Genomic DNA, 64461 nt, shown 5'->3' with positions numbered 1-64461 from the left:
CACATATTTTAAGTGGCTTGCAATTGCAGGAAGATTCTTTGAGTTCTGTCTGGTGTGCTGGGACGATGGCCCAAGTGCCCACAGAAAGGGCTCTGAGTGCCGCCTCTGGCACCCGTGCCATAGGTTCGCCACCACTGCCCTATAGTATACAGCCAGACCAGCTTGCCCCTAGTAGTATACAGCCTGCCCCCAGCAGTATACAGCAGATGAAAGAAGACGGGCGCGCAAGCCTGAAGACGAGTCGCACGGACATCGGGGAAGCAGCGCTACACATCGGGGCCACCGGAGGGTGAGTCTATAAGTTTATTATTTTTTAAGTATTTTTTTACTCTTTATAGCTGGATATTGACTCGTGTATAAGCCGAAGGGACGTTTTTCAGCACATTTTTTTGTGCCGAAAAAGGCGGCTTATACACGAGTATATACGGTATTGAACTCCCACAATGAACGTGGTTAAAAATTCTCCAGAAATTATGATTTTTACCTATTGAATCCCACAAAAAAATTCCAATAAAAAGTGATTTAAAACCATATGTACACCAGAATGATACTGTTGCAAAGTACAACATGTCCCGCAAAAAACAAGCCATCAACCAGATCCATAGCCAAAAAATAGCAAGGCAAAAATGATAGATTTTTGCTGTCACATGGCCCCAATAACGAAAAAGCAAAAACTTTATAGCCTGCAAAAGGGGCCAATGAGACCTAAAATCCTGGCAGCTGCAGCGTGCTCCTTCCCTCCTGCGCCTTGCTGTGCACCTAAAAAACAAGTAACGGCCACATGTGGGGGGTTTCTGTACTCGAGAGAAATTGCATAACAAATTGTATTATGGGTTTTTCTTTTTATCTTTTGCAAATGTGTAAATTTTAGGGCCAAATGGACGTATAACCGACAAAATTTGACCATTCGAAATTTCACCTCCATTTTGATGTACTCGAGTATAAGCTGACCCGAGTATAAACCGAGACCCCTAATTTAGAAGATAACATTGTCGCGTCTCTGCCAACTGTTACCGCTGAGCTTTGGGGCCACCAGAGAGTGAGTATATAAGATTATTATTTTTATTGACTCATGTAAAAGCCGAGGTCATATTTATAAACTTGGCTTATACACAAGTATATACGGTAATTACTATGAAGATCTCAAGGGGTTAACAATCTTACTAAAATCTGTTTTTGATAGTTTGAGGGGTGCAGATTTGAAAATGGGTTGGTTATATAGTTAGGTTTTGATGTTAAATATGTAAAATTTTAAACAAAACAGTATTTATCCCCAAAATAGACCATTCGGAAAATACAGAAAATCACTATTCGATTTGTGAGCCGAATGACATCAAAATAAATTATCCAGACATTTCAAAAATTATGAAAATGTAAAGTAGACATATGGGAGATGTTAATCAGCAAGTTATTTAGGTGGTAAACCAATCTGCCTGAAAATGTAATGATTTCGAATTTCGAAAATGGCTAATTTTTCAAAAAAATTCTACATTTTTTTTCTTTTTTTTTTTTTGTAAATAAACGCAAAACTTATCAGACAACATTTACCACTAAAATTAAGCACAACACGTGGGGAAAAAACTATCTCAGAATCGCTTTGATAAGTAAGAGTGTTCAAAAGTTATAACCATATAAAGAGACGCAGGTCAGAATCCAAAAAATGGGGCTGAGCCTTAAGCTACAAAATAGCTGCGTCCTTAAGGGGTTAAAACGCATCCAAAAAGCGCCACAAGTAAATGCACCCTCGGTGTTCCTGACCTGATACAGCAGAGGTCAAAGGCAGCAAAACGTGGAAATTTGTAGCTGTAGTCTACTTGTAACAGTACAGTTATACAGTAAAAGGGATAAAAAAAGATTCTGAAGAATTCTTCAGGATTTTCCACGCGTTTATTTTTTCCAATGCAGTTTTTTAAGCCAAAAGCAGGTGTGGATGGATAATGGGGGAGACAAATGACTGAAAGGTGCTGCTCCTCCTCCTACTTTTACTCCATTCCTGGTTTGGGTATCAAAAACTGCATCTGAAAAACTGAACGTGTGGCATCTCCCTTACACTTTCTTTACTTTTTAGGAAACTGCTGAATGCATAAAGGTTTCTCTTTATGTAGTGCGCTGCCCTCTGTCAGAGACAGAGTAGTACTACATGCTTATTCCACTTAAGTGTTTGTATTCACTTATCTGAATGGATGAGAATTATTTTCAATTCTGTTAACCCCTTAATGACCAGGCCTGAAAAGGCTCTAATGACAGGGGCATTTTTAGCTACTTTTATTGGATAATGGCCATAACTTCCTTTTTGCGGTGCTACTTTAAACATTTCTTGTCAAAAATGAAAATAATTTATCTCTTTATTTTTCCACCTTTTTATCTTGTAATCCCTAAAAACAGCTAAAAATGAAGACATTTTTTGTAATGTATAGTATGCTGCACTGAGCTGAAGATGTCTGGGGGAAAATTCTGCCCACCAAATCAAAGACTAAGCTGCTATAGAGAGAGAGGTAGCAGCTTCGACTTGAAGGAAACCTGTCATCACAAAGGGCATATTTGAGTGATGACAGGTTCCAAAAGGGCATGTAATGCTAAATGCAAGTCATCTTTTTGTTAGTATATATATCACTTTAATCCTTTTCAATCATTTAGTTTATCTTACCTCGCTCCCTGCCAGAACCCCAATGCAGAGTCCCTGGGGAGGGCCATTTCAAATCTAAATAGTTGTCTCCACCCCTGCCTCGCCTCCCTTCAACGTAGCTCGTATCACAACCACATTCTCCCTCCTCTAGCCTACATTGGCTTGCCGCAAAAAGTGATATTGTCGCAGTGAGAAGCTTTTTCACTACAGTGTTTGCGTAGCTGCTCACTCCCTAGCAACAGGCCCAATAAACACGACACATGCGCACTGAGAATGGAGACCCTTCTCAGGGTGCAGGAGGAAGAAACCCCACCGCACAAGCACCAGTATCGCATGCTGCACCAAGCCAATGTAAGCAAGAGTGGAGATGGAGGACAATGAGCGATGCTGAAGGAAGGAGGATGGGAGCACAGACAACTGTCTAGATTTGAAATGTTCCCCCGGGACTCAGCACTGGGATACTGGCAGGGAGCCAGGCAAAATAAAATAAATGATAGTATATAAATCACTTTATTCCTTTACAAAAAAAAATGACGACTTGCATAAAGCATTAAATGCCGATTTTGAGCCTGTCAACACTCAAATATGCCTTTGTGATGAAAGGTTCCTTTTAAATTCTGTTACAGGGGAGGGGAAAAGGTGCAAGTTGGCCGGCTAAGGTTTTTTTTTTTTTTAGTTAGTTTTATCATCTATCATGGTCTTCGCCTAGATACATCTCCAGAAGAAGTCAAAAGATTATTATTATATTCTATAACATAGGAGTTCTTTTCTTAGCTTAAAATACTATGATATACAGTAACATGCAGCAGGACAGATGTGATCCAGGGAGATATCCAATCACCATAGCTGAAGTCAGGAAGGATCTTTTCCCCCCCACCTAAGGTATAGATTTGGGGGAAGTTCTTTGGCCTCTACCGAATCCAATAAATAAATTGTAATCAGAATATATTGTGTTGCTTTATTTTTTTTTTTTTCTTTTCTGGGTTTCTCACACTGCACCCAAGATCAGAGCACTTAAATGTTCTAGAAATAGACTTGGCTGCTGGCCCTGTATATTATAAAGTCTACCATCTCCTAAGCACATTGCTGCAGCTGCTACAGGATCTGATGCTACAGGGGATGTTACATACAAAGTTTGGATTGCATTTAAAGGGCTTGGCCACTTATACAAAACTTTTTGCGCCTTTATTAGGCGTAATTTGTTACACAAATCATACCATTGCCATTCCTAAGCATGGTCAGGACTTGCATGTTATTACGCAATTATTTGCGCCCATATAGGCGCAATAGTATAATAAATCAGGAGCAAACCTCTATAAAGACCCGCAATGTAATGACAAATAGGGTGCAAAAATACAAAGCTAATTGAGGCGTAACATTCGCAAAACATGCGTAAAATAGCCATTACGCAGGAAAAAGGTAAAAAACTACCAACAGATGGGAAAGGTAAATGAACCCCCTTGTGTTTCCTCCATCTACTAACCGACCTAATCCTGACCTCTCCATCCCGGTCTGTGGGATCACTATAGCACCAGGGCAGTAGGCCCGCTGTCTTGGGGTTGTGCTGGACTCTGAACTCTCCTTTGCACCGTATATTCAATCTCTTGCTCACTCTTGCCGCATACATCTAAGAAACCTCTCCAGAATCTGCCAATTTGTGACAATTGAAACCTCTAAAATGCTAAATTATCTCCTCTACAATCTATTCATAATGCAGAGCCAGGCTCATATTTCAAATCAAACGCTACACAGATGCCACCAGTGCATGCCAATCACTGCACTGGTTGCTTTACTCCTCCTGAATATAGTATCGGACCTCATGCATGTCTCCAGAACTTCTCCTGAGCTGCACCAATTCTCTGGAATGCCCTTCCCCGGACTCTCAGACTAATACCCACCCTCCAAAGTTTCAAACATGCTCTTAAAACCCATCTCTTTAAGCAGGGCTGTTACACTTGCTGACTGCATTACCTGTCAACTCTCCCTTTACTAATCCATCCTATACACTATATATATATATATATATATATATATATATATATATATATATATATATATACACACACACCCAGCTCCAGGCTTCTCTGCAGTCACTTTCACCTTGGACTTTGTATATAAAATTTGGGCTGATGGCTGGTTCAAGCTGCAGAAATTTTATGTATTAAATTATTTTGTACTGTTCTTACATTACCGTCCTTATAAAGAATGGCTGGACCATTTTATATAAGCTCTTTTACCTCTTGTGTCACCCCCTCATCCCCATAGACTGTAAGTTCTTGTGAGCAGGGCCCTCTTATTGTTCAATATGAATGTTTGTCTTATTGTATTTGTATATGTCCCCTATGATTTGTATAGTGCTATGGAAGATGATGGAGCTATATAAATAAAGATTATTACGGTATTATTTCCTGTCCCCTGGGAGTGGCACGTAAGGAGCGATCTGCCCATGTCCACATATTTCCCCCCCCCCCCCCCCTGTCATATTTGCAGTTCTGCCCCGTCCTCCTATTCTTAGCAAGCAATCTCATGTGTACACGGTCAGCATCTGCGGGCGGACATGCTCCATAGCAAGTTGTGTACCTAACTTGCTATGGCGTTTGCACATCACCTGGAGCATACCCTCAGTTTGCGACTGGGCCTGACAGGGTTATAAAATTTCTGTGGCACACATCTAAGTGTGGTACATGTGGCTGCCATATTAAAGGGGGCTGTGGCAGCCTGTGGAAACACATATACATTTTGGCCAAACCCCCTCGTACTTGTATTTTGTATGCGTTTAAAAACACAACAAAAACACTATAATAATCTTTATTTATATAATGCTTTACAATTCATAGTGGACATATACAAATCTAATAAAACATGACAGAGCACAATCATTCGTATGGAACAAAAGGAGTGAGGTCCCTGTTTGCAAGAGCTTACAGTCTATGAGGAGGAGGGGGTGACACAAGAGCTTACAGTCTATGAGGAGGAGGGGGTGACACCAGAGCTTACAGTCTATGAGGAGGAGGGGGTGACACAAGAGCTTACAGTCTATGAGGAGGTGACACAAGAGCTTACCGTCTATGAGGATGAGAGGGTGACACAAGAGCTTACAGTCTATGAGGATGAGGGGGTGACACAAGAGCTTACAGTCTATGAGGATGAAAGGGTGACACAAGAGCTTACAGTCTATGAGGATGAAGGGGGTGACACAAGAGCTTACAGTCTATGAGGATGAAGGGGTGACACAAGAGCTTACAGTCTATGAGGATGTGGGGGTGACACAAGAGCTTACAGTCTATGAGGATGAGGGGGTGACAGAAGAGGTAAAAAGAATATGTAATGGTCCAGCCATTCTTCATTAGGAAATAGAACAAAATATAATATAATAAATAGAAGTGCTGTCGCTTGACCCAGTCATCAGCCGTCATCTTATATACAAAGTCCAAGGTGAATGGGACTGCAAAGAAGCCTTGTGCCTGCTGGTTGCTGGATAACAGACAGGAGGAGGACACAGGACGGGTTAGTAAATAAAGAGTTAAAGCTTCATGCAGTTAACGAGTGTTATAGGCCTAAAAAGATGGGTTTTACGAGCATGTTTGAAACTTTGGAGGTTAGGTGTTAGTCTCATAGTCCGGGGCAGAGCATTCCATAGAATGGGTGCAGCTCTAGAAAGATCTTGGAGACCCGGGTGGGAGTTTCCAACCAGGGTAGAGGTTAATCTAAGGTCACCGAAAGATCTAAGAGCATGGGTTGCGTGATCAACTGAGATCAAAGAGGAGAGATAGGGAGGTGCAGCATTATGCAGAGCTTTGTGGATGAGGGTTATTATTTTAAGCTGTATTCGAAAGGAGACTGGCATAAACTGGAGGCCTCTGTGAAGCATTTAGTCTGAAAGATGAGTCTGGCTGCTGCATGGAGAATGGATTGTAGAGGAGAGAGTATGGTGAGCGTTTTACAAGTTTCAAATGTGATAAATAGGCGGATTCTAGAGATATTTCTGAGATGCATGCCGCAAGAGCGAGCAAGAGATTGAATGTGTGGCTCAAAGGAGAGGTCAGAGTCCAGCACAACCCCAAGACAGCGGGCCTGCTGCTTCGGGGTTATGGTGACCCTGCAGACTGATATGTAGAGGTTAGGATAGGCTTTGTTAGCGGATGGTGGAAAGACAAGAAGTTCGGTCTTAGAAAGATTAAGTTTCAGGAAGAGAGAGGACATGACGGTAGAGACAATCACTACTGTTCTAGATAAGTCCAGGGCTGATATTACGTGCCGAAGTATACCATTGGGTATCATCAGCATAAAGATGATATTGAAAACCAAATCTGCTGATGGTTTGTCCAATGGGGGCAGTATATAGGGAGACTGGGCCCAGAGGAACCCCAACAGTGAGAGGAAGAAGAGAAGAGAAAGATCCAGAGAAGGAGACACTGAAAGTGCGGTCAGAGTGATAACCGGGAGAGTGCAGTGTCTTTCAGGCCAATGGAGCAAAGCATCCTGAGGAGGAGCTGGTGATCCACAGTATCAAACACTGCTGAGACATCCAGAAGAATGAGGAGAGAATAGAGAATAGCCACCTTTGGATTTAGCAGTGAGATCATCAGAGATTTTACTAAGAGCAGTTTCAGTAGAATGCATAGAGCGGAAACCAGATTGTAGGGGGTCAAGGAGGGAGTTAGCTCAGAGAAAACAGGAAAGTCGAGAACAGACACGGCGTTCCAGGATTTTGGAGATGAAAGGGAGATTAGAAACTGGTTGGTAGTTAGCAGCACTGGATGGGTCCAGAGAAGGTTTCTTTAGTAATGTAGTAACAACAGCATGCTTGAAAGAAGAGGGAAAGACACCAGAAGAGAGATTGAAGATTTTAGTGAGGTGAGAAGTGGCTGCTGTAGAGAGGGACTGTACTAGATGTGAGGGGATAGCGTCACTGATACAGGTAGTGGGGCGAGCAGAGGAGAGAAGCCTGGACACTTCTTCCTCTGTGACTGGCTCGAAGGAAGAGAATGAACAGGGTGCGGTAGCAGAGTGAAGGGGATTAATGGAGTTAGTGGACTGAGAAAATCGACTGCATTCGGGAGAAAATATTTTATCTTTAAAGAAGGTGGCCAGATCTTCAGCTCCAAGGTCTGTGACAGGTTGCTGTACCTTTGGTGTTAGTAAGGAATGAAGGGTATCAAATAGCTTTTTGGGGTTGTTAGAAAGAGAAGATATCAGGGTGCGGTCACACGTCGCGTTTAAAAACGCATTGCAATAGTGGGAGAGTGATTTGCCTAATTAAACAGCTGCTAACACCTGTGTTTACAAAACACAACCGTTAACGCATGCGTTAACATCACTGTTAACGCATGTGTTTGTTAACTCATTGTTAACGCATACGTTAACATTGCCGTTAACGCATGCGTTTTGTAAACATAAGTGTTAAGAGCTGAGCTCTCTCCATACACGCCGGATAATGGCTGTTTAAAACAGCCAACACCCGCCTGTCACTGCCCGCGGCACCTAACAAACCGTTAAAGGGAACCTACCATTTGAAGTGGCAGGTATAAGAGGGAACTAACGAGCACCAGCTCAGAGCTTATTTTTGTTAGCGTTTTAAACCGCGGTATCGCGGTTTAAAACACTTTTTAAACTGTATGGCCGAAGCTGCTTCGGCGCAGGGAGGTACGTGCTCGGCGCACCATGCGCGCGACCGTGCATGCGACTACATAGGAAGTGAATGAGAGCCGCGTGCACGGTCGTCCGCATGGTCCGCCGAGCGCGTACCTCCGTGCGCCAAAGCAGCTTCGGCCATAAAGTTTAAAAAGTGTTTTAAATCGCGATACTGCGGTTTAAAACGCTAACAAAAATAAGCTCTGGCACCAGCTCAGCCTGAGCTGGTGCTCGGTAGTTCCCTCTTATACCTGCCACTTCAAGTGGTAGGTTTCCTTTAAATGCCGGCCGCCATCTTGGATCGGTTGCTATGGGAGCCTAGAGTCTCATTCAGACTCGTAGGCTTGCCATGTGCAATGATTTCTAATAGCCAGCAGAGGGCAGGCTATTAAAAATCATAGTAAAATAGGTATATACTGCAATACAGTAGTATTGCAGTATATAGTATTAGCAACCGGACCCTGCAGGGTTAAATTACCCTGGAGGATCTAAAATAATGGTAAAAAAAAAATTTTAAAAAAAATATGAAAAGATAGTAAGAAAAGTAAAAGTTTAAATCACCTCCCTTTCCCTAGAACTGAAATGAAACCATTAAATAGTCATCAAAAGTCGCAAAAAATGACACCACCCACAGCTCCGTGCATCGAAGTATGAAAAAGTTATTAGTGCCAGACCATGGCAAAATGAAGATTTTTTTTTTTTGGTTTTAATTTTTTTAAATGTATGAAAACATTATAAAACCTGTACAAATTTGTATCCTCGTGATCGTACCGTACCAAAGAATAAAATAGACATGTGATTTGGGGCGCTCAATGAAAGCTGTAAAATCCGAACCCACAAGAAAACAGCACGAATGCGTTTTTTTCATCATTTTCACTGCATTCTGATTTTTTTCCCGCTTCCCAGTACACGGCATGGAATAATAAATACCACCACTATGAAGTTCAATTTGTTACGCAGAAAACAAGCCAAACAGAGCTCTTTACATGGAAAAATAAAAAAGTTACAGATTTTTGAAGGTGGGGAGTGAAAAATGAAAATGCAAAATCGAAAAAGGGCCACGTCCCTAAGGGGTTAAAGAAGATCAAACAGGATTGAAGACTTTAGTAACAAGAAATTGATGCAGGGATGGGTTACCAGTAAAGACAGCAGATCAGGGCACACAGATGAATAGTACAGAGATATAACAGCAAGCAGAGATGGGTTACCAGTAAAGACAGCAGATCAGGACACACAGATGAATAGTACAGAGATATAACAGCAAGCAGGGATGGGTTACCAGTAAAGACAGCAGATCAGGACACACAGATGAATAGTACAGAGATATAACAGCAAGCAGGGATGGGTTACCTGTAGAGGAAGAAGAGAGATGGACTTTATAGTTCATTATATGGTCACTTTTATACCATGTGGGAATCAGCCCTGAGCAATCCCTTTTCCTCTGCCTGATGTACTCTATTGCAGCAGAGGGGGTTTCAGTACAGGGGGGAAGGGGGAAAGTGCTCCTGCACAATGTAACAGGCTGTGAAGCTACAACGTGGAGGGGTTCTGGTAACATCCTTAAAGAGCCCTTCTGGATCAAATCATCATCAAGTTGATTACAAAGGAAGGAGGCCATGGATAACAATACAAGTATATTACCACAGCCACTGGATCTATAAGTAAGTGTCCCTGGTTTATCACGTTAGATACACCCAAACATATATAATGTGTATTTCACCAGGGTAAACTTTGGAAGTACAAATTCGCAATAAGAAGCTGTAAAAAATCATATATAAGGTATACAGGATGTGTATAATGTCCAGTAATGTAATCATCAGCACAGGGTGGTAGTGAGCCATAGCGCGGACTCACCACAAAAGACACCACCACTAATCCCTGACTGTGACTGAAGACATTACCCAGGGACGCTAATGGAGCGCAGATCACATCACTAAAGGTTGCTCTCGATAATCGACTTCTCCTGTCTGATCGGATGTATCGCCTGACGTGATTGGCCGCCAAAGCGGAAGTGACGTCGTAGGGCCTAGGTTTCTTGTGCGGCGGCGTGCGGTCTGTGAGGCGTGTGGTAACTTTGTGCAGGCGCCATGGTGAAGCTCACGGCGGATCTGATCGAGGCGGCGGCACAGTACACCAATGCGGTGCGGGACCGAGAGCTGGACCTGCGGGGTGAGAGAAATGGCGGCATGTGGTAACTGATGTGCTTGTGGTATCTGCTAGTTATGGGGGAAACCGCCGGCCTGAGCTTTTCTATGTGGCGTGTAATTCCTACTGGACCCTGCACATGGCGCTGCAGGCTCCCGCCATGGAGACTAAACACCAGTTCTCTCCACATTGACTGCAGGGGGATAGGTGCCCGATCCCGGTGATCCTCTGTTACTGGGGCTCTCTATGCGTGAAGTGCGGGAGATTATTGTACTACAAAGCGGCTGCCAGGGCATGGGAAGCCTTAGGGTGATAAAGTGTAACCAAACTTTCAGTATCCTTCTATATATAGTGCAGATGATGGTAAATGTTGTGTTTTATAAAGATATATGTTCCTCTTCCTTATTTAAGAAGTTGGTATAAGTTAGTGTTATGTCCTGTCTCCACTGTCAGCTAAGGGATAAAGGAGCCTGAAAGTGTTTCATAATCTTGCACTTTATAGTCCCTGGATAGTCTAATCTCCTCAGAGATGAATTTATTAAGGGAAATATTCATTTGGAAGGGAAATGGTTGACGATTAGCCTCCTTATCTGTCTGAAGACTTTCAGATACGTGCCCCCTACAAGAGGAAGAGTTAAAACAATACAGAGAATCTGAATTACCTAATATATTTATAAGTGCATTATATTAAGTTTCCTATTGTTGTCTGCTCTATTCATAAAATTAAATTCTAAAATGTAAAAAAAAAAATGCAGTCGTACGTACAGGTGTGAGCCTTGATTCGTTCTATGGGAACTCAAACGATCGGTAGCCAGAACCTGGTGTCTTATTGTTTTAATGCAAGACACTGATCACTTGCATATCTATAGAATTGCATATCAGTTTGGGCCTGTACCTCAGTTATTCTTTAAATCTTTCAATCACCCAAGCACAGAGAGTTCCAGCAGTAAAACCCTCAGCAGTTTGACTCTTATTCACTATCCCCTCAGGGTTTATTAACAATTCATTATTTATAAAGCAGCATCCTTAACCTGTATATTTCAGGGTTTTTTGTGTGTGTATATATGTGATAAGCAAGGAATGCAGTGAGTGTACCTGTGCAAGTTCATAAATTCTAAATTTTCTTCTTTAGGATACAAGATCCCAGTTATTGAGAATCTTGGGGCCACACTCGACCAGTTCGATACACTTGACTTGTCAGATAATGAGATCAGGAAGTTGGATGGATTTCCTTTGCTAAAGAGACTTAAAAGCTTATTGCTAAACAATAACAGAATATGGTAAGTTGGTCCACATTCACTATAGTTTAGTCTCCTCACATTTCTTCTTGGTGCAAACTGTAATTGATGCTTATTTACTGCCTCCATGAATTCACCACAACACCTGAAAGCTTTCCAACAAGTCACTAGAGACCATGTTATCAATAGTAAAGCTGCTCAGTGCAGTACTGGGGCCTAAGGATGTAATAATGATTCCGCTCAATGACTTTGCTTATTAATGCTGAAGCTTTTTAAGGGACCATACAGAACAGGAGACTCAACACCACTAGACTACTTGTACTCTCAGGTAGGGTGTGAAATGTTACATAAGCTGCGCTGTGTGTAACGCTTGGCTCATGTACCACCCTGGCGGTGTTATGGCATCACTGGTTTAATCTAATTTTCCATTTATTTAAAGGGAACCTACCACAACAAATCTACCTATAAAGGTAGATCGGGTGGTAGGTGGATCAATAGGACGTGAGGATAGCCCTTTTAAGGACTAATCCTCACGTCCTCGCATTTTTTTGGAAACTTTTATTCGGCACACATGAAAAAAAAAATTTATGCAGCTACTGGGGCGTGGAGTAGCCGCATCTGAGGTTACATGAGGCGGCTACTCCACGCCCTGGTAGCCTCTTTTCTCCTCCTACTTACAATCTTTGGCGCGCAGCTACAAGGAAGCTGCGCGCCCTCGTCTGATGATCCTGCCGTCTGTGCATGCGCAGAACAGCAGGCCTGTGCGGCTCCGGAACAGTGACCGCGCAGGCGCGGGCCTGCTGTTCTGCGCAGACGGCAGGAGCGTCGGACGAGGGCGCGCAGCTACGAGCAGCTGCGCGCCGAAGATTGTAAGTAGGAGGAGAAAAGAGGCTACCCGGGCGTGGAGTAGCCGCCTCATGTAACCTCAGATGCGGCTACTCCACGCCCCAGTAGCCGCATAAAAAAATTTACATATGTGCCGAATAAAAGTTTCCAAAAAAGTGCAAGGACATGAGGATTAGTCCTTAAAAGGGCTATCCTCACCTCCTATTGATCCACCTACCACCCGATCTACCTTTATAGGTAGATTTGTGGTGGTAGGTTCCCTTTAAAGTAGGAACCTGTTGGTTCAGAGTATGTATTGATCTGTGATTGTATATTTTGTATGTATTTAAGATATATTGTAAGTGCATTTGTATCCCTTGATGTGGAAAAAAAAGTAATAAATGGAAATTTTTTTTTTAATACCTTAATGTTTGCTTTATGGTAGACTTGAAATTGTATCTGTCCTTTTTGTGTTTATTAGCCGTATTGGGGAAGGAATTGAACAGGTTTTGCCTAATCTTACAGAGCTGATCCTCACAAATAACAATATCATGGAACTGGTAAGGCTTTGCTTTTCATGAGTTTTTTTTTTTTCCCTTTAAAATAACTTTATTGAATTCGTTTAACTTATTTTGTTCTTTAATTTTCAGGGTGACCTGGATAATCTATCAACTCTTAAGAATCTCACTTATCTTTGGTAAGTAATGCTTTGTTATAACTGTTTAGAACCCGTGTAGGGTCAAGTTATTATTAGTGTTTGTGCACATTTGTACCCAGGATGTATATGGTCAGTGGGTGAGATGTATCAATCTGTCTACACCAGAATCCTTAAGTAATTTGCACCTATAATGCTGTTCAGCGCATTATTGGGCTGTTTCTTGCTCGTCTGGAAAAGGGGCATGGCCTACAAGAAACTGCAGAGAGCCGTAAAATGCAATGCAATGTTATGGTGCACAGATGGAATCGCTCGCCGGTATTATACTGCCACCTGTAGACCATTTTAGACAGTTCTCTGCTGTACTACCAGATTATTCAAGGTGTCTGATGTTGGATGATTAATCTGGTGCAAGACTGTACTTTGCACTTACTATTGATTGGACTAGTTTTCTGCACCACAATACTCCATACCTCGTTTCAGACTTGTATGAAAACTGCCTAAAAAATGGTTAACATCCTTTGATACATTTGGCACACAGCATTTCAGGTTCAAAATACCCTAGTATTTTGGTGTAGACTGATTAATGCACCCGCAGTGTCTCAGAGTTAAGGGACCTTATGTTGTATATGACCGTGTAAGCTATGAGGAAGCTGCTGTGGTTCACAGGCAAACCCTCCCCTCTGTTGACTGATCATGAGGATTTAATCTCTAGTGCGTTCTTTAGTTTTTGGTTTTTCTCCTTGTAGTTTCCAATAACGTTCTCTTTCACATTTTAGCCTATTAAGGAATCCAGTCATTAACAAGCGACATTACAGATTGTATGTGGTTTACAAAGTCCCACAGGTCCGCGTGCTGGACTTCCAGAAAGTCAAACTATCAGTAAGTTGTCTTCTCTGATGTATCTGATAAATTTTGCTGCTGGATTTGCATGAACTCTTCATCTTTCCCACATGGTGGGAATCCTCACTTGGCAACGTCAATGCCTTCTGTGGTGCATAAGTTTCTGGTAACTAAATAACTATTTGCTACAAGCAGCCCCCACGTATCAGATTTGTGTTGCCTTTCCTGTGGATAGGTGGCGATTAATTTTCCCACTATCTATAAGAGATATCAAATTTAGTTGTTCGACCGAAACCTAGAAAAGGCAGGATAGTCAGTACGCGTTAAGACACATGCTTTTTAACTTCTAAGCCCCTAACCTTGTAAGACTAAAAAATAAATGTTTTTCCCGTAAATGAAACCACAACTTTATATTCATATATACACTAGATGCTTCCTATGAGTTGTGAAAGTAGCTGGGAAATGCTCTGTACAGTAGGGCTATAAACCACTGTTGGTGCTGCCCTGTATGTTTTCGGCTAACTCTTTTTCTACTTTTTTTTTTGCTGTAACCCGATGACTGCTGAGCAGTTAGTTCCCAGTCTTCGATGTGTTCTTGCTGTTTTTTATTTAACTCTGTGTATGGTATCGCTTCAGGAGCGACAGGAAGCAGCGAGTATGTTCAAGGGCAAGCGGGGTGCACAGCTTGCAAAGGATATTGCCAAGAGATCAAAAACGTAAGATACGAATTTCTCTCTGAAGCCTGAAAGTTTCCTTCACAAGCACCTTCCTCAGACTCTTGTCTCACTGGAGATGGCATGTAATGTCATGTCCCGCTCAGTAGACCTGCAATAATAGTATTGAATTCATCATGGGAATTGGCCAAATCACTGAACTGGGCTGTAATTTTAACCTATACACATAAATGTTGTCAGACCATGCAGTACACGTCACACCCAAACCCTTTCTTTTATTTTTGGTTGGGGGCAACAAATATATTCTCCACAAGGTGCTTCTGAAAAAGCTTTCTTCATGTATCAGTTGTTAACAAAGATAAGATACTACACTGGGTTGGAATCGCTTTCATGGTGTTACCATTGGAAGATGAGAGAAGCTTAAAAGTTTCCGAGTAGATTTTTATTAAAACCTTTCCCCTTTTTTTTTTTTTTTTTTTTTTTTTTTGTAGGTTCACACCCGGTGCAGGCCTGCAACCAGAAAAGAAGAAATCTGGTCCATCACCCAGTGATGTTGAAGCCATAAAGGTACAGTGTACCAAAGTTATTTAGTGTAGTAAATGGGTCACAAAATGTCTTTGGTACTTTTGTACTTTTGGAGGTATGGGGTCAAACAGGAGAATATATCATGTATAATCAGAGCGTGATGCATTGAGATGCCTTGCATCGGTTATAAGAGGGGCAAGCTGATTAGATAAGTGAAATGTGTACTGTCCTGACCTTGGTCATAGCTAAAGAAATGTGTAACAAACTTGTCACATCTGAACAACTTTCTGCTGATCTAGGCACAAGATTTGTGACATGTCATAATTTCTTTGCAAATTTGTGGACAAAATAATTTGTATGTACTGGATAATGTTCACATGTACTTAGTACCTTTACTGTCATAGATCGCCATTGCTAATGCTACAACCTTAGCAGAAGTGGAGAGGCTCAAAGGTTTGCTGCAGTCTGGACAGATTCCTGGCAAAGACCGTGCACCTGGTAAGACTTTTTTTTTTTTTTCTCCCCCAGCTACATGTTCTGGATCTGGGGTTCATGATATATTGACCTACTTTTCTTAGTAGATGTTAAAGGACACCTCTCATCAGGTCTGTCACTAGTCCTGTCACTACTACCTGTTGGAGCAGCTCACAAGGATCCCATCCCAGCCTTTATCTAGTTATTTCATACATTAATCATTGCAAAATCATCTTTTCTTTTGTAAATGAGGCTGTGTGTGTTGCGCTGCCTGGAGCATGCTGCAGGGGGCCCAGAAAGCACATTACACAGGCTGTCAGTCAAGCACTGGGGGTGTGGCTGTACCCCCCACTCATTGATAAGCTGGACAGCTTGAATATGCTAATGACTCATTGGACATTTCACAGGTCATTTGCATACAGCTCTAGGACCTCATTGCTTAGGTTTACAGGCATGTAGAGGGACAATGAAGGGATAGAGGCAATGCTCTCTAATGGCAGTTTATGAAAATATATTAAGTTTAGGGGGGTTGTTTTGCCTGTTCTCTTTAAAGGCTCTACCTTGATCTTGTGTGCAAAAGATTCATATATTTAAAACCGGTGCACATTTATTTATTTTGCTGTTTGGTTTTTGGGAAATTTTCAATTCATTTGTTAATTAAATCCTAGTTAATCTTGAAAAATCTGGTGACATTTCCTTTTAACTATTGCACCCTAATTATGGCTATAAAAAATCCTTGCCACTGATCACAAGGAAAGACTTAAACATCTTACCTTGCATACAGCAAAAGGAAGGGGCATATACAACTCTGCCAAGTCAAGCCGTCCCTTATGTCCTCACTCCCCTGATAGTTTTCCTGTCAGTCTCTGGGTAATGTAAATCCATTCTTCATAGATTTAGTTTACTTTAATAATGAACTGATTTTTCCACATGGATCCTATTTTATCTGTGTAGATTCTATGCTTCTTGTACTCGTATGTTCTGTGCTGGTTTCATGATTTTGTCCTTACAATTTGCAGGCAATGAAGTGTTTATTTCAGAGGAAGCAGAAGAGGAGGAAGAAATGGAAGAAGAAACTGTTGTCAATGGGTCCTGAGCTGCCGTGTTATCTGATATTTTGCGAGACTGTTTGTTTCACTGTAAATGTTCTTCTGTAAATTTTTATTTCAATAAAATTTTTGTATTTTATTTTGATGTATGATGAATACACTGAGAATATATCATTGGCTAGACAAGTCCATGTCCTGTTTTGTTAGTATAACTGTAAGGCAGATATGTACCATGGTGTAATGCTAAACCCTTTCTGCTTGGAGTGGTGGTGAGGCTTGTGAGAGCAGATAGACTCCAGGTGTCAGAGCTTTTAGGTTTAAGAGACATACCGTGACCAGTCCACACCAATGCCTTGTGCCTACAACCATGAGTTTAGGATGTGTGCTAGCTGTTTCACCATCTGCCACATGTGCACGAACGCACCTTAGAGTATGGGAACAAGTTTGTGGATTCTACAGCCAAATGAATCAGACTTCTCAAGCCACAAAAGATGGAGTTTGTGTACCAGGCAGTTTTTTGTGAGAGGCACCAGTGACTCATAGTATATAACTGTGCAGGAGGCCTTTAAGGGTGTCAAACTTGGTCACATCAACCATGTGGATGCTGTAAAAAAAGGCTTTTTATTCCATAAATGTCCAATCAAGCTGCATTAATATTAAATTTATACAGCATTACAATCAGTCCACCCCCCCCATGTATGTTCATAAGTACATTTTGCTGTGTGTGAGTGGGGGTATTTGCCTTTCACGCTCCCCTGACCTATCCTGCTTCTTGGGGCTTGTATGTGGCTCTAAAGCCAGTAGATGCAATGTGATGACAGGAGTCTGCTGGCTTCCCAGCTGTGTACAGGCACAGCACAGGAAGACTTCTGGGAAGGGGCGTATGGAGGTACCCTGGCTCCAATGCTGCTATCCCAAGTAGCACAGCATGGGGGCAGGGAGACGGGCTGCATTTTGGCTCACTGGCCTTGTGCTTGGCAGGTTTGACATCTTGCCTTCAGGCATCCTTTGTAATGGCAGGTCCTGAGATAATGGTTCTGAATAGTGGAATAGAGGTGGTGAATACCAGGTCATAGTATGTGCCCAACTGGTGGCCTTAAACATGAAAGTAGCTGTAAGAACACACTATTTAATATGAAAGTTCTAAGTAAAGAATATACCATGTCGCCATCAGTGATTTTTATTCTTTACATCTCCATTTCTAATGTGCAACATGTACAAAAGGAAGACATTGAAGGAAAACATGGATTCTCTATGGCAGTACAAATGGATAAAACACTTCATCAGGGGGTGTGGAGATTTTTTTTTTTGTACTCCAATACCAACTTTTGTAAGAAAAAAAGAAACGTATTACCATGGAAGTGGGCACATTGACTACCTGGGATTTAAAGGGCATCTACCCCAAGGATGAAGGACTGAAGGACCTCAGGCTTATTTGCATACAGTCCATCATGGTGGTAGATACCCTTTAAAGGGGTTATCCGCGTCTTAAAAATTACTTAGGGCCGGGCTGGGGAGGGCTATTATAAACATAATAAACATGTACTTACCTCGACCGATGTCAGTCTCCTCTGTGCGCGCGGTTTCATTACAAGAATGCACAGGGAGCTGCCGGCCGGCCGCTCCCATCCAACACCATCTCCCAGCGCTTACAACGCTGAGAGATAGGGACGGATGGGAGGAGCCGGCCACATTGCGGCTTCTGTGACTGTAAACAAACATTATGTTTAACTAGCCCACCCCAGCCCTCAGTAATTTTTTAAACCCGGATAACCCCTTTAAGTATTTTATAAAAATATACATTTTTCATAGTCTAGATATACATTGGGGTGAATTTAGGCCTTATTCACAAAAAAAGTTGATTATTGAATATGACCTCGTTTTTCATGGATCTGTTTGTAGCCTGTACATCCATGGCAGTGTATAGTCATTGGCAACATGAAAATCTTGTTGCGGTTTTGTTTTTTTGTTTTTTTCCTTTGGCTGCCCCATCTATCCTGCCTGGGCAAAAGTGTGATTTGCCTCATCTAGTTAAAAATTGGCACCCAAAAAAAAAGACTGCAACATAAGGGTGGTTTCACACTACTGTGGTTGGTGTGTGTGTGTGAAACAAACTGCAGTGTCCTGTTTTATGGACTGAGCTCACTGTGGGCCTAGACCCCAAGCATCACAGTGATGTATGATGCAAGGAGTCAGGAGCGCCAAACCATGTCACCATGTGTATCTATTTGTTGCTGCTGTTTAGTGTGGAGGTAGGGACTTCTGTTATCATATTAGGCAGTTTCACATCACCTTTTTTTGGGCGTATAGGGGATTCCGACATGTCCTCATAACATAAGGCACAGATGTATCCCCTAAGCGCAGGGGGAGGAGAGTACATAGGTGGCAGCAACCAGAAATTGGGTGTTTCCCCAGTGATGTTTCTGCCTTATATGGATAGTGTAACATTGCCAGGTTCTCCACCCCATGATGAGTGACATGCGCTCAGCATGTCTCTGGAGGAGGGAAACGATGCTCCATAGGCTTCTATTGCCTCCACTGAGCACCTATGTCGCTCAGCAGGAAAGAAGGGGGGGGAGGGGGTTCCTGATGCTTTAGCTTGCTGCATGCACTTTTGTAGGGCTTTTCAACGGTTTCAGGATTTGTGGGGGCTTGCGCTAGGGTTGTGTCGCAGCTGCGCAGCTTTGCATGCGACAGAAATCATGGGAAGGGGGGGGTTTGGCCTTGGATGATCCGACTGATTTGGACTGAGCGCAGGATTCAAATTTTGTCAAACCCAAGCACTTACATACACCAGGAAGAAGAAGGCAAACTCTGTCGGACCTAAGTGGGGAAGCGACACATGCATGATATCAGGAGCACGATCTTTGTGGATCGCAGCAGAGAGCATTCTCATCGGACAATGCACTTTCTGTGAACACCGGGGACCAGGTAAGTAAATGTGCCCCAGTGTGCCTCCATCTGCCACTGGAGAATTTACCATACACAGATGTATGATAGAGGCCATGCCCCCACGCCAACCTGGCGTAGTTCTGCGTAAAAACCTACAAACTAAAGGCTTCTCAAAACTACGCAAGCCCAGGGTAGGTATGGTATGGAGGTGGCGTAGGCAATGGTTAACTTGTGAATTCTTGCCCTGCTCAACAATTTGCTATTCTTTTACTGACACCAGAAAAGTGGTGCAGCAGCAGCAGCAGTGGTAACTCTCCCCCCCTACACACAAAAAAATGTAATGTGAACCCTGCCTAACCTTGTCCTGTTCACAGACTGACCACAGCAAGTGTGAATCTACCCTAATATTTAGTAACATTCTGTACATATCGAAGAATAAGAGGGAAGTAAATACTGTCTAAAAGCAAATCTGTGACCCATACAAAAAAATTAAAAATGACCCATTTTTTCCCCCACTAAGAAATAATACTTGTAGCATCCATTCGGTAACGGGCGGATAATAGCGTTGTGTGTGATTGCCAGTACAATTATTATTATTGGGGGTTACATATATATTGATCTTATGCACCCACAATTTTAAATACAGTCCTATGAGCTGCCTCTGGGATACACAGCCCCCTTTCCCCCATGTAGCACCACATATCTATGCAAACCAATTTTTCAATTACAATATTTACATACATATTAACTGAACACATATATATGACTAGACATCAATTAAAGCACTTAAGGCTAAAACACATTGAATGCTATATCATTTCCTAATACATTTAGATTAAAAAGTCAGTCCCCGAGCTCTGATCTTGGGTCCTGCTGCTCATCGCGGGAGATATTCTTTGGTTTGGCAGTTTTTACATGATTTGTCAGAAGTTTTCCTCAGAGGAAGGCTACATGCACAAAGACATATTTTTCACCCATGTTTTTTTTTTGCTTATTGCACCCGTCTTCAGAGACCAATACCCCCACTGAGGTGTCCATACGATTCTCAGTATGGACAAGAACCCGCCATGTCTGTGTGCATGTAGCCCCCTAAGGTTACAGTAACAGTATGGCAGTGCACTCGAAAAGTGAGAATTGCTCTATTTTGTACAAAGTTGTGTAAAAATTTGTTAAAATATAAATAAGTTAAAAAAATATTGCACCAACGGCAGTCAGATACGTGTAATAGAAGCCTCTACCATCCAAACAGATATTCCAGGGCTTTAGATATAAGCGTGTCGTCCTTTTTGGGGGTCTGTCTGTCCATGAACACCTGCAACAAATGGAAGGTTTTCAGTTTTGTCCTGTATTAACAATAATATGTTTTATTATTTTGTGTCTTTTTTTCCAGAATCTTAGAATATGAAAATCATAATCTTTGATAACTTTACTTGTGTATTATAGGGAGTGTTCTAAGTCTACAACTATAGGGTAAAAGGAAATACATTTTTAGATATCTCTGTGGAAAGTTGTTTCTTGACCATTATACCTGGAAGTTTAGAGGGGTCGGCTACTTTTTAATAAATCTCTTCCATTAGACATGTCTCTCCATGTACACATATACCATTGCCTCCTATATTAGTTTTAGCCTTTCCCGGTTCTCACCATGCTGCCCCCTGCATATACACACAACTTCCTTTCTCTCACTGCTCTGGCTCGTCCCCATGGCTTCACCCACTGTGCCTCTTCACCGACAGGGAGGGAGCAGGAGCAGTCAATCTCCTGCTGCAGCTACTCCCATTCTTCAGTGCTCAGACATGTAAACATAAAAATCATGGAGCGCCTGCACATAGCAAGTAGCAGGACTTGATGAACATTCAGGGATTATTATTATTATTAAGGCAGAAATGGCACATGGACAAGTTATGTTAAGGACAGACCAGATATTTAATAAATGATGGCATCTTATATTGTACTTGCTAAGTGTAGCAGGCAAAAGAAATTTTAACAATTAATACTTTCCTCCAATGTATGAGACACTGTGCCCATAATAACAATAATAATCTTTATTTATATAGTGTCATCAAATTCTGTAGCGCTTTACAGATTCTGGGGGACATACAAATAAAATAAGACATTACAGAGTAACAGCAGTCATGTGACACAATAGGAGTGAGGGCCCTGCTCGCAAGAGCTTACAGTCTGAGAATGAAGGGGAGACACAAGAGCTTGCAGCCTATGAGGATGAGGGGGTGACACAAGAGCTTACAGTCTATGAGGATGAGGGGGTTACACAATAGCTTACAGTCTATGAGGATGAGGGGGTGACACAAGAGCTTACAGTCTATGAGGATGAGGAAATGACACAAGAGCTTACAGTCTATGAGGATGAGGGGGTGACACAAGAGCTTACAGTCTATGAGGATGTGCGGGTGACACAAGAGCTTACAGTGTATGAGGATGAGGGGGGGGGACACAAGAGCTTACAGTCTATGAGGATGAAGGGGTGACACAAGAGCTTACAGTCTATGAGGATGAGGGGGTGACACAAGAGCTTACATTCTATGAGGATGAGGGAGTGACACAAGAGCTTACAGTCTATGAGGTTGAGGGGGTGACACAAGAGCTTACAGTCTATGAGGATGAGTGGATGACACAAGAGCTTACAGTCTATGAGGATGTGGGGGTGACACAAGAGCTTACAGTTTATGAGGATGAGTGGATGACACAAGAGCTTACAGTCTATGAGGATGAGGGGGTGACACAAGAGCTTACAGTGTATGAGGATAAGGGGGTGACACAAGAGCTTACAGTCTATGAGGATGAGGGTGTGACACAAGAGCTTACAGTCTATGAGGATGAAGGGATGACACAAGAGCTTACAGTCTATGAGGATGAGGAGGTGACACAAGAGCTTACAGTCTATGAGGATGAGGGGGTGACACAAGAGGTATAAAAGCTTGTATAATGGTCCAGCCATTTTTATAAGGGGATGGAATAGAAATAATTTAATAAATAAAAATGCTGCTGCTTGAACCAGCCATCAGCCGCCATCTTATATACAAAGTCCATAGTCAGGGAGACTGCAGAGAAGCATTTTCCTAGTACCCAGAATAGGTTAATAAAGAGTTATAGTTGCATGCAGTTGGCAAGTCTGATAGGCCTGCCTAAATAAATGGGCTTTAAGACAACGTTTGAAGCATTGGGAGTTGGGTATTAGTCTGTTAAACCGGGGTAGGGCATTCCAGAGAATTGGTGCAGCTCTAGAGAATTCCTGGAGATGTGCATGGGAAGTTGGAATTAACAAAGTGAATAATCTAAAGGTCATTAGCAGATCGAAGATCACGGGTAGGGCAATAAAAGAAGAGAGGTAGGGAGGTGCAGCATTGTGTAGAGCTTTGTGGATAAGGGTTATTAACTTAAACTGTATTCGGAAGGAGCCAGGCAGCCAGTGCAGTGACTGGCATTGACTGGAGGCATCCGTGTAGCGTTTGGTCTGAAAGATGAGCCTGACTGCTGCAATAAGAATAGATTGTAGAGGAAAGAGTTTAGTAAGTGGAAGACTGATAAGTAGGGAGTTACAGTAGTCTAGACAAGAGTGAACCAGAGCGACAATTAGCGTTTTATAAGTTTCAACTGTAAGAAATGGTTGAATTCTAGAAATATTTGGGTGCAACAGGCAAGAGCGAGCAACAGATGGAATATGCGGTGCAGGTCAGAGGAGACCTGGGAGGTCAAGGAGAGTCCAGCACAACCCCAAGACAGCAGGGGCCATGGTTCACAGCAATGCTCTGCCAAGCTGACAGATTCAGTCTCTAGATGGAAGTAGTATACAGCGCTCTAATGGAATATATCACTGATTGCTGACCACTATTTCTTCTGTTTCAGCTCACCTATAAGTACCTGGGTATTGGAGTCTGGATAAACCCAAATATGTTACCTTATAGGGACTAGTAGAAGCCCTGTAGGCTGCAGCCAGGGGTCTCATTCCTGAACGTGGAGAGCTTACACTTTTAACGGGCGGCGAGATGACAGAATACACTGATGACACAGACGACTTCTCACTACCCTCCATTAGACTCTGAAAGAGAGAAAGCAAAGGGTTAATCTGAAATTCGCTAGGAGACTCTACAGAATGAAAGTAATGATTCAGGATGATCTGACACCTTCTAGACCAAAAACTCATCATAGAATTGTAGGACCTGGTACGGCATGTTGGAGTACTAGTCACCAATTCAATGAGCAGTCCCATATGTGATAGGACTACTGCCATTACTATAGTATCTGCAATGACCAGTAGAACTCTAGATTATTGTAAGAATACATGAGGAGTTTTCTGGGCCATTATATAATCTTAAAGGGGTAAGTCAAGTTTCTTAAATGTACTCAGGAGAACAAAATGAACACATTCTCTAATTCACTGTTGTTCACTTATTGGTTTTGCAGAGAGACATTTTCAAGCAGGAAAAATTCAGGACATGTGATATGTGATCTGCACTTGCTTGATATACAGCTTCAGTAGCTCTAAAGATGGTAAACGTTCAGTCATCATTTTTACCTTATCTATACAAGGCTTCACCCCAATCATTATGCAATCACCAAAGATCTTGCCGTCTTTACTTAGAGCTTTCCTCGCTTGTAGTTTGGACTGATATTGTAAGTGCATCCAGTTTCCAGTATTCGACATCTAAAGAAATAAGACAATTATTAAGACCGTATTCTTTAGATCCTGGTCTGATTAGGTGAACAGTGACATCCTATAAAGGAATATGTAGACAATTTTTATATTAACATAACACTTTTAAACTTCATCTTAATGAGATGACAGAAATCCCCTACAGATTTGGCAACCATCCATCTATTATTAAGCCCCCTGTGCAGAGTGAGAGTTGTAGAATATGGTACTTTCTATAGACAGCGACATGGAATTTTTTTTGGAAAATCAATAAATATAGCTAGGGCCGGCTCCAGGTTTTAGTGGGCCCCTGGGCAACAGAGCCTTAGTGGGCCCCTCCGTGGGCCGCCCTCCAGTGCCCACACTGCCCCTCCTCCCCTGCGGACACACTGACTACCCCCCTTCCACCTGCGGACACACTGACCTCTTCACCCCCCTGCGGACACACTGAACCCCCTCTCCCCCTGCGGACACACTGAACCCTTCACACCCCTGTGGACACACTGACCCCATCTCCGGACACACTGAACCCCCCCCCCCCTGCCGACACACTGACCCCCTCCCTCCCCCTGCGAACACACTGAGCCCCCCCCCCTCCGGACACACTGAACCCCCCCCCTGCTGACACAATGACCCCCCCCCCCCTGATGACACACTGACCCCCTCCCTCCCCCCTCTCCCTGATGACACACTGACCCCCTCCTTCCCTCCCCCCTCTCCCTACAGACACACTGCGCCCCCTCTATGCTGCGCTCCTGACCAGCGCAGCATAGAGGCAGAAAAGTGATCGATCCGGATGGTGATCAATTGTACCAGTGTCTTATAGCGACACTGGTACAATTGATCCGAGGGCCCGAGTGGGCCCCTCCAGTACCCCGGGGCCCCGGCACTTGCCCGGGTTGGCCGGGTGCTGGCGCCGGGCCTGAATATAGCCATGGCTAGAAACATAGTTAAAAAAAAAAAAAAAAAAAAAAAGATTATTTTCTAGAGTTTTCTAGAGTCACTTTCCCTTTAATGAACTATACAAGCAAATTAGTGAGGAGAGTAGATCCTTACCACGTGCTTTATTATATTCCCATACTGAGCAAACTGTAGTAAGATGTAGGAAGCGGAGGCTTGAGGAAACCTGGAGAGAAATGATAGAAGCATACCTTGTAGTGGAGGAATACAGACACAGGGCAGAGGTATCAATCTGTCTACACCAGAAAACTGCAGTAGTTTGCACTTGAAATCCTGTGTGCCAAGTTTATTCAAAGTTTTAGATAATTTTTGGCAGTTTAGTGACCCGTCTGTGGAAAATGACGTGTACTCAGTAAAGAGACGTCTGGTCACAGAGGAAATAACCTGTGCACCAGAAAATTCAGCATTGTGTTGCAGCAAACTAGACCAACTAATAGGAGGTACAATGTATGACTCTCCAGTGTTATACTGCACCAGATTATTAATCCAGCATCAGACACAGTGAATAATCTGGTGTAGTAGAGAATAATACTAATATTAATAATAATTCCTTTATTTATTTAGTGCACACAGATTACGCAGCGCTGCACAGAGCTTGTCAGATCAGTCCCTGTCCCCATGGGGCTCACAATCTAATCATCCTACCAGTATGTTTTGGAGTGTGGGAGGAAACTGGAGGAAACCCACGCAAACACGTAGAGAGCATACAAACTTTTTGCAGATGTTAACCCTGGGACTTGAACCCAGGTCCCCAGCGCTGCAAGGCTGCAATGCTAACCACTAAGGCACCGTGCTGTCTAGCTCTACTCTGCACTGGTGTAATGGCCGACACATTATTACATCTCCCCCTCTATACTGTACACAATATGAGCAATATAAAAGCCATCAAATTCTGAGGACCGATAGATACTTTTACCACTATAGGCCCTGCACCAGGGTGCAACACATGGAGGGCCTAGGGCTCACACAATTCTATAAGCCTTCACTAGGTGGGGGCGACATCAAAATTTAAAAAAGGATCTACTCAGGAACTTCATTATGGCACGAGGCAAATAATCCCTAGACTATGGAGGTCCAGTGAGTTCCCCTCCAGTGTACAATGGATAGGGGCTCTTGACTCTATCATGCGCATGGAGGAGATAGGAATTATGGATCATGTCATGTTACCTGGTCCCCTGGCTTTCTTTCCAATCCTCACCCACCACAGACACCGGGCTGACTGCTGGCAGCGCCAGACCCCGAGTGGACAACAAGAAGACAGACTAGTCCCATGTGCCTCCACACTTTTCCTTCCCCCCTTCTCCTTCCTTGTGTCGTATTTCCCCCCCAAACCGGTTAGGGTAGTTTGTATGCTTAACCCCTTAAAGACGCAGGGTTTTTCCGCTCATCTCTCACTCTCCACTTTCAAAAATCCACAACTTTTTAATTTCTCCGTACAGAGCTGTGTGAGGGCTTATTTTGTGCATAACAAGTTTTACTTTTCCGTGATGTTATTTATTATTACATGCCCTGTACTGGAAAGCTGGAAAAATATTGCAAATTTGGAAAATTGTAAAAAAAAAAAAAAAACAGTCACGTTCTTGTGGGCTCAGTTTTAACGACTTTCACTGTGCGCTCCAAATAACACCTCTAATTTATTCTTTGGTTCGGTACGATCGTGGTGATACCAAATTTATACAGGTTTATACAGGTTTATTGTGTTTTAATACATTTTCAAAAATTAAACGAATGTGTACAAAAAAGGAAAAAAAAATGCACGGAGCTGTGCGAGGTGTAATTATTTGCGAAATGAGCCGACGTTTTCATTGCTACCATTTTAAGGACTGTGTGTCATTTTGATCACTTTTTATTACCGTATATCCTTGAGTATAAGCCGACCCAAGTATAAGCCGAGGCCCCTAATTTTACCACAAAAACCTATATTTCTTTACTCGAGTATAAGCCGAGTTTGGGTTTTCAGCACATTTTTGTGCTGAAAAACTAGGCTTATACTCGAGTATATATGGGTACATTTTTTAATGTCATGTAAAATGGTGTAAAAGTTGCGTTTCAGACATTTGGCCGCAATTTTCTGTTATGGAGGTCACCGCCAGCAATCACCGTTTTTATATTTTGATAGATCAGGCATTTTGGGACACGGCGATACCTGGTGTGTTTGTGCTTTTTACAGTTTGTTATGTTTTATATCAGTTCTAGGAAAAGGGGGGAAGATTTAAATTTTCTATATTTTATTAATTTTTTTACATTTTTTTTTAAAAACTTTTTTTTCCCCCACTACAGGCGGTCCCCTACTTAAGAACCCCTGACATACATACGACCCCTAGTTACAAACGGACCTCTGGATATTGGTAATTTACTGTACTTTAGTCCTAGGCTACAATAAACAGCAATAACAGGTATCACAGGTGTCTGTAATGAAGGTTTATTGTTAATCCTGGTTCTTATGACAACACAACATTTTTAAAATCCAATTGTCACAGAGACCAAAAAAAATTTGTCTGGGGGTTACACTGATAAAGTATACAGTTCCGACTTACATACAAATTCAACTTAAGAACAAACTTACAGACCCTATCTTGTATGTAACCCGGGGCCTGCCTGTATTTCTTAGACCATCCAGGGTACATTAACCCTTGATGGCCTGATCGTTCCTACCATATACTCCAATACTACTGTATTTCAGTATATGGCGTTTTTGCATATGATTCATTACAATGAGCCACTGGCTCATTGTAACGAATCTTCAGAAACCATGCAGCCTTGGGTCTGATGAAGACCTGATGCTAGGATCAACGCCCACCGATGACTTTCGGGGGAGCGACGATCTCAAGAAAGATGGCGGCGGACATTCAAGCACTGACCACGGGTGACAGCGATGGGTCTTTGCTGCAATATGCAGCAAAGCCCATCTCTGTGTAAAGAGGGCTCAGCCCGTGAGCCCTCTTCATACACCCTTCATAACTCTGCGGCGGATATATACGTCACACAGCGGGAAGGGGTTAATTTCTACTATTACCTATGTTTTTATTGTTAGCAATGCCACGTTTTGTGACGCATTGTTCCTATACCTTCAGTTACCAACTGCAGCTGTTATATGGTGTATATACACGGAGAACTGCATGTGTCATTTGTTACTGTGCATTATCCAATACATTTCTATTGACCCATAACATGGTCAGATGAAGCAATAGAAATGAGAACCCTACGTGCAAGAGCTTACAATCTATCAATCCTTTTATTCATTCAAATGCAAAGTGGCAATAAGATACAACATAACTCACCCGTATACTGTAACCCAGGTATCATCCAGATGGTCTTCCGAGGTTAAAGCATCACCTTGTGTGTAGAAGGGGTCCAGCTGAGCTGGTGATAGTGCGGCTTTTCTGCTTTGCACAATGGTGGATGGACTCAATATACTTGAAGCTGTTCACACAAAAGTTTTATAGAATATAAGGTAAAAGGAGAATAAGCCACTGGTGACTGCTTATATCCTGCACCACCCCCTTGGGCTAGCATAACTAATATATATATATATCTTTTTTATTTTCTTGCTGACGCACAGCTTTGGAATATTAGCGGGTGACTTTGTGCTTTTGTTTTGTAAAATCTACTAGTAATCTTATTTGGTCCAATATTGTGCACTATGTGCTAAACACACCATAGTTAATATAGTTATCCATTTACTTGGCTGTATCTTTGCACTACATGGCATATTATTATTTCTAGATTGTTCCTTACTTGATTACATCATGTGACATGGCCATAGTTCTTAAAGGGCATCTTCCGCCAGGATAAAGGCTTTTACAATTATGCAAATTAGCCAGGGGGGGCTCCATAGTTGTTAATGGAGTCTGGAGTCCCTCAGGCTCATTTGCATGTTCTTAAAGCATTTTTTTTTTTAAACAAGGGCATAGAAAGCTTAAAGAAGAGCAGATCCTGCCAGAGGGGGCACACACACCAATATGTCAGTGTGCTTGGTTTACAACCCTTGATCTTGGTGGTAGATGCCCTTTAAAGTGAACACAACCTCTTTCCACAAAGATTGATATTTTTACCCGTCACCATCTGTGACTTGCATTAATTGTAGGTAATTAGCATTTTGGTTCTATTGTTAAAAAAAAACAAAAAAAACAACCTAATATACACATGTAATGAGAAGACATCCAGAGTATTCAACTAAAAGCTATTATTTTACAGTTTCCCTTCAGTGCTTTTAAATATCAGTAGGTCATACAGATATCCATGTGTATATAATCTATCACACTGTGGAATAATCAAACCTAGGGCCTGTCTAGAACTTGATAAACATGACTGCTTCTTTATCTAAACAGCACCAACCTTGTTCATAGGCTGACAGTGGCATTGCAATTTATTTCAATAGATCTAAGATGTAATTCAACACACAGCCCATGGACAACCCTACACAATTCATTGCATAGCAATGTTTCTTTTTTGGGATATTACAATAATGTTTGTTCTGGAAATATAATTTGGGAGAAGGCCTAGAATCAATGATTAAAGCGGTTTTCTTAGAATTTTCCTTGATTGCCTATCCACAAGCAAGCTGATCCTGCAGTAACTGCACTACACAGGTGATGGAGCCATCACCTCCCTGTACACCAGGGTTATGCTGAGCTCCACACCCATTACAGACTGGTGCCATACTCTGAAAATAAGCCAACAACCACTTTCCTGGACATCTCCTCTAAGGAAAAGGACAATTAAACTGATCTCTACACAAAGATAACGGTATCTTGTTTTGTGCCCATAACTTACGTGTATAAGGAGTCGATGGGGTCAATGGAATTCCTGCAGTAAACGTCATCTACATTGTAGAAAGAAAAACACTTTTTAGGTTACATATGGACATTATAGAGCTAGGTAAATGAGAATATAGAGAGGATTCATGTGCATCATCACCATCTTACAGAAGAAGATGTTTAGAAGTCATCTCTTTTATCAAAAATAATACAATAACAGATTCTATCCAGGAAAACCATAACACAATAATAATAATAATTCTTTATTTATATAGCGCACACAGATTATGCAGCGCTGCACAAAGCATGACAAATTGGTCCCTGTCCCAATGGAGCTCACAATCTAAACAACCCAGAGGAAACCCATGCAAACAGGGAGAGAACATACAAACTCTTTGCAGATGTTGACCTGGGTGGGATTCAAACACAGGACCCCAGCGCTGCAAGGCAGAAGTGCTACCCTAACACAACTACTTATCTTTCTGGCTGCTCCTAAACTCTGCCTCTATGCAGACATTGACTCAGCTCATGTTAACCATGATGTCCTATAATATGTCCTGAATATGTGTCCACATTACTGCTGTGTGAAGCTAGTCTTAGCAAAACTCGGCTATAGTTTGCTAATAGGAGTCAGACATTGGCAGATGAGTCTGATAAAAGATAAAATTGGAATTTGTAATCTAGAATATTCTCTTTAGGAGACTAATTGTCAAGTTACAAGAAATAACCTACATCATGAAACACAATCAAAAGGTAATACAGATTTTACCTGTTTTCTGGAACTTAAAGGTGTAGTGTTAAGACCTGGAAGTAAAAGGTCATCATATATGCTACCGACAGGGGGCGCTCCACTCTTATCCTTATGAGAAGGGACCACAGGCTGAGGCGGGGAACCACCTAAAAGCAGCATAAAAAAAACAAAGCATAATTTCTGAATGGTCCTACACATCAAGACAGCCCTCAACCAATGATCTATCCCCTGCTTCTCTCCTGATACCGAAATGTTCACCATGGAAACAAAAACAATATCTGAAATACTACCCCAAATAGGTGGTTTCTGCTGACATGAGTCTCATGTGTATGGCTGGCAGACATCTCCTTTAAATAATGAGATATCTTGCCTGAGATATTAGATAATTGGATGGAATGACCAGGGACATTAACTCATAAATCCAGATACTGTAACTGTGGTAATCAATATTAGATATTCAATATTCGTGGCCCCATTACTTCCACAATGAATTTTTTTAAATTATGCTAATAACCCCAAAGGGCTAGTGCTGCAGATTCACAGCCTGTTACAATGAGCAGAACATGTCCCCTCCTCTCTCTCTTCTCCCTCTGCCTGTGTAATATAGCAGCAGCATGATCCGGGATGGGAGACCTGCTCTGCTCATTGTAACAGCCTGTGAGGCTATGGCACTGAGGGACTCTGGGAAAACCCACCAGAGCCCTTCAGGCTCATTAGCATAATCATAAGAGTTCATTTTAGAAGGAAGGAGGCCATAGATAACAAATATAAGAAGATTACTACAGTCACGATGCCTGGATCTATGAGTAGGTGCCCCTGGTTTATGAAGATGGATTTGGATGGTAGATTTCCTTTAAAGAAGCATCCCATCTTATAATGTATGGGCATACCCTACAGCCTTGTGAGTGATTGTGGGTCTGAAATGCTGCAGCAGCTCACATACCACACATAAGTTTACCTTTATACTTTCTCGATACATAATACTGATTGTAGCTATATAGAATACATTTGGCAGCACTAGTATCCGGCATACCTCCCAGCACGGTTGATCTTGACTCCATAAATCCTAAGGATGGCCGTGGTTGTGGTGTTAAAGGAGTTGGAAGGTCACCCATTAGAAAACCAGGTAGAAACTGGGCGCTTGCACCAGGTTTGGGAGATGTTGGTGACCCCATTGTCATTGGTTCTCCACCTGAAAAAAAAATTAAATGTAACTATCACCATACACAGCAAAAAAAAAAGGTAAGTTTAATGCAAAAAAATATACACGGTAACACCTAATAAACACAATGGCCATGGATAACATTTAATGCTGGCAAGGTTTATCTTGTGTCATTGGATGTCCTGGTTTACATGTTCTAACTTATCGTTAGAATACATTTTTTTGTGTCTTATGATGCATAAGCTGCTTGTTAATACACATGTGTTTAGGTAATCAGTGCAAAAAATAGAAAAATAAAATCTTTTTTTTTTTTTAATGTACTGTACATTTTATGTCGCCTCGCGCCCAGGAGACGTGCGCCCATCGACCCGCGCCCAGGGGGATGCCCACCCATCGCCCCGCGCCCAGGGGATGCCCACCCATCGCTGTGGGCAGTGCCAGTAGGCAAATCACATATGCAATGGCAGCACCTGCTGCTCTCTTCATGTGACAGAAGAAGATTTCCCATTTATTAATAATGATAGTGAAAGTAAAGCAGTAAACCCGCCATGATCAGGACACCGTTTAGGCATGGCCAATGGGGGGCGCTGTCTCACGTGCGAAATCTTCGGTCACATTCAGCATTGCTAGCTGCTCTACTCACCCAGGAGCTCCGGGGAGAAGGCTGACATGTCTCCGGCCTCCTACTCCGCGCTTCACATGGGCAGAGGAAAAGGCTTCCTGCTCGCCCGGTGTCAGCTAACTGTCACATGACCACCTGTCATCCTCACAGTGAGGTCTGGAACGCACGATACTTCCGGCCGCCGGCTAGTGACGTCAGAGGAGGACACGTCACCCCGAGCGGCAATTGGCTAGAACGCAGTAAACAGAGAAGCCGGAGCTGGGGATTCGGCACTGTCAGCATGGAGCTGGGGGACCGGGAGCTGCCGGCGGCCAAGCCCGACATAGAGGTGGAGTGGAGCGCCTACCTCCAGGAGACCGGTGCGTACAGGGCACAGTCATCCTCCCAGGACTGGTTGTACCGCAAACCGCTTCCGTTTTTCTGCGTTTTTAACACGTTGACTCAAATAAGTTTTATTGCAATATATGTATTTCCCCCTAGTCACACATACAGTCAGGTAACGTGCGTTATTTGTGCTGAATCATATCCGCCTGGGGGTTAGTATCTATGCTGGTGACTTACCGCCGTGTCATTGTGTGCGCCAGTGGCTGCCATGACCACAACCAGGTGGATGAGACAAAAAAAAAATCATTGATTGTAAATGGTTTTCCGCATCCATTGATGCTGAGTATATTTAGCCTTGTCAGTGAATAGACTGGACTCGTGGATCATCTGCAGTTATTACCAAAAAATATTTTTTTAAATAATGTATAAAAGCACTTTATGGCTGTTGTTTGCTATGACAGAATATCCACAGTATATATGTATGTATATATGTGTATATAATATCATGTGCGTACCCTAAAGGATGTAAACGATGATTTTTTTTTTTTTTTTCCTTTCACAATTTTGGCAATAAGTAATGACTAGGATGTCTCACTCATTAAAGGATTTTTTTGGGTTTACTAGGAAAACCACTGCTGGTCTGCTACAGGAGGAAATCTACCATCAAAATCCATCATGATAAACCAGGGACACTTACTCATAGATCCAGGCACTGTGACTGTAGTAATCTTCTTATACTTGTTACCCATGGCCTCCTTCCTTCTAAAATCAACTTTTAAAATTAAGCTAAAGAGCCAGAAGATCTCTGTTACCATGAGGTAACCATGGGGGGGTGAATGCTGCCACGTGAGTTCCCTGCAAAGGGGCCGACTGAAGCTCTGTCGCTCAGGGGCCTACTGATACCTGGAGCCGACCCTGCTCATAGCCATTTGGGCTCAGTAGCATAATTATAAGGGTTGATATTAGAGGGAAGAAGACCATAGATAACAAATATAAGAAGATTTGACAGGTCCCGTTGCCTGGATCTATGAGTAAGTGTCCCTGGTTTATCATGGATTTTGATGGTAGATTTCCTTTAAACCTAGTTACCCAGACCAATGCTCTCTTGCAATTTTTGTGTACATTTCGATGATCCTGGTACCATGATCCACAGGATCATCGTCATTTCCAGTCTACAGTGAGGCCAAGAGTGGCAGGAAAGGGGATTTGGAACCTTTAAAATTATGTGAAAGTTTCAGTGTCCCCCTTCAGTGCCGAATGTCTCCCTCAAAGACTGGATGCAGCGTTATCACCAATTAAAGGGGCCGTGACATGTTGATACGAGATAACACACTGATTGTAAGAACATGGCCTCCAGCAATGCAGAGAATGGTGTAACATTCTAGCTAACAGATGGAGCAGGAGGTCTAAGGGGCAGCTCACATCTGTGTTCATGTTCCGTTTTGAAGTTTGTTTTTTGTAACAAATGTATCCATTGTTTTTTTTAGCAGATACCTTTTAAAGGAAATCTACCTTTTGCTTTTATGCATTTTGAACCAAACATACTTTACACTGATGCAGAAACATATCTTGCTTAATCCTGGACCTGAGTGGTTTTGTTGAAAAAACAATTATATAATTATGATAACGAGGCTATGGCTGCCTCCGCGCTCTCTTCACCCCTATTATGCACTGCTCCAGCCGTGTCCTGCCCAGCATAAGCAGAGAAAACATCATCGATGTCTTGTCCCTGACAGGCATAAGTAATCAATCGCCGCACCATCCCTCAGCTGCTGTTCATCAGTCACCCAGCTCAGGATGATTAGTCCTGTCTAGACAGTTCAGATGGCTCCTGAATTTTAGAATTTGTTTTTTGAGCAAAACTGCTTGGATCAGGTATTAAACAAGATGTGTTTCTGCATCAGTGTCGCTACAGCATTCTCAAGGTATGTTTGGTTCACAATGCATAAAAACAAATGGTAGATTTCCTTAAACAGATTTGTTCAAAAAATCTTTACCTTTCTTTCTGTTAGTTTGTTTTTCGTTACTTTATAGCCATCTGTTTCTCTTATTTCTCTGTTTTGGCAACTAACAGTCGCGTTGAAACTCTGAAATGTAAAATTCGAGCAAGCTCAGTATGAAGAAATGCATAATGGACCAAATGGACACATATCAAAGCCACATGTTTTACATAGAAAACAGGAGCCTTCTGTTACCTCTAAAGAAAAAATTGCTCATTACTTTGCGTCCAACTATTCGCTCAAATAACGAAAGATGTAAAAACCGATACTACAGACAACATTGCAAACTTCAAAGACAGACTGTCTTGGGTGCTAAAAACATGCATGATCACATGTGTCATGAAAAGTCTAAAAAAATTAAAGAGAAAGGCAAGCCAAAAGTTTGATACATGTGCCCCATTGAGTGTGTCAAAAAAACAAAAAAAAATTTTTTTTACCCCATACAAATTGAATTTGTTTGAGTCTCATCCACTCAGACAAGGCTAAAACTATAACTACTATATAAGTATAATGGTATTTATCCATAAGACAACAAGCTTTAAAAAGGAATAAGCAAAGTTGTGTTTTTTTTGGGGGGGAGGGGGGTTTGCACTTTGTATCGCTGTATGTGTACTGACCTAGAGAAAATGTCTTTATCTTATTTAGGTACGGTGGTGAAGACAGAAAATTTTTATTAGATATGTTTTAGATATATACATATATATGTGCTACACAGAAAGGGTTAAGAAAAGTTCACCAATTGGGCAAATAAGATAAGATAAGATAATCCTTTATTAGTCCCACAGTGGGGAAATTCACAGCGTTACAGCAGCAGAGAGGGTACAGAGAGCGAAGCACAAACTATGACAACAATAATATTAGGGATAAATGAACAAAAAGAAAAGGGGAATAAAAAGAGACAAGCAATGATCGTCAGTTTGATGTTTAGTCTGTGGATGGGACTTGCAGGGACTGGTTAGGTGGGGGGCGCAGGTTACTTCTGTTTGGGCCTTGTTTGTTGAACAGCCTGATGGCAGCGGGGAGGAATGACTTACGATAACATTCCCTCTCACACTTGGGGTGAAGCAGTCGGTCACTGAATGTGACACCCAATATTGTGCTATCAAAAACTACATTTTGTCCTGAACAACAACAAAACCCCATAAAGCAAGTAATGGCCTGGGCATTAACATAGAAACTTTAAGTGTGGAGATAAGGGGTTAAAGCTAATGTACAGGCAGCATGACAGGGCTACACATATGACTTTGTATAAGAGAAGTCGTTCATTCGGAAAAGGTTGTGAAATATGAGCTATAAGTGATGCCGGTGCATGGGGCACTACTGATCCTGTCTCCTTCTTCCGCAGTGGGCACAGCGCTGTCCAGCTATGGATGGTTCATCCTGCTTGGATGTGTCTTATTATATATGGTGAAGCAGAGGTACTCCGACAACATCAGCTCACTGCTGACACCTGCTCCCAGGACCACAGGAGGTATGTGATGCCGCACTCATTTCCTGTAAAAATTTCTATGTTTATTTGGATTCTTCAGTATTAAACGTCATTTGTTTGAACATCAAATGTCACAGCATCTCCAGGAAAGGTGAGAATATGGGATAGTAGAGTTTTACTAAAGATCCTAAGACCAGTGAAGCCATTTAGTAGCCTCAGTGGTCACAGGAGCATAAACCAGTCATGTGCACAGACATCCGACTGTCACAGCTAAGGCTGTTCTTAGAAAGACTTTCATATTGCATCGGCACAGTCTTTCAGTGACAAAGTACGTCCCGGTGCGGAGCTGCCCGCACAATCACACAGTGAAGCCAGGGTGAACTGCTCTGGCTTCATTTAATTCCCCCATATGTCCTGAGGGCACCAGAAATGGGTCCAATGCACACAGAGACCTATACCTGGGCGATTTGGGACAGTAAACCACTGGTCCATAAATACCTGTAGGGGGTTTAGCATCCCAAATTGCTCTGATAGCCTCTCTTAAGGTTTTGCAGAATATTGTTATGATAGAAATCCTATCTATCTATTTTTGTAAAGACAAATGATAAAATTTTGTTTATTATAAAGTATGAATGATGAAGTACTATCGCTTTCTATGTAATTGTTATTCTGAAATGGATGCGGTAATGTTTTTCTCTACAGACCCAGATGAGGTGGTTAGAAGACAAGAAGCGGTGGCTGCGGCCAGGCTGAGGATGCAAGAGGAGCTCAACACCCAGGCTGAAAGGTTTAAAGAGAAACAGAGACAGGTGGGTAGTAGGGATTGTCCTATGTTTAAAGGGAACCTGTCAGTTTTAACAGGTAAAAAACACCTAACTATCAAGTAATACCCTTTCCTATGGGGCCTCTCACTAATCTTTCTGTTGCTGAAAAGTCAAGTTCTGAGCCTTTAACAACTTAGATGGGCATATGTAAATATATCTTAACCAGCCACATGGAGGGTGCAGCTTTATCTGGCCATAGACATATCACACGACATGCTACTGATCAGCTTGATATGAATAAATATATTACATAATATGCATCTCCTAAGCTACACTAGAAAATTTAAGGGGTTGCAAAAATTGTTTACCGCTCAGTACTTTTTAAGCAACGAAGGCACCAAAATACTTTACTTCCTACAATGTGCTGAACCTTGGTAAATGCTCAGGATGTACAGTAGTTTTTGCTGCATGTTGGGCTACCATCACAGGGCCGATTATTTGGACACCTACTAGCCATTGTTTCCACGGGCCCTTGTATGAGCCGACAGTCATGCTGAAAAATTCCTATTCCTGCCTGGGTATGGGTGTGGGTCTTGTATAGGTGACATGTACCAGTGTATGCCTATACCAGTGGTGGCGAACCTATGGCACAGGTGCCTGAGGTGGCACTCGGAGCCCTCTCTTTGGGCATCCAGACCATTTACCCAGCACAGAGTTCACCAGAGTTCGCCTTTACTATAGCATACATCAAAGATGCATGTTGAGAAATCTCCCACTGTATATGATATTATCTATGGTTGGCTCACATGTGTTGTGCACAGGGCCTTTATAGAGGATTGTGGTTGGTCGTAGATCTTCAATTGCTGTCTGCTTTCAGCCATATACTTGAAGAATAGAATATTCTTCCTTCTCCAGGCTACAGACTATTCCACCCTGGAGTTTTCTTATTGCCTGTCTGGTTTTTCTTGTACTTTATTAAATGAGCACAGATGAGGGGAGATGGCTTGGCAGGGATCCTCGCCCATCACAATAGTCATGTTGGCAGTGAAAGCTGCTGGCTGCTTTACCCATAGCAAATGCTGACAGGCCGGTCCTGCACCGAGCGGTGAGACTGTGGGAATCTGCACACAATAGAGCCCAGTGCCAGATATAATACATCATATCTCTGCACCACTGGGATGTTACACCTAGGCACCAGGGAAGCTCCTGGCACGTATTCATGTGAAAGCCTGTGATGATGTCCAAAACACTGGCACCGATCACACTCATGGATTCCTTTTATATCGAATCGCACAATCAAAAAATGTAACCCCTGCTAGGTAAATATCTTCAATGCCCAAAAGAAGATTAGTGTGACAGAGGCTCATAGATTTTTATTTTCCTGTATTTGCCAGGAGACTACAGTGTGAGAGCTCAACACTGGCAAAGAGGAGTTTATATCAGTAACATGTGTCAGGATGGATCTACTGATGCACTGAACAGTCTCTGAGAGACAGAACAGAGATTATAACTCCCATAATTTTTTTTTGTGCTTGGTCACACACAGCAAGGTTACTTATTGTCACCAGCAGGAGGTAGTCAAAGTCTCTCTGAATGTCTTTCTGTGTTACATTTCAGCTGGATGAAGAGAAAAGGCGCCAGAAGATTGAGAGCTGGGAGAGTATGAAGGAAGGAAAAAGTTACAAGGTGGCCGCCCGTCTCAGTCCGGTAAGACTGGGGCTAGATTCCCATTAGCTTATAGCATCCATGTAGTGTCCGAATGGAAATGTCAGCTAAAAATGAGAATTTAGGTCAAGTTTCCCATTATTATAAGTGTGTGAGAGCAGAACTGTTACCCATGGCAACCAATCGGAGCTCAGCTTTTTCCAACTGCTTTTGGAAAGTGAAAGCTCTGATTGGTTTCCATGGTTTACTACAGTTCTGATTAATCTCCCCCATTCTTTTAGGTCTTGAGACCAGTTAAACACAAGAAGATCTTTAAAAATAATTTCTACATGTTATAGCTTCCTGCTTCAGATCTGATCACCTATAGGCAAGGTGCCAAGCAGTAGGGCGTTATTCTTATTTCTTTCTAAGATGCTGAATGTAGACATAAAAATAACATTTTCTAGAGCTGTGGACACTACTATCTGATCCATACATTAGGTTTTGATCAGCTTTTTTTTTAGCTATCATACCCCTCTGCTTTCTTCAGAGCTATGGACTCTTAGGAGAGACAACTGGATCTTGCTGATTCTCCTGATATGTCTCTAGCATGATATCAAGAGCCTGAAATGTTGAATGTTAATTAAATCCATACACACCATTAAATGATCGTATGTGCAGGTTTTTGTTTTACTCGTATTTGGAGATTCTTCCTTCCTATCTTTCCTTATTCTGTTTATTTCCTTTGCAGCCTCAGGAGCCTGCTCCGAGCACATCAGCATCAGCCGCCGCCGCTCCAAAGCCAAAACCAGATCGCAAACCTTTAAGAGGTGGAGGTCAGTATGTTAAAAAAAAAAGCTTTAAAAATCAATGTAGGTATCAAATGTTTCAAATTAAGCAGTAGCTGTTGAGGCCTGATCTGTGACACTATGTGATGATGATAGGAAATATGCAAAGTCCTTTTCCAGGATGGGATAAGGAAAACCACGCCTTTTTTAACTCCCTTACCATCAAGCATGACTTAAAGGAAGAAAACAGGACTCTAATTTCAGACATACAAACATAAATGTTTTTTCTCTGTGTTCTGATCCTAAGTGAGTACAGCAGCACATTTCTGCGATTCAATTCCACTCTGATTGTTGCTTTTGATCTCTGCAACACATACACACTAAGAAAATGTAAAACCTATTCCACTGTGGCGGTGTATATTGGGTTTTTCAACACCACTTCACAGTGATTTGGCAGTATGCTATGTTGGTGTCAGTCAGTTATAGTTTAGTACTAGCGTCTTGGATGGAGCGGTTACACAGCAGCTTATGTCATGTAAAGCAACAGTGTATCATAGTTTAAATAGCCAGTTGTTTTGATGTTTACATTTTGTTATTCAAAACAACTTTGGCTATATTGACTATCCATCACAAACTATATAGATAGGCTGAGGGTATGCCTGCTATTTCTGTCTCAATCCTATGAGTCTGCAGCAGACAGAGCCACACAGCTACATAGCCTAGGCTCCACTATCTCCTGGCTGGACTGAATAGTTAGACTGACTGTTTCTCAAACTAGCTCCTGCCAACTGCACACATAGAACCCTAGGACCCGACGTGTTTCATCTGCCATAAATTCATCAGGGGTCTCTGCAAACGGCATATTAATCTAGGGCAGTAGTGGCGAACCTATGGCACGGGTGCCAGAGGTGGCACTCGGAGCCCTTTCTGTGGGCACTCAGGCCATCGCCCCAGGTGTTGACAGACGTGCATTATCTTTGGAGGTCCTCCTGCTGGACCCATTAATTTTTCTACATGGAGAGAAGATACAATGAGAGTCTGAATTTATCCACCTTCTTTCAACTGTATTGGTGGCCTCAGGAGCCGATACGATTGAATGATGTGGAAGAACTGGTAGCAATAGGTTGCAGCTTAAAATGCCATGTTGGCACTTCTTGGTAATTAAGTGGATTTTGGTTTTCAGCTTGGGCACTCTGTCTCTAAAAGGTTCGCCATCACTGATCTAGGGTATGTATCACGAAGGTCTATGCTGTGCGAACATCGGCATTGTACTAAGGAACAGATTCAACAGTTGACAGCGCTGTTTCAACCAGGTTGTGTTTCTACAGTGTAGGGAACTGGTTTGGCTGAGTGAGAGGCTATAGGCTAGGTGTTGTTTTAGTGACAGCTAAACCAGCCAAATTTATGTGTCCACTTCCCATTGCAAATATACATTGGGAGTATGTATAAGGCCCCTTCTACGCTTGTGTTTTTCACGCGCATGTCCTGTGCATGCTTTTGACGCACAGAACTTGCATTGCACTCTGTCCCACTGTAATCAATGGGCTTTTTCAGACTTAAATCTCAGCATGCTCTACTTTTACAAGTCACGCGTGTGAAAAACAGACCACACAAGTCTATGGAGACGCATCAAAAACGCATTGTATTACACACAAGTCTAATACAAGCCCAATGCGTTTTTCATGCATCAATTGCCATAGAAAAGATAGAGCTCAGTCCTGAGTCATTTTAATGTGCGTTATCTGCGCGTGAAAATGCATTGAAAACGCGCATGAGAAAATGAGACCCTGAACAAACTAAGACTGAAAACTGATTGAACTCTGATGCAAAATGTCAGTTTTTCACTGACCAAACCCTGATCAGACTCTGACGTGATCTGCAATGCAAGTGTGGAAGGGGCCTTATACTGACAACTACTGAGTTCAGTGCTGGCGGCGCAGGCACCCAGTAGGGCTCCACTGTCTTTAAATGGCCGTTGACCCCCTCCGTGGCGTTATCCAAGGACGCTGGGAGTCTATTAAAGCCTCCCATAGTTGCCATCAGCTATTCTATATAACATTCTGTCTGAGACATATTGTAGTATATTGTATAAGTGATCAGATCCCCTTCCCCCAGGGTTCAAGTACCCTAGGGGGGCTGAAATGATAGTAAAATAAGTGTACACAAAAGTTTAAAATTGAGAAGAAAAAAGTGTTTGGAAAGTCTCAGTTTTTAAGATGGTATCCATGAAAACATTCCATACATTGCTCTGTACACTAAAGTGTGAAAAAGTTACGGGTGTCTGATTATGGGGATGCAAGGCAATTTTTTATTTTTTAAATGCAAGGTTTTTGAATTTTTTAAAAGGTATTGAGACATAACTAAATTATATAAATTTGTCATCACTGCGATTGTACTGATCAAAAGAGTAATGGAGAGCTATCATCTCAACCGCACAAAGCCCATCAGAAAAGGGCGCAACTGTGTTTTCTGCCAATTCCAGGATCTTTGGAATTTTTTTTTTTTTTTTTTTTAAAGCTTCGCAGTACATGGCACAGAGTATTAAATGGTTCTACTAGAAAATAAAATTTGCCTCTCCTATAACAACCCAACATATAGCTTTGCAAACGAAAAAAATCTAAATTATGGCTTGTGAAAGGAGAGGAGTGAAAAACGGAAACATTGAAGGAAAAAAAATAAAATTTAAAATTGGTCTTAAAGATCTCCTCCAGCTGCAGTGCTGTGGTGTGTTAATGTAAAACATTAGGCAAAACATGTCAAGGCACTGCAACTGGTCAAATCTCCTGCAGTCCGCCATTGCGCTGCATTTCAAAATACAATGCAAACACCACATGTGAACGCAGCCTCACGTCCTCCTAGCTAAACAGTGAAAGCTATAGCACCAAAAGAGCCCATTCACACCTTAATTTATTTATTTAAGTTCTTTTGATCCATAAACAAGACCTCAGGTATTGTTTAATGGAAAGATTCTGTGTACTCAGCCACTTAGTTTTGGCTTATGAGAACTAATGATATAACACAGAAGTGATCTGGGGTTTAAGAAAATGAAACCTCCACATGTAATCCTCTGGCAGTCCTGCAGAGGGCACTGCAATCCTATAGGAGGCCATGCACTGTAATGACCATGCTAAGAATGATCTCTTTTTTTCCCTCCCCTTAGGTTACAACCCTTTAACGGGCGATGGAGGAGGTGCTTGTGCCTGGAGACCTGGAAGAAGGGGGCCCTCTGCAGGAGGATGAGGTTAAAGCACCTTGCTTGGGTTGTTTTCCTCAAACATACCAGCAAGGATAAAGGACTGACCCGCCTGCCAACTAAGCGTCCTCTTCTGTGTAGATCTGGAGTGTAAATGGAGAATACAGTGAACTATTTGTCCTTTTCAGTGCAATGCACATGTGATGTATTGCATTCAGAATATTTGGTGACCTCTCCCTTCTACCAGATCTGATCTTTCCCATGCCTGGGGTCAGACTGGGGAGCAGAGAGAGGTCACAGCACCCATCTATGGGATGTCATAGGTTGTTCTATGCAGGGGGTGACGCTCTGAATGATGTTTTCCTTAGAAATGGCATGAAGCCAGTAAGGATGACTGATGTATCCTGGCGGTCGGCCCATTTATATCTGTCTTTTTCATTGTCACGTTTTCAATCCGTGAGTAAATCGATATTTTGCACCTTCAACTACATCCGTCCATATCTGGGGGGAAAAAAGTGGAGATTAAATACATTTTTACCGCAGTGTGTACAGAGGTCTGGCCAGATTCTGTATGAAATGCTCTGTATCAATGTGGAAATAAAACATGTACTTTTACACCAGCCATGGTCCCTTTCTACAGCACGTTGCCGGTATCTGAGGAAATATTTGCATTGGATCTTATGCTGTGTTTGCTTTTGGATGTGTCAGAAAGTATATGCTGCGATCTCAGGCATCGCCCTTATTTCACTGCTCCTGGGAAAGTGCGGTGTTGTATCAGCAATAAAGATTTGTGGAAATATGATACAGATTCCCACCCTTAGCATAGGTCATTAATATCTGTTTGGTGGAGATCCTACACCCATCGCTTCCACCCCTCAGCTGTTTTTGGCTGTCCCTATAGGGCGTATGGAAACTCTGCCTCTCATGTCATGGCAATACAGATCACCTCTCATTGAGGTGCACAGGGATATGCCTGTAGTTCTCAAAGCTTTAGACTCTGTTAAGGAAGGTGTCTTCTTACAATTACTCATCCTTTACATATTATCATTGCTTCTCCCCTGATGGCTGTTGCAGAATGTAATACTGTATCTTATAGGAAATGTCCATCCACAGGTGAAATTAAAGGAATTGCGTTAACTGTTGCGTTTTGTAAATGCAGTTGTTAACAGCAATGTAATTTGGCAAATCTCAACGCAGTTGATCCATTGGGCCAGATTTACTTACCCGGTCCATCCGCGATCCAGCGGCGCGTTCTCTGCACTGGATTCGGGTCCGGCCGGGATTTATTAAGGTAGTTCCTCCGCCGTCCACCAGGTGGCGCTGCTGTGCTGAAAAGCATCGGAACGCGCAGGAGTTCACTGGCTCGGGCTGAGTGAAGGCAAGTGCAAGCTCCGCAACAGATTTTTTGATTTAAATGCGGCATTTTTTCCGAATCCGTCGGATTTTCGTTTGGCCACGGACCCCGATTTCCGTCGCGTGCATGCCAGCGCTGATGCGCCACAATCCGATCGCATGCGCCAAAATCCAGGGGCAATTCAGGGGAAATCGGCGCAAATCGGAAATATTCGGGTAACACGTCGGGAAAACGCAAATCGGGCCCTTAGTAAATGACCCCCATTGTGTTTTGAGATGCATGCATTGTGAATGCACACGCCCCCCCCCCCCAAAAAAAAAAAAGTACAAATACTTGATGGCTGTTAAAGGAGATCTGTCATCAGTCACCACTACCTGTTAGAGCAGCTCACAAGGATCCCATTTGCATAGAGCTTTAGGACCTCATTGCTTAGGTTTACAGGCATGTAGAGGGACAATGAAGGGATAGAGCCAATGCTCTCTAATGGCAGTTTATGAAAATATATTTAGTTTAGTGGTTAATTTGCCTGACGGTTCTCTTTAAGGTGGTGAGGAAGCAGACACATCAAGTGCTCCGGGATCTCTGGCTGATCCATGCTGAAGCTTCTGTGACCTCTTCTCAGTTCCCTCTGACATAAATCTGCCAGACAGCAGGTAGATGGATCTCCCAGGGTTGTGGGGGTAGGAGCGTTTTAGTAGAGGTAATGCCCCCCAAAAGCCCTTATGCTTTGGCTAAATAAAACAGAAGTAAACATATGTCTGTATTCACCTTACTGGGAGCTACCCAGGATTATGAATGGATAATACAGAAGAAAACTGAAGGTAGTTTTCCTTTAATAAAAAGTGCCCAATACTGACCCCAAGGCATCCTGGAGGTAACAAACGCAATCCGAGATTGTGCTATTAATGACAACTCTGTTTCTAACTAATCTGGTTGTATGTGGTAAAATGTACCCTCTTAATAGCCAAGATCCACACCATTCACACCCAGCTCCAGTCAAGAACTTTCCTCCCTATACCAGTGTTGCTGCATTAACTTTTCACTCATTAAAGGGGTTTTCCCACAAAAAAAAATTCTCACATCTCTATCCCTTAGTGATGTTAACACAAAGATAATTTCAACCCCTTTACTTTATAATGTTACTTAATGTTATTGCTGTTTTAGCTCCTATCCTTCAATAGGCTGGTCAGTGCAAAATCCCAGGGTGTGGGCGGGGCCTCTCTTAGCAGACACATTATGACCCATCTAGTTCTGTGGGGTGACAATGTGGTTATATTATAAGGGTACTGGCGTAAATACACTTTAACTGGCTTCTCACATTGTACGATCTCACACAGAAATCCAAGATGGCTTCCCCGACTCTAAGTCAGAAGTAACAGGGTCGTGTCTAAGGGAAACTGAAATTGTGTACACCAGGATTAATAGAGACAGGTTGTAATTATGTATGTGAAATGCTGCATTTTTTTGTTAATAACAGTGAATTAGAGAATGTGTTATTTTGTTATCCTGAGTACATATAAGAAACTTACTTTGTGGGAATAGACCTTTAAAGGGTCTTCTATCTGTTGATTATTTTACAAATAAAAACCTGGAACATGAGACACTTCAACCAATGCTGGTTTTTAATTTGTCAAAATCGTAAATAATTATAATAATCTATAATAAAAAATACTCCTAAACAAAGCTACTGAGTGGGTATAATACACTGCTGATAACCATCTCAGAGACCACTTCTTAAAGGGGATGTTTGTTTGTTTGGTTTCCTTATTTATGTAAAACTCAGGAACTTTCCAAATCGCCTTTACTTTATAAAATACTGTTCTGACATAGCCGGCTGTGAGGCTGCTCATATCTTTTCTGAAGCCTCCTCGCTCTGCTGCTGCATTCAGGGGGAGATTTATCATTGGATTTCTGAGACTTTTGGCTTCAAAAAGTTGCATCTTTGAGTTAAAATATCAATCAAACATAAGGGCACAAAGTTACCGCTCTCTCTGCAAGTGCAGCACTTTTTACACAAAAAAAAAGCCAGATTTATTACAAGTGACAAATCCACAATGTTAAAAGGACACACCGGGGAGATTTATCAAGGTTTATACTGGCGTCCAAGCTCTAATAATGTCACAATTCCTGGCGCATGGCTGGGAATTGCACATTCTCCCCACCCTTCAGTCATTACCTGTGCGGACACCAGATACGCTAAGAGGCCATAGTCTCCCGCTATATCCGTCAGGACCAACGGGTTTGGGGGAGCGGCTTGATAAATCTCCCTGCCTAATGATAAATGTCCCCTACAGAGACAGAACCCACTGGTAGATCCTTTAAAATATCTCACAAACAGGGAAAAGGTGGGTAAATAAATCTATAATTTCAGTTCTGTCATTTATCTGTCTTCAGAATTTCTCACAGTTGTCGCATCTACAAGTCAGCGCCAAGTTTAAGAGACTTTTGCGATCAACCAATTCTATGGACCGATCTGGCAAGTTCTGTGCAGCGCTGCGTAATCTGTGTGCGCTATATAAATAAAGAATTATTATTTCTCTCTTCAGACAACTCTTATCATGTGAAAACAGATTTATGGCGCTGATCCACTCCGTGTCACACACAAAAAAAAAATATATATAGGAACTAGCTTTTGGGGTTTTTTTTTTTCACTAAAGTCACATATCTACTGCAGATCTTCACAGCTTATATGGTAGATTTATCAAGCTGCCTACAACGGTGTGCAAAAGACACCAAAACTGGAGTAATATCCTGCTGAATGATAAATCTGCCCCATCAGATGAGGACAACCCCCAGGGGGAAGAAAAGAATGAATCCACTAATACATGAGAGGGAGAAAAGGCAGCAGCAGCATCCTGGACAGACCTCACATCCAGCGTGTAATACTGGGAGGGACACAAAAGAAATGTCTAAAACTGAACTGCTTATCTATAAATATCAAGGCATCTAGATCACAGTCTAGAATGTTTACGCTCAATTGGAACGTAAAACGTTATGTTGTGCATGTCAAAGTTGTCCACAACTTGTTCCTTGACCTATTACCATCACTCCTTCTAAGGTCTCCGTTTTCTATCTTGAGTACCATCAAAATCCATCATCATAAACCATGGACACTTACTCAGATCCAGCCACTGACTCTAGTAATCTTCTTATATGTGTTATCCATGGCCTCCTTCCTTCTAAAATCAACTTTTAACATTATGCTAATGAGGCAGAAGCCCTCCTTGCTGTTTCTACACTGTCTACCTCTGCCTCCTGTAATCTTGGTAGCGGTGAGCACACATTGGAAGGGTGAAGTGCTCCTCCGGAAAAAGAAAATCCAAAATCCAGCCTTGTCGGGAAACACTTGTATTCTTTATTTGGGCACAAATAGTAATTCCATTGCAGAGAGTCTTGGTCAACGCGTTTCGAACGTACTAGCCGTTCTTAGTCATGGCAGCCATGACTAAGAACGGCTAGTACGTTCGAAACCCGTTGGCCAAGACTCTCTGCAATGGAATTACTATTTGTGCCTAAATAAAGAATACTAGTGTTTCCCGACAAGGCTGGATTTTGGATTTTCTTTTTCCGTGTGCATGGCCCGAGCAGAAGGGTGTTTCGCGCCATACTGGGACACTTACAGGGCTGGATGGTGAGCTGAACTTTCATTTCTATTCCATTGAAGTGCTCCTCCACAGTGTAATAGCCTGTGAAGATGCAGCACAGAGGGTGTTTGGTAACATTCCCTGTGCCCTTCTGCCTCCTTAGCAGAATTATAAAAGTGGATTTTAGAGGGAAGTAGCCAATGGATTACACATATAAGAAGATCACGGTGACTGGATCTATGAGTAAGTGTCTCCCATTTATCATGATGATCTTGATGGTAGATTTCTTTTTAGAGTCACAACAACTCATCATAATCCTATATTATACTAGGGGCAGACTGGAAGCCAGGGCTTGAAAGGGCATTATCCTATTTTGCATTGAAATGTGGGCAATTTACAAGATGCCAACCTATCAATTATTTCTTACATTTAAAAAAAGGGAATATTTTGCCAATTTCAAGCCATGATTGGACAAACATTACCAATTCTCACCCTTTTCCCAAGTAATTTTTACGGAAATTTTGTATTCACCTTTTTATGTAAAATTCCCCCAAAATGTCCAAACTTATCTACTGGCAAACATTATAAGAGAAGCTTATTTTCACAAAAATGATTTGTGCATTTAAAGACTGACTCCAACGCAAGATATTCACACTTCTACATGGAGTTGGCTCCGAGATCTCCTTTCTCTACCGTGTGACAGATGGGAACCACCAGGGGGCTTATACCCACCATTGGAAGACCAACTCTGGCAGGACCTACACCAGTCCATACTCTGCGTTGAGTCCATTCTACATTGTGATAGAGGTCATGGAAAAACACGACAGACAGGTTTTTTTTAGACTACAGATACACTGTCTTCCTTGTGAATCCTGGCGTGAGATATCAGGTGCGATCTACATCTAAAGCTTTTACCGCACACAGAGCACGAGAAGGGCCTCTCATCTGTGTGTATCCGTTCGTGTGTCTTAAGCTGTGACATCTGTCCAAACGATTTACCACAAATACTACACGAGAACAACTTCTCGCCGGTGTGACTCTGCCGATGGGTGATTAGAGCCGAAGTGCACAGGAAAGTTTTCCCACATTCGGGACAGATACTCTTCTGGAAGGTTTTATGGATTGTCTGATGCGTCTGAAGATCTCCCCTGTTGGTGAAGTGCTTCTCACATCCCACACACTGATAGGTCTTCATCGCATCCTCAAAATTGCAGTTCACACTATTTATGGTCCAGCCTCGTTGGGCGAGATTTACAGGAATATTATAGTCTTCTTGCAGGTCATAATCGTCCTTGTTGTCGTCTTCCTCAGAGCTTGTGTCATCTTTCATATGAAGAAACCTGTGCTCCCCCTCACCTTGAGGGTCATGCACTTTTTCCTTAGCTCGAGCCTTTTTTCTCTCCGTTTCATCTTTTCCTGAATGTTTGTCCTTATAATATTCATTCTTATTATGATAAAATTGGAGCAGATCGGATGGTTGCTCCTCAATACTAGTGGATGCATCTCGTAGTTTATGGCCAGGTGAAGGGGCCGCATTACCAGATTTATTGTCTTTGTCATACAAGGCTCTTTCCATCTTCACATGAGAGGAGGACCCTTGCTCTGCATGATCATGGAAGGCCCAGCCGCCGGGGTCTGTAAAATTTTCCTCATCACCAGATGGTGGCTCCTCCTTTATCAGGGTACATGTAACATCCGTGTCAGTGAGGTCACCTTCTTCTTGTGAGATGGATTCGTCCTTATCATGGGTGGATATATATGGGTGATGGCCCCCAGGAGCATAAATGGAAGAATCCATGAAAGCGCCTTCCTCATAAAGCATTGATTCTTCCTTGCCGTCGGATGTATATACAACAAGGCCACGCTCTGATATATCTGTGGGAAGATAAATAACATTGAATGTTACTACAGTCTATTACTTGGGAATTTATGGGATTTATGGATATTTCTTTATAATTCAAGTCAAATCTTCAATATAAATGTCAAAACGTGTAGGATAGGGAATAACATACATGTTGATCAGGAGGGGTCCAATCACTAGGAATGAGGGTCACATTCTACCTAATAAATGGAATGACTCCCATTTTTCTATGGCAGTGCTGGTGGCAGATCAATTATCTATTCTACTCTCTGCCAGTCTTATAGACAGGACACCAGCTCAACTTGTTGCTCCATTATTTAGAAGGAACAGGACCCCAATGTTATGATTGATGGGGGGCCCAGTTGTTGAAGCCCCCCACCTCTATGGAGCAGGTTATTCCCCATTTAACCCCACATTACATATATGTGCTCAGAGGTTTCTGCCAACAGTTTGTTCAACTTTTCCTGTTGAAATTCTGACATCTTATCTCTCCAAAAAAAGGCAAATGAACGACTAGGGCACACTTATCATACGCTGAGGTCTAGGAAGCTCCAGCCTACTGATAAATCCCAGCAGACGACAACACTGTGCCAGGTCTAGCCTGGTGTACAACTGCGCCATAGCCTGCACTTGAATGGGACCACTCTCCACTGGCAGACGCACCCCCTTTCACACCCCTTCACGCCCACTTGGCATAGAGGTGGCGTAAAAGGGAAAATAGATACAATTGCTGGACGTATTCCAGGGCTTGTGAACCAGTCTTGAGGCGTACAATCCCTGATAAATGTCCCCCATTGACTTAAAATAAATTCAAAAAGGAAGAAGAATATGGAAAATAAATGACATTGTTCAGTAATTGGGCTGCATTAGAGTCTTAAGTCTATGCAATAGAGCCCTCATAAAACAACGTGTTAGACATGGTATAAATTCTTACCATGTGATCTGAACGACTGCTCATTTTCCAACATGTCTGCATAAAAGTCATGGTGTCCTTCTAAATAGTCTCCTTCCTAGAAAGACAAGGAAACTATAAGGTTAGCAGAACTTTAACATAAAATAAAATCATCGTTAAAGGACACCTGTCATCAGGTCTGTGTCACTTGTCCTGTCACCTCTACCTGTTGGAGCAGCTCACAAGGATCCCATCCCAGCCTTTATCTAGTTATTTCATACATTATTCATTGTAAAATCATCTTTTCTTTATTATGTAAATGAGGCTGGTCACATGGTCAGAGGCAGTGATGTCACCCCTGTTACCCCTCCCCTCTCCTCCCCCTGCTCATTGCTGTGTGTAATGTATAGTAAAGCATGGCTGGTGTGTGTGCTGCATCTGCTGACATGCTGCATCCTCCTAATATACAGGTGAGAGACACAGACATCAGCTACACATGAGTCTGACATGTTCTGCTGTAACATGGCTGCCTGGAGCTGCTGTATCTCTCTTATACACACACACCTGCACACACAGGCTGCAGGGGGCGTGGCCACCAGCACCAGGAAGCACATCATTATACAGCCTCACATCATTATACAGCCTGACATCATTATACAGGCTGTCAGTCATGCACTGGGGGTGTGGCTGTACCTCCCACTCATGAATAGAGTGGACAGCTTGAATATGCTAATGCTTCATTGGACATTTCACAGGTCATTTGCATACAGCGTTAGGACCTCATTGCTTAGGTTTACAGGCATGTAGAGGGACAATGAAGGGATAGAGGCAATGCTCTCTAATGGCAGTTTATGAAAATATATTTAGTTTAGGGGGGTTATTTTGCATGACGGGTTCTCTTTAAGACATTGTCTGTGGTATGGATGTAGAGCATCTTGGCTTTCCCATGTTGGCTCACCTCTCCATTCATCAGCTGGATGATCTTGTAGGCAAGTTCCATAACCCTCCGATCATTGCTTTCCTCATGGCTGTGGGAGGGAGGAGGAGGTTGTGCCATTAGAGTTGGGGCTTGGGATCTATCTAACTCTCCCAATTCCCTCATTTTAGCACGCTTCCGAGATTTCACCACAGTGTAGTCCTAGGTGGGAGGGTAGAAAATAACATTATTATGTTTATATAACTATGTAACCATATCATTAAAGGACATCTACCATCAGTTTACTGTAGATGCGTCCTACTTAGCAGTTCCTGATGAACTATGCTCCTCAGGACTTATGTTATTATACACTGCGATTACGGCAATATTGAGTTATAAAAATTATGCTAATCAGTCTCTGAGCAGCAGCTACGTCACCCGAGCGCCTTCAGTTATAATTTATCTGCTCCCCTGTACCATACAAGTCCTGCTCATCACCTGCTCTATGTACTGTGGACCGGCAGGAACTTCTTGGTAGGACAGTAAAACTGATGGTAGATGTCCTTTAATGTCTCCAGGCATAACCCTTTTTAGGCCCAGTTCACATCGGTGTTCAGACTGATAATTCAAAATGATAATTGGAATAAAATGTTTATTGAAAGGACTTTTATTACTTTCATTATTTGAGCGGAAAATTGTATGGAAACCACATTGATAATTTGCCGCAAATAACAGAAGCAGTTACTGATGGACACTACGGGAAGCCATTAAAAGTCCATCGATATCAAAGGACATTTTAACAGATCTGTAAAACTTCTTTTATTATCATTTTGAAATGGTGACCAATATGAGGAGGAACAAAGTGGCCCCAAAAGCCAATAAAGATCAAAGCGTGAGTGATAAAGTCAGCACATACAAATTTCTGGGTGGGTACATTGATGACAGGCTGAACTTGAAGACCAACAACGAAAGGGTGTATAGTAAAGTGATTGTTTAGGAAGCTCAAGTCATTTCACATCTCCACCTAAATATTAAAGCCGTTCTACGAAACAACTATGGCGAGTGTACTTTTCTTTGCATCATCTGTTGGGGAGGAGACATAAATGGAAGGGAAAGAACAGGCTGAATAGTCTGGGGATGGAGGAACTGCGTTTCACATGTAATTCGAGTTTTTATAGCCAAAATAATAACTTTGTAAAAGAGCTGGAGGCTCTCAGTCCTCAGGTACCCGAGCTCATCTCTGGACTTTAATATATTCACCGCCACAAACCCCCCCCCCCCCCCCCCGCTGCAAGCCTCCTCCTGCCGCCGACATGACGTGTAGAGAGCTGCACTGTGCTTTCTCCTAGTTCTCCAGTTGGCGGCAGGAGGAGGCTTGAAGTGGGGGGCGTACATATATTAAAGTCTGTGGCAGCCGAGAGGTGCTCAGACACTGACTGTCCGAGTGCCTCCGTCACGATTACAAAATTATTATTTTGGCAATAAAAGCGCCGAAATATATTTAAAACACATTCCTCCCAATCCCCTAGACATAACGTGCAGCCTATTTAGGACACTCTGTCCCTTAAAGCAGCCACTCTATTTTATCGTTCAAGGTAAGAGTATTGTCATGTGACATAAATCCCACAATCCCTCACCTCTCCGGTCAACAGGTAGATGATCTCCAAGGTGATATTTAATATCCTCTGAGTCATTCTACTTCTGATCTTCTTTGCGCTCTTGGCTCGAGGAGGACGTTCTACATAATAAATGGGGAGATTAGTTGACACTCAGTACAGTGACCTTATAATGCATGGGCTAACATGAAATACAAGCAAATATTCATCTACGATTCTGAGATAAAGGACCAAATAGCACAAACAAGATTAAAGAATCTCCACCCAACTTCCCTCCAACCCAATTATTCATGTAAGATATAAAGCTTCAAATGGCAGACTTACCCTTTTTTTTCTGCATCTTCTTTACGGTAGTGGATGCTTGTACAGTACAGTTAAAAATAGTTGGGAGCGCGTCCTTCTTCAGGCTCCTTCTCATCCCTTCATTAGTATAGGAATCTGGGGTGAAATGCTGAGAGCAAATACGAAACGCATCCGTCTTCTTCCCTTCAAACACTTTATCAGTAAAAGCGTCAATGTCTCCGAAATCTTGGCCTGTCTGCGTTAGCCACACCTTGATCATCTCCTTGCTTCTTGGGAAGGCATGGATGGTTATTGTAGGATCCTTCTTCTTCCAGCTGAAGGAACATCCTTTAACAATACAGGATGGCATCCTGCAGGAGAAACAAGGCAATGTATAAAAAATGTTAAAGGGGTTGTCCATTATTTTTGATTCATGGTTTCTCCTTACCTCCAGCTGGCCTCCCATACCCTCCCACCATCTGTTCTGGCCTGTGGTCAGCCCAGTGCAACACACGGCGCCAGAGGCAAATGGCTCCATGATCCTTGTAGTGGCTGTGCACCATTACAGCTGCTCAGCTCCCCTTCACTTCAAAAACTGCAGGAATCACACATAGCCACTACACAGAACATGGAGCCATCTCCTTCCAGCTATATGGACTAGGCTGGGACCCAAGAGTTGAGTGGTGCAGGAGCCAGATGTTGGATCCCTACTGCCCATATGTTGATGGACTACCCAAAAACAGACTTAAAGGAAATGACCTGCAGCCTAAAACATGAAAGCATTTTATAAAAATCCAATAATCTGTTCTCAACTCAAACCTTAATAAATTAATGATACTGTCCACTATAACAATAACTATTATTATTAAAATAAACATTTACCGTCTACAGTCCCGGGGATGGGATTCCTTGCATCAGATATTGTAAGGAGTTTCTAGTTCCCCACTGTAATTATGATTACTGTTAAAGGGGTTTGCCCATGAAAGAAAATTCTCACATCTCAATCCCCTAGTGATGTTAACACAATAAAGAGCATTTTAACCCCTTACTTTACAATTTTACCCAGGAGCTAAAACAGCAATGAAACTAATCACTCTCGATGCTGGTCAGTGTAAGATTCCAGGGTGTGGGCGGAGGACTCTCTAAGCAGACACATTATAATCCAGCTAGTTCTGTGGGATGACAATGTGGATACATTATTAGGATACAGGTGTATATACACTTTCATCTGGTTTCTGTACTAACAGACTGACACATACAGAGAGAGATGAGACAGATTAGAGACGCATGAGATTATTATATAGAGGCTGATCAGACTTTTACACTGTTACACTGTGAGCTCTGCTACATCTCACAGATACGTGGCTGCCTCCCCCTCCCCCAGATCACTTATCTCCTTGTAGTTTGCAGCCTCTCTCTCTGCTCACAATGTGCTGGCAGGAAGTAATCAGTGAGTGTCTGTGAGCTCCGCGCAGGGGGCAGGGCTACAAACACACAGCAGAGAGAGAAAGAAATCTCATCCTCACGCTGCAAATACAAATCCAAGATGGCGGCCACCGAATCCTAAGTCAGAAGTTATAGGGTCGTGTCTAGGGGAAACTGAAATTGTGTACACCAGGATTGATAGAGACAGGTTGGAATTATATCTGTTAAATTCTGCTTTTTTTCATAATAACAGTGAATTAGAGAATGTGTTATTTTGTTATCCTCAGTACATATAAGAAACTTGTCTTGGGAATACCCCTTTAACTGCTGTTGTTCCACTGGAACTCCTTGTATCATCTTTGAATCGGGGAACAACCATGGCCCTGTGAAACAGCCCTTAGTGGTATTTATTCTTTGGGTATCTTATGGGTAAGCATGGGGGCCTGAACACACATTCTAAGGATTAGAGTAACACCATTTGTTGATAATTCATACATTTCCAGGAAGAACAACTGTAAAACTACAGAGAATAAACATTTTTTTGTTAAATTGTTATATTTAGCATAATACTCGTCTGGGACACTATATAGAATTGCTGCAGGTTAGCAGATTGTGAGTAGTTTAAGGAAATCTACTGCCCAATTCATACCTTATAATGCAGCATCGCTGACTGAATCTTCCTTTCGCCCTCATGAAGGATCTGGCCTTGTAAGCCTTCTTTACTGCAATATGCAAATTAACTACAAGTACTTTGGGGGCATCACCAGAGCCCCTCTGGTCTCCAGCTGCACAAGCAATAACACATGCCCCGAAGCACTTGCATCATGTTTAGGGAAAGGAGACTATAAGAACCTATTACAAGGCCAGATCCTGAATCAGGGTGCAAAGTGGATTCAGTGATGCTGCTATGAATGATATGGTATGAATGCTATGAATTTCCATAAGAGGACTCCTACCATCAGTTTGACTGTGCTTAGATGTGTAGGACTCAAGAGGTGATCAGGTGACATCGGCTAATATGCAGATCTTTAACAACTCTTTATATTGTGGCAAATTGTGGCGTTCCTGCACTTACCAAGTTTTAGTCCTTGTGAAAATGAACAATATGATAGATTTTTCTTTAAAGGGCAATTACTACCATCATAATCCATCATGATAAACGCTTACTCATAGATCCAGGCAACGTGACTGCGGTAATCTTCTTATATTTATTATCCATGTCCTCCTTCCTTCTAAAATCAACTTTTTAAAATCATGCTAATAAGCCTTGCTGTCTCTGGAGGTGGGGGTGGGTTTAACATAGACTCTCTGTGCTGCAGCTTCGCAGGATGTTACACTGTGTCACCTCGGCACTTCCCGCTACCATCTTTCTGATATAATTTTACTGCAGCAGAGAAAATTCCAGCTCACAGTGGGAAGGGGAAGTGCTCATGCACCGTGCAGCAGCCATTCTGGTCCATAAGCATGATTGTAAACATTGATTATAGATGGAAGGAGGCCAAGGATAACAAACATAAGAAGATTACCCTAGTCACGGTGCCTGGATCTATCAGTAAGTGTAAGTTTCCCTTTGATCATGATGGATTTTGCCAGTGACAACCAGCACCAGGTCACACTGGCTAGTCAGCACCACTAGCGCCTCCTACATTGGTCCCTTAGATGGGGAATAGGTAAGTAGCTTCCTGGCTGCGGAGGGTCCATATCAGGATGTAAGTACATGCATGCAAGGCCAGATGTAGACAATGTATACTGTCACCCCCTGCCCTTCTGAATGTGAAGGCTGATTACCTTGGATCAGTCACAGGATGGATGCATGTACATGCACACTTCCAAAAACACTCACACAGCAAAAAAATACTATAACTATATAATACCATAAAGGGAAGAGCTCACAGAGGTCTGTGCTGACATCAGATAAGCTCCATTCACCCTGCCAGGGAACTTACTGACACCACTAGTACCATGACGGCGCCCCTTTAAATCCAAAATAGAAGCTCAGTCAAAACATCCCAGGGCAGAGGCAGACTACATGTCCCAGCATGCCGTGCGCCACCCCAGCGCTCATGTACACAGACACACAGCACGTTATGGGGTGTCTGCCCGCAGCCCTCACCTGTAAACCGGAGATTTCCCGACAGCGCTGACAACCGGACACCCCCTTAACCCCGTCTCTCCACAGACCGGAAGTGGCCTCCTTTGTATTCCATTCAACTTCCGGTTTTGCGTTCCACTGCTTGTAAGCTTTACCTGCCTGTACTTCCGGTAGACAGCGGGTTGTGCGTTCCAGCGGGTTCAAGAGATGGAAACACAAACAACTGATGGAAGACACAAGGGGGATGTAATACTGGAAACGAGCATTAGGGTGCAGCAGACTGATTACAGGCTGTCCCCTTCCTAAATCTTCCTAAAAGCTGTTTCTGATAGTTTGAGGGGTGCAGATTTGAAAATGGGTTGGTTATATAGGGGGTTTTGATGCTAAATATGTAAAATTTCATTCAAAACTGAATTTATCCCCAAAATAGTCAATTCTGAAAATCCGGAAAAGCGGTATTCGATTTGTAAGCCGCGTGACATCAAAATTATCCAGACATTTCAAAAATTATGTAAATGTAAAGTAGACATAGGGGAAATGTTATTCAACAACTTTTTTAGGTGGTAAATCTATCTGCCTGAAAACACAATGATTTCAAATTTCGAAAATGGCATAATTTTTTCATTTTTTTTGTAAATAAACGCAAAACTTATCAGCCAACATTTACCACTAAAATGAAGTACAACATGTGGGGGGAAAAACAATCTCAGAATCGCTTTGATAAGTAACAGTGTTCAAAAGTTATAACCATATAAAGCGACGCAAGTTAGAATCCAAAAAATGGGACCGAGCCTTAAGCTACAAAATAGCTGCGTCCTTAAGGGGTTAAGAACACCCGACTTACAGACGACCCCTAGTTACAAACAGACCGCTGGATGTTGCTAATTTACTGTACCTTAGTCCCAGGCTACAATGATCAGCTGTAACAGTTATCACAGGTGTCTGTAATTAAGATGTATTGTTAATCTTGGTTCTTATGACAACCCAACATTTTAAAAATCCAATTATCACATAGACCAAAAAATTCTGTCTGGGGTTACAATGATAAACTATACAGTTCTGACTTACATACAAATTCAAGTTAAGAACAAACCTACAGAACCTATCCTGTACGTAACACGGGGACTGCCTGAGTGTAATTGGGACATACAGTGAAAAACTCCTTATAGGGGGTTGTACACAATTAGAAAAATAAAAAGTACAGATCAATGCAGGGAATGTGATAAAATGTGCATAAAAGAAAAAAAAGGGAGTTCTGCTCACCACTTTATGTAGTAGTCTTGTTGTCTTTGCCGATGCACGGACGTGCTGTGCGGGGACCAAAAGTACCTGTAATATGTAGACAAAAGGAAGGATCGTCCGGCGTCCAGGCAAAAGGAGATTTTGATTTTTCAATGTTAAAATTCCACTTTATTAGAAAAACTTTTTTAAAAACAATGAAGACATCTCATAACAAAAAGAAATCTGACGCGCTCCGTAGGCTACGACTAAGGACTGCACATAGTCCGAAACGCGTCAAATTTCTTTTTGTTATGAGACGTCTTCATTGTTTTTAAAAAAAAGTTTTTGTAATAAAGTGGAATTTTAACATTGAAAAATCAGAGTCTCCTTTTGCCTGATAAAATAAGAACATGTCATGTACTTGGTAAATCCTCTGCAGACCCAGTTTCTTTTCCATTAGCTTTTGTTAAAGGGGTTGTCCATTTTGCTTAAAAAGCTGCTTTAAAGGAGTTGGCCATGAATTTTGATTGATGTCTCCTCATGATAGCCCTCTAATATCTGCTCCATGTAGTGGACGTAACTTCTCTATCATTTTCTGCAGCAGGACTGTATTTTCCACCAGGCACTTGAGGGCATGTGTCTGCGGGGACAATTATTGTGGAAGCGACTAGCCCTTATTATGTTATAGAAGAGGAAGAAACCAAGCCCTGCCAAAAGTCAGCCTAGTCCTTAGTTTTGGCACTTTGTGAGGCCGGTTCTGCCCAATATATAAGGATCTACCTGCCTGAACTTATGTATCATAGTATCATAGTATATAAGGCTGGAAGGAGACTCAAGTCCATCAAGTCCAACCTTCAAGAATTAAATAAATGTTTTATCCCCATAACCCGTGATATTTTTTCTCTCCAGAAAGGCATCCAGGCTTCTCTTGAACATGTACATAGAGTCCGCCATAACAACCTCCTGCGGCAGAGAGTTCCATAGTCTCACTGCTCTTACAGTAAAGAACCTTTGTCTATGTTGATGGTAGGCCTCCTACTAGGCGCAGAGGATGCCCCCTTGTCCTGGACTCAGTCCTAGGTATAAAAAGATCTTTGGAGAGATCCTTGTACTGTCCGTTCAGGTATTTGTACATTGTAATGAGGTCTCCCCTCAGTCGTCTTTTTTCTAAACTGAATAATCCCAAATTTTTTAATCTGTCAGTGTATTCTAGTTCCCCCATTCCCCTAATAATCCTGGTTGCTCTCCTCTGCACCCGTTCCAGCTCTACTATATCCTTTTTATACACTGGTGCCCAAAACTGTACACAATATTCCATGTGTGGTCTGACCAGGGATTTGTATAAGGGCAGAACTATGTCTTTATCATGAGAATCTATTCCTCTCTTGATACATCCCATAATTTTATTTGCTTTAGCAGCAGCCGCCTGGCTCTGGTCACTAAAATTAAGTTTACCATCCACCAATACGCCCAAGTCCTTTTCAGCTTCAGTTTTACTACGTAATTGACCGTTTAGAACATAATTATACTTTTTGTTTCCATGGCCCAAGTGCCTAACTTTACATTTATCTACATTAAACCTCATCAACCATTTCTCTGCCCATCCCTCAAGCTTCCACAAATCCCTCTGTAATGCTAGACTATCGACCTCAGTATTTATTACTTTACACAGCTTAGTATCATCTGCAAATATTGAAACTTGACTGTGTAAACCCACTACAAGGTCATTAATAAAAATATTAAAAAGAAGTGGCCCCAATACTGACCCCTGTGGCACTCCACTGGTAACATCAACCCAATCTGAGAATGTGCCATTAATGACTACCCTCTGTTTTCTATCACTAAGCCAATTACTTACCCAGATACACAGATTTTCTACTATTCCCAGCAGTCTCATTTTATATACCAACCTTTTATGTGGCACGGTGTCAAATGCCTTTGAAAAGTCCAGATATACAACATCCAAAGCGTCCCCCAGATCCAGTCTTGAACTTACCTCCTCGTAGAAACCAATCAGATTAGTCTGACAGGACCGATCTCTCATAAACCCATGCTGACGCTGGGTTATAAGGTTGTACACAGTGAGATACTCCAGGATAGCATCTCTAATAAACCCCTCAAATATTTTCCCCATCACAGCAGTTAGACTTACGGGTCTGTAGTTTCCAGGATCGCTATTTGATCCTTTTTTGTATATTGGTACCACATTTGCTATGCGCCATTCCTGTGGAACATAACCAGTCCTCAGTGAATCTTCAAATATTAAAAATAACGGTCTGTCTATCACCGTACATAATTCATGCAGAACCCGGGGGTGTATGCCATCTGGCCCAGGTGATTTATCTATCTTAGTGGTTGCGAGGCGGCGCCGTACCTCTTCCTGGGTTAAACTGTTGACATTATAAAAAGAATTTACATTATTCCTCATTGTGTCTTCCACCAGGGGATTTTCCTGGGTAAAGACAGTTGAGAAGGCGACATTCAGTAGGTGGCCCCTTCCTCATCTCCTTCCACCATGACCCCCATGTTATTTCTAAGGGGACCCACACTCTCTGTTTTTAATTTCTTATCATTTATATACTTGAAAAATAATTTGGGATTATTTTTGCTCTCCCTGGCAATATTTCTCTCAGTCTCTATTTTTGCGGCCTTTATCTGCTTTTTACAGGATTTATTTTTCTCTCTATAATCCTGTAATGCCTCATCGCTACCTTCACGTTTTAGCACCTTAAACGCTTTATCTTTCTCGCTTATTGCTTTCCTTACAAGACTAGTTAGCCACATAGGCTTTTTCTTGTTCCTTTTATGCTTTTTCCCATAAGGTATGTGTTTCTCACAGGACTTTTTCAGAGTATATGTCCCATTTTTTGAGGGGGGGGCTTTTGTCTTTGAGAGCATTAACCCAGTCTATGCCTTTAAGGTCTTCCCTTAGTTGATGAGAATTTGCCCTCCTGAAGTTTAGAGTGTTGGTTGCCCCTTCACTAACGTGCTTAGTAAAGCGTAATACAAAATCAATGATATTATGATCACTATTCCCCAGGTTCCCCCCAACCTGTAGTTTTGATACCCTATCAGGTCTGTTGGTAAGGATAAGGTCCAGCAGTGCCCTTCCTCTTGTTGGCTCCAGGACTAGCTGCGACAGGTAATTGTCTTTTGTTGTTGACAAGAACCTGCTACCTTTGAAGGACCTGCAGGTTTCTGCCCCCCAGTCAATATCTGGGTAATTGAAGTCCCCCATGATAAGTACTTCACCATGCTTTGAAGCCGCATCCATTTCACTTATCAGCATTTCCTCTGCTGCCTCCATTATATTTGGAGCCTTATAACAAACCCCTAGTAATATTTTATTATTCTTTTTCCCTCCTCTTATCTCCACCCATAGGGACTCCACATTTGCATTTGCGTTACTGATGTCATCTCGCAAGACGGGCCTGAGGCAAGAATTCACATATAAACAAACCCCTCCCCCTTTTTTATTTATACGATCCTTTCTAAAAAGACTATAACCATCTATAGTAACAGCCCAGTCATAGCTACTGTCCAGCCATGTCTCGCTGATACCCACTATATCATATTTCCGTTCCAACATCAAGAGTTCCAGTTCCTCCATTTTGTTTGTGAGGCTTCTAGCATTTGTGTACATACACTTTATATGGTTTTCCCTGTCCTCAACTACATCCTAAAAAAGACATTAAACCCTGGACCAATATTAAATATATATATACCGTCTATATAGTTTTTATTAGAAATAAATACTAGAATGACACAATCCATGTGTCAATTGTGTAGAACGGAGATTATGGTCTAGATGTAACAAACATCAGTTGGATTATAGGATCTCTTCATTCATTGTCTGCCAACTACTTTTGATCCGGCGGGGGATGCTGGGAGAAGCCGGCTTTTAAGCAATTCCGGGAAGTGGGAAGCACTTGCCCTTTAAATTTACAAGCGCCAGCGCGCATGCGTCCTAGGGGACAGGGACACGTGCGCTGAGTAGCCGGGACGGAAGCAGGAGCGTGGAGAAGGGGAGAGCGGGAGCCGCGGAGAGGGGCACGTGACAATTTGCTGTAAGTTTCAACACCAGCAAAAAAAAATGTTATTTATCACATTTTTAAAAACATGAAGTGATCACATTAATATAAAGGGGCACTTATCAAATGGCACTATAAGTGGGGAGTGTCACAGAAGGGGGCATGATACTATACAGGGACACTAAGGGGGTTGGATGGGTAGGGCTAGGGCTCACAAATTTTAATCAATGGTCTTAAGGTTTTGCAGAGTGGGGCTAGAGAAGTTAATGTTCTATGGTAAGAGCAGAGGATTTCATAATGTATAGTCGATATATATACTGTACTGTAGATCTAGGGAGGGTAATAGTAATAGCATTTAGTATCAGTGTTGGCACCAGTGGTAAGTCTATGGCACAGTGAGTAATAGGTTACTGGAGTGAGGCACAAGGGGATCGTAGGAATAGGGATACATATAGTAATAGTTTCTCATGACTGTTTATTGATCTATAACCCTGTTATCTCTTGGATATCTCAACACGACTCCCTGTATATATCTTTATGTCCCCTCTGTCGCTCTTCCACATCTTTGTTATTTTTCTTATCTTGCTGTGTCTTATATAACTCTTTCTTTGCCCCCAATCTGTTTATGTTGCCTCAGCCCCCTCTTATCTTCTTGTGACTCTCTCTTATTCACATTCATTCCTCTGCCTCTTTCATCTATTTTCCTTATCTTCCTGCAAAAACTCCTAACAGAATCACTTGCAATTTAGTTACCAGAAGCGACTTATTGATGAGGCATGGTCCCACTGTTGTCTGGCCACACTATCTTTATACTGTACTTGGTAGGCCTGAGGCACAATAATGTGTTCTGGCTGGGACAGAGGCGCACCAAACCTTCTTATTTCCGGCATCAATGGCACTCTCTTAATGGCCCACTGGCTGACATGGACTATCAATGATACCGTGCAGGCTAGTTGATTAAATGCACCCTGCACCTGGACCATGTACTTGACTACTCTACAGGTCCCTCCTCCCCATCATTCCATCATTATTGGGTCATTAGTGTATTCCCCTGAGGAGCCCAAATTGGAGAAACATGTCATGTAGGGAATGTATTTACCTAATATTTTTTAAAATATAACAGAGACCAATTATGGTGTACTAGGTCACAGTTCACTATAAGGAGAGGTTCTGCTTGGAGTGAAAGCAGTCAAGGGCATAGAGACAAATAGTTGCAGACATTTGATATACTAGAATACCTATTACCTGCTTCTCCTCTAGTTTGCCATCTTTCTGTTTCTCCACCTACTCTCTCCTCCATATTACATCTCGGAGGGGGGGGGGGGTTGGTTTGAATGACTGTTTAGAACAGATACCTATCCCATTATTTTGGTCCTCACTGGGGTTTCTTATACTCCTGGGTTACATGCTTATTCTGATATACATTTGACTTGATTACCGTTTTATATTATTATATCTCTTGGCAGATAGACAAGACCAATGCATTTTCATTTACATAAATCCTTAGGGCGTGAGGGGACTGTATATAAAATAACCATGAGGGGACTGTTTGGTATGATAAACTAGGGAATATTTAAGTCGAGTTCACTGCAAAGGGGCCTAATGAGTCTCTGTCACCCAGGGCCCTTTTTGAAACCTGAAAACGACCTGTCATGTGCTATCTGTTTTTGAATGGTAGGAACAAAGCTGCACTAAATGCTTAACTTTTTAATGAATCAGTGCCCATGTCTGTTATTTTACCTGACCCTGCAACCAATCGATTAAAAAGTAGGCCATATCCTATTAAGAACCATTTTTCTTGGACTTTTAGACAACAGTTTATGAGGATCCATTAAAAAGGAATGCCAGACTGAAGCAAATTGGGCATGAAAATACATGTTAAGGCTGCATGCACACAATGTATGCCCGCCATAATGTAGTACGGCGTGCATACATCGGCGCTGCGGAGAGGAGCAGGGGATGAGTGCAGCTCACCCCCGCCCCCTCTCCATAGGACTATACAGTGCACGGCGCCGTATTATGTAGAAAAATAGGACATGTAGGACGGTGTGTGGCACCATGCCGCTCCCGTACAGTGCAGTGAGCCCATAGAAGTGTATGGGGGACGTATATCGGCCGTGTATATGTCGGCCGTATATACGTCCCCCATACATGTGTGTGAATGTAGCTTAACACCTCATTTTTTACAGGTGATTTTGCCCATGTTTATGTGAAGGTAGCCTAAAACACTAACTAATCCATTTTATGATATTTATTGTACTGTTCAAATATGAGGAAGTGTCTAAGAGCAGAATCGTTCTAGTTGCCCATGGAAACCAATCACAGCTCATCTTTAATATTATTAACTGATGCAGACAAGTGAAAGCTGGGCTCTAATTGGTTTACATGGGCAAGTAGAACAGTTCTGCTCTTCGACACTTCTGATAAATCTCCCCCCATGGGTTTATTAAGACGTGCAGTTTTCTTCATGCACTCTATAAAAAAGCAGACTGCAGTTAATTAATATCCTTAATCATCTCCCAAGTATATGCTTCCAGTATGTGGATGAGCCATTGG

The 64461-nt window shown here is 42.2% G+C and overlaps 4 protein-coding genes across 5 annotated transcripts; 2 read left to right on the top strand and 2 right to left on the bottom strand.

Annotated features, from left to right (window-relative positions):
- Nucleotides 1–10237: 10237 nt before the first annotated feature.
- On the top strand, nucleotides 10238–16827 carry SNRPA1 (small nuclear ribonucleoprotein polypeptide A'). The gene is made up of 9 exons (XM_072148625.1): nucleotides 10238–10429; nucleotides 11538–11685; nucleotides 12950–13028; nucleotides 13119–13165; nucleotides 13903–14005; nucleotides 14603–14682; nucleotides 15132–15207; nucleotides 15570–15663; nucleotides 16659–16827. The coding sequence occupies exons 1-9, from the start codon at nucleotides 10348–10350 to the stop codon at nucleotides 16733–16735; spliced, it is 786 nt and encodes a 261-aa protein (XP_072004726.1). The 5' UTR covers nucleotides 10238–10347; the 3' UTR covers nucleotides 16736–16827.
- A 3696-nt stretch (nucleotides 16828–20523) lies between these two features.
- Nucleotides 20524–32663, bottom strand: LOC140127670 (nucleoporin NUP35-like). Its single transcript, XM_072148624.1, has 9 exons — nucleotides 32511–32663; nucleotides 31739–31897; nucleotides 30724–30851; nucleotides 29971–30019; nucleotides 28476–28617; nucleotides 25291–25360; nucleotides 24118–24246; nucleotides 23500–23640; nucleotides 20524–20892 (listed from the first exon to the last, which is right to left on the bottom strand). Exons 1-9 carry the CDS (start codon nucleotides 32536–32538, stop codon nucleotides 20815–20817), a joined length of 924 nt encoding a protein of 307 aa, XP_072004725.1. The 5' UTR covers nucleotides 32539–32663; the 3' UTR covers nucleotides 20524–20814.
- Nucleotides 32664–32676: 13 nt separating this feature from the next.
- On the top strand, nucleotides 32677–43251 carry SELENOS (selenoprotein S). The gene is made up of 6 exons (XM_072148626.1): nucleotides 32677–32848; nucleotides 36159–36284; nucleotides 36945–37051; nucleotides 38624–38713; nucleotides 39402–39486; nucleotides 42599–43251. Exons 1-6 carry the CDS (start codon nucleotides 32770–32772, stop codon nucleotides 42676–42678), a joined length of 567 nt encoding a protein of 188 aa, XP_072004727.1. The 5' UTR covers nucleotides 32677–32769; the 3' UTR covers nucleotides 42679–43251.
- Nucleotides 43252–47501: 4250 nt separating this feature from the next.
- Nucleotides 47502–56808, bottom strand: LOC140127668 (uncharacterized). 2 transcript variants are annotated; one of them, XM_072148619.1, is made up of 6 exons: nucleotides 56675–56808; nucleotides 53179–53507; nucleotides 52876–52976; nucleotides 51281–51460; nucleotides 50365–50440; nucleotides 47502–49444 (listed from the first exon to the last, which is right to left on the bottom strand). In XM_072148619.1, exons 2-6 carry the CDS (start codon nucleotides 53504–53506, stop codon nucleotides 48408–48410), a joined length of 1722 nt encoding a protein of 573 aa, XP_072004720.1. In that variant the 5' UTR covers nucleotide 53507; nucleotides 56675–56808; the 3' UTR covers nucleotides 47502–48407. The 2 variants fall into 2 exon arrangements, with proteins under 2 accessions (XP_072004720.1, XP_072004721.1); XM_072148620.1 differs by lacking the exon at nucleotides 56675–56808 and adding an exon at nucleotides 56436–56538.
- Nucleotides 56809–64461: the final 7653 nt, after the last annotated feature.

Source organism: Engystomops pustulosus, chromosome 4 (genome assembly GCF_040894005.1).
Source record: "Engystomops pustulosus chromosome 4, aEngPut4.maternal, whole genome shotgun sequence".
NCBI lineage: Eukaryota > Metazoa > Chordata > Amphibia > Anura > Leptodactylidae > Engystomops > Engystomops pustulosus.
This window is presented reverse-complemented; position numbering and strand designations above follow the sequence as displayed.

What these genes read in the sequence shown, in the direction of transcription:
- SNRPA1 (XM_072148625.1), top strand. Translation starts at nt 10,348, where the DNA reads ATGGTGAAGCTCACGGCGGATCTGATCGAGGCGGCGGCACAGTACACC. An exon ending in CCGAGAGCTGGACCTGCGGG is followed by an intron (nt 10,430 to 11,537) that starts GTGAGAGAAATG and finishes TTTCTTCTTTAG; the next exon opens with GATACAAGATCCCAGTTATT. An exon ending in AAGAATCTCACTTATCTTTG is followed by an intron (nt 13,166 to 13,902) that starts GTAAGTAATGCT and finishes TTCACATTTTAG; the next exon opens with CCTATTAAGGAATCCAGTCA.
- LOC140127670 (XM_072148624.1), bottom strand. Translation starts at nt 32,538, where the DNA reads ATGTCAGCCTTCTCCCCGGAGCTCCTGG. An exon ending in AAGATCAACCGTGCTGGGAG is followed by an intron (nt 30,852 to 31,738) that starts GTATGCCGGATA and finishes TGCTGCTTTTAG; the next exon opens with GTGGTTCCCCGCCTCAGCCT. An exon ending in TGAAGCCTTGTATAGATAAG is followed by an intron (nt 23,641 to 24,117) that starts GTAAAAATGATG and finishes TCTCTCTTTCAG; the next exon opens with AGTCTAATGGAGGGTAGTGA.
- SELENOS (XM_072148626.1), top strand. Translation starts at nt 32,770, where the DNA reads ATGGAGCTGGGGGACCGGGAGCTGCCGGCGGCCAAGCCCGACATAGAG. An exon ending in CGCCTACCTCCAGGAGACCG is followed by an intron (nt 32,849 to 36,158) that starts GTGCGTACAGGG and finishes CTTCTTCCGCAG; the next exon opens with TGGGCACAGCGCTGTCCAGC. An exon ending in TTAAAGAGAAACAGAGACAG is followed by an intron (nt 37,052 to 38,623) that starts GTGGGTAGTAGG and finishes GTTACATTTCAG; the next exon opens with CTGGATGAAGAGAAAAGGCG.
- LOC140127668 (XM_072148619.1), bottom strand. Translation starts at nt 53,506, where the DNA reads ATGCCATCCTGTATTGTTAAAGGATGTTCCTTCAGCTGGAAGAAGAAG. An exon ending in GAAGATGCAGAAAAAAAAGG is followed by an intron (nt 52,977 to 53,178) that starts GTAAGTCTGCCA and finishes TTTATTATGTAG; the next exon opens with AACGTCCTCCTCGAGCCAAG. An exon ending in TCCAGCTGATGAATGGAGAG is followed by an intron (nt 50,441 to 51,280) that starts GTGAGCCAACAT and finishes TTGTCTTTCTAG; the next exon opens with GAAGGAGACTATTTAGAAGG.